This window comes from Brienomyrus brachyistius, unplaced genomic scaffold, assembly GCF_023856365.1.
Source record: "Brienomyrus brachyistius isolate T26 unplaced genomic scaffold, BBRACH_0.4 scaffold180, whole genome shotgun sequence".
Classification (NCBI taxonomy): Eukaryota; Metazoa; Chordata; class Actinopteri; order Osteoglossiformes; family Mormyridae; genus Brienomyrus; species Brienomyrus brachyistius.
The window spans coordinates 194266-266354 of NW_026042455.1; positions in this window are offsets into that span (position 1 = coordinate 194266).

Sequence of the window (72089 nt, forward strand, 5' to 3'; positions counted from 1 at the left end):
TACGCTATGCTAACACGCTATGCTAATATGCTAATATGCTAATATGCTAATATGCTAATATGCTAATATGCTATGCTAATATGCTAATATGCTAATATGTTAATATGCTATGCAAATATGCTAATATGCTAATATGCTAACACGCTATGCTAATATGCTAATATGCTAATATGCTAATATGCTAATATGCTAATATGCTATGCTAATATGCTAATATGCTAATACGCTAATATGCTAACACGCTATACTAATATGCTAATATGCTAATATGCTAATATGCTATGCTAATATGCTAAGATGCTAAGATGCTAATATGCTATGCTAATATGCTAATATGCTAATACGCTAATATGCTAACATGCTATGCTAATATGCTAATATGCTATGGTAATATGTTAATATGCTAATATGCTAATATGCTATGCTAATATGCTATGCTAATATGCTAATATGCTAATGTGCTAATATACTAATATGCTAATATGCTAATATGCTAATATGCTAATACGCTAATATACTAACATGCTATGCTAATATGTTAATATGCTAATATGCTAATATGCTAATATGCTATACTAATATGCTAATATGCTAATACGCTAATATGCTAACACGCTATGCTAATATGCTATGCTAATATGCTAATATGCTAATATACTATGCTAATATGCTAATACGCTAATATGCTAACACGCTATGCTAATATGCTAATATGCTAATATGCTAATATGTTAATATGCTAATATGCTATGCTAATATGCTAATATGCTAATACGCTATGCTAACACGCTAATATGCTAACATGCTATGCTAATATGCTAATATGCTAATATGCTAATATGCTATGCTAATATGCTAATATGCTAATACGTTAATACGTTAATATAACATGCTATGCTAATATGCTATTATGCTAATATGCTAATATGTTAATATGCTAATATGCTATGCTAATGTGCTAATATGCTAATATGCTAACACGCTATGCTAATATGCTAATATGCTAATATGCTAATATGCTAATATGCTAATATGCTAACACGCTATGCTAATATGCTAATATGCTATGCTAATACGCTAATATGCTAATATTCTATGCTAATATGCTAATATGCTAATATGCTAATACGCTAATATGCTAATATGCTAATATGCTAATATGCTAACACACTATGCTAATATGCTATTATGCTAATATGCTAATATGCTAATATGCTAATACGCTAATATGCTAATATGCTAATACGCTAATATGCTAATATGCTAATACGCTATGCTAACACGCTATGCTAATACGCTAAAATGCTATGCTAATATGCTAATATGCTAATATGCTAATATGCTAACACGCTAATATGCTAACACGCTATGCTAATATGCTAATATGCTAATATTCTAATATGCTATGCTAATATGCTAATAAGTTAATACGCTAATATGTTAACATGCTATGCTAATATGCTATTATGCTAATATGCTAATATGCTAATATGCTAAAACGCTATGCTAATATGCTAATATGCTATGTTAATATGCTAATATTCTATGCTAATATGCTAATATGCTAATATGCTAATATGCTATGCTAATATGCTAATATGCTAATACGCTATGCTAACACGCTATGCTAATACGCTAATATGCTATGCTAATATGCTAATATGCTAATATGCTAATATGCTAACACGCTAATATGCTAACACGCTATGCTAATATGCTAATATGCTAATATGCTAATATGCTAATATGCTAATACGTTAATACGCTAATATGTTAACATGCTATGCTATGCTATTATGCTAATATGCTAATATGTTAATATGCTAATATGCTATGTTAATGTGCTAATATGCTAATATGCTAATATGCTAATATGCTAAAACGCTATGCTAATATGCTAATATGCTAATATGCTAAAATGCTAATATGCTATGCTAATATGCTAATATGCTAATATGCTAATATGCTATGCTAATATTCTATGCTAATATGCTAATATGCTAATATGCTAATACGCTAATATGCTAACATGCTATGCTAATATGCTAATATGCTAATATGCTAATACGCTAATATGCTAACACACTATGCTAATATGCTAATATGCTAATATGCTAATATGCTATGCTAATATGCTAATATGCTAATATGCTAATACGCTAATATGCTCACGCTATACTAATATGCTAATATGCTAATATGCTAATATGCTTATATGCTATGCTAATATGCTAATATGCTAATATGCTAATACGCTAATATGCTAACACGCTATGCTAATATCCTAATATGCTAATATGCTAATATGCTATGCTAATATGCTATGCTAATATGCTAATATGCTAATACGCTAATATGCTAACACGCTATGCTAATATGCTAATATGCTAATATGCTATGCTAATATGCTATGTTAATACGCTAATATGCTAACACGCTATGCTAATATGCTATGTTAATATGCTATGCTAATATGCTAATATGTTAATATGCTAATACGCTATGCTAACACGCTAATATGCTAACACGCTATGCTAATATGCTAATATGTAATATGGTAATATGCTAATATGTTAATATGCTATGCTAATATGCTAATATGCTAATACGCTAATATGCTAACACGCTATGCTAATATGCTAATATGCTAATATGCTAATATGCTATGCTAATATGCTAATATGCTAATACGCTAATATGCTAACACGCTATGCTAATATGCTAATATGCTAATATGCTAACACGCTATGCTAATATGCTAATATGCTATGCTAATATGCTATGCTAATATGCTATGCTAATATGCTAATATGCTAATCCGCTAATATGTTAACACGCTATGCTAATATGCTAATATGCTAATATGCTAATATGCTAACACGCTATGCTAATATGCTAACATGCTATGCTAATATGCTAATATGCTATGCTAATATGCTAATATGCTAATATGCTAATGTGCTAATATGCTATGCTAATATGCTAATATGCTAATACGCTAATATGCTAACACGCTATGCTAATATGCTATGTTAATATGCTAATATGCTATGCTAATATGCTAATATGCTATGCTAATATGCTAATATGCTAATACGCTAATATGCTAACACGCTATGCTAATATGCTAATATGCTAATATGCTAATATGCTATGCTAATATGCTAATATGCTAATATGCTAATATGCTAACACGCTATGCTAATATGCTAATATGCTAATATGCTAATATGCTAATATGCTATGCTAATATGCTATGTTAATACGCTAATATGCTAACACGCTATGCTAATATGCTAATATGCTAATATGCTAATATGCTATGCTAATATGCTAATATGCTAATATGTTAATATGCTATGCAAATATGCTAATATGCTAATATGCTAACACGCTATGCTAATATGCTAATATGCTAATATGCTAATATGCTAATATGCTAATATGCTATGCTAATATGCTAATATGCTAATACGCTAATATGCTAACACGCTATACTAATATGCTAATATGCTAATATGCTAATATGCTATGCTAATATGCTAAGATGCTAAGATGCTAATATGCTATGCTAATATGCTAATATGCTAATACGCTAATATGCTAACATGCTATGCTAATATGCTAAAATGCTATGGTAATATGTTAATATGCTAATATGCTAATATGCTATGCTAATATGCTATGCTAATATGCTATGCTAATATGCTAATATGCTAATGTGCTAATATACTAATATGCTAATATGCTAATATGCTAATATGCTAATACGCTAATATACTAACATGCTATGCTAATATGTTAATATGCTAATATGCTAATATGCTAATATGCTAATATGCTATACTAATATGCTAATATGCTAATATGCTAATATGCTAACATGCTATGCTAATATGCTATGCTAATATGCTAATATGCTAATATACTATGCTAATATGCTAATACGCTAATATGCTAACACGCTATGCTAATATGCTAATATGCTAATATGCTAATATATTAATATGCTAATATGCTATGCTAATATGCTAATATGCTAATACGCTATGCTAACACGCTAATATGCTAACACGCTATGCTAATATGCTAATATGCTAATATGCTAATATGCTATGCTAATATGCTAATATGCTAATACGTTAATACGTTAATATAACATGCTATGCTAATATGCTATTATGCTAATATGCTAATATGTTAATATGCTAATATGCTATGCTAATGTGCTAATATGCTAATATGCTAACACGCTATGCTAATATGCTAATATGCTAATATGCTAATATGCTAATATGCTAATATGCTAATATGCTAATATGCTAACACGCTATGCTAATATGCTAATATGCTATGCTAATACGCTAATATGCTAATATTCTATGCTAATATGCTAATATGCTAATATGCTAATATGCTAATATGCTAATATGCTAATATGCTAACACACTATGCTAATATGCTAATATGTTAATATGCTAATATGCTATGCTAATATGCTATGTTAATACGCTAATATGCTAACACGCTATGCTAATATGCTAATATGCTAATATGCTAATATGCTAATATGCTAATATGCTATGCTAATATGCTAATATGATAATATGTTAATATGCTATGCAAATATGCTAATATGCTAATATGCTAACACGCTATGCTAATATGCTAATATGCTAATATGCTAATATGCTAATATGCTAATATGCTATGCTAATATGCTAATATGCTAATACGCTAATATGCTAACACGCTATACTAATATGCTAATATGCTAATATGCTAATATGCTATGCTAATATGCTAAGATGCTAAGATGCTAATATGCTATGCTAATATGCTAATATGCTAATACGCTAATATGCTAACATGCTATGCTAATATGCTAATATGCTATGGTAATATGTTAATATGCTAATATGCTAATATGCTATGCTAATATGCTATGCTAATATGCTAATATGCTAATGTGCTAATATACTAATATGCTAATATGCTAATATGCTAATATGCTAATACGCTAATATACTAACATGCTATGCTAATATGTTAATATGCTAATATGCTAATATGCTAATATGCTATACTAATATGCTAATATGCTAATACGCTAATATGCTAACACGCTATGCTAATATGCTATGCTAATATGCTAATATGCTAATATACTATGCTAATATGCTAATATGCTAATATGCTAACACGCTATGCTAATATGCTAATATGCTAATATGCTAATATGTTAATATGCTAATATGCTATGCTAATATGCTAATATGCTAATACGCTATGCTAACACGCTAATATACTAACATGCTATGCTAATATGCTAATATGCTAATATGCTAATATGCTATGCTAATATGCTAATATGCTAATACGTTAATACGTTAATATAACATGCTATGCTAATATGCTATTATGCTAATATGCTAATATGTTAATATGCTAATATGCTATGCTAATGTGCTAATATGCTAATATGCTAACACGCTATGCTAATATGCTAATATGCTAATATGCTAATATGCTAATATGCTAATATGCTAACACGCTATGCTAATATGCTAATATGCTATGCTAATACGCTAATATGCTAATATTCTATGTTAATATGCTAATATGCTAATATGCTAATACGCTAATATGCTAATATGCTAATATGCTAATATGCTAACACACTATGCTAATATGCTAATATGTTAATATGCTAATATGCTATGCTAATATACTAATATGCTAATACGCTAATATGCTAATATGCTAATACGCTAATATGCTAATATGCTAATACGCTATGCTAACACGCTATGCTAATACGCTAATATGCTATGCTAATATGCTAATATGCTAATATGCTAATATGCTAACACGCTAATATGCTAACACGCTATGCTAATATGCTAATATGCTAATATTCTAATATGCTATGCTAATATGCTAATAAGTTAATACGCTAATATGTTAACATGCTATGCTAATATGCTATTATGCTAATATGCTAATATGCTAATATGCTAAAACGCTATGCTAATATGCTAATATGCTATGTTAATATGCTAATATTCTATGCTAATATGCTAATATGCTAATATGCTAATATGCTATGCTAATATGCTAATATGCTAATACGCTATGCTAACACGCTATGCTAATACGCTAATATGCTATGCTAATATGCTAATATGCTAATATGCTAATATGCTAACACGCTAATATGCTAACACGCTATGCTAATATGCTAATATGCTAATATGCTAATATGCTAATATGCTAATACGTTAATACGCTATGTTAACATGCTATGCTATGCTATTATGCTAATATGCTAATATGTTAATATGCTAATATGCTATGTTAATGTGCTAATATGCTAATATGCTAATATGCTAATATGCTAAAACGCTATGCTAATATGCTAATATGCTATTATGCTAAAATGCTAATATGCTATGCTAATATGCTAATATGCTAATATGCTAATATGCTATGCTAATATTCTATGCTAATATGCTAATATGCTAATATGCTAATACGCTAATATGCTAACATGCTATGCTAATATGCTAATATGCTAATATGCTAATACGCTAATATGCTAACACACTATGCTAATATGCTAATATGCTAATATGCTAATATGCTATGCTAATATGCTAATATGCTAATATGCTAATACGCTAATATGCTCACGCTATACTAATATGCTAATATGCTAATATGCTAATATGCTTATATGCTATGCTAATATGCTAATATGCTAATATGCTAATACGCTAATATGCTAACACGCTATGCTAATATGCTAATATGCTAATATGCTAATATGCTATGCTAATATGCTATGCTAATATGCTAATATGCTAATACGCTAATATGCTAACACGCTATGCTAATATGCTAATATGCTAATATGCTATGCTAATATGCTATGTTAATACGCTAATATGCTAACACGCTATGCTAATATGCTATGTTAATATGCTATGCTAATATGCTAATATGTTAATATACTAATATGCTATGCTAATATGCTAATATGCTAATACGCTAATATCCTAATATACTAATATGCTAATATGCTAATATGCTATGCTAAGATGCTAATATGCTATGTTAATACGCTAATATGCTAATATGCTAACACGCTATGCTAATATGCTAATATGCTAATATGCTAATATGCTATGCTAATATGCTAATATGTTAATATGCTAATATGCTAATATGCTATTCTAATATGCTAATACGCTAATATGCTAATACGCTAATATGCTAACACGCTATGCTAATATGCTAATATGCTAATATGCTAATATGCTAATATCCTAATATACTAATATGCTAATATGCTAACACGCTATGCTAATATGCTAATATGCTAATATGCTAATATATTAATATGCTAATATGCTATGCTAATATGTTAATATGCTAATATGCTAATTGCTAATTGCTAATATGCTAACACGCTATACTAATATGCTAATATGCTAATATGCTAATATGCTAATATGCTATGCTAATATGCTAATATGCTAACACGCTATGCTAATATGCTAATATGCTAATATGCTAATATGCTATGCTAATATGCTAATATGCTAATATGCTAATATGCTAATATGCTAATATGTTATGCTATGCTAATATGCTAATACGCTAATATGCTAACATGCTATGCTAATATGCTATGCTATGCTAATATGCTAATATCCTAATATACTAATATGCTAATATGCTAACACGCTATGCTAATATGCTAATATGCTAATATGCTAATATGCTATGCTAATATGCTAATATGCTAATTGATAATATGGTAACACGCTATACTAATATGCTAATATGCTAATATGCTAATATACTAATATGCTAATATGTTAATATGCTAATATGCTATGCTAATATGCTAATATGCTAATATGCTAATATGCTAACACGTTATGCTAATATGCTAATATGTTAATATGCTAATATGTTAATATGTTAATTTGCTATGCTAATATGCTAATATGCTAATACGCTAATATGCTAACACGCTATGCTAATATGCTAATATGCTAATATGCTAATATGCTATGCTAATATGCTAATATGCTAATACGCTAATATGCTAACACGCTATGCTAATATGCTAATATGCTAATATGCTAATATGCTATGCTAATATGCTAATATGCTAATACGCTAATATGCTAACACGCTATGCTAATATGCTAATATGCTAATATGTTAATATGCTAATATGCTAATATGCTAATATGCTATGCTAATATGCTAATATGCTAATACGCTAATATGCTAATACGCTATGCTAACACGCTATGCTAATATGCTAATATGCTAATATGCTAATATGCTAATATGCTATGCTAATATGCTAATATGCTAATACGCTAATATGCTAACACGCTATGCTAATATGCTAATATGCTAATATGCTAATATGCTATGCTAATATGCTAATATGCTAATATGCTAATATGCTAACACGCTATGCTAATATGCTAATATGCTAATATGCTAATATGCTAATATGCTATGCTAATATACTAATATGCTATGCTAATATGCTAATATGCTAATACGTTAATATGCTAACACGCTATGCTAATATGCTAATATGCTAATATGCTAACACGCTATGCTAATATGCTAATATGCTATGCTAATATGCTAATATGCTAATACGCTAATATGCTATGCTAATATGCTAATATGCGAATACGCTATGCTAACACGCTATGCTAATATGCTAATATGCTAATATGCTAATATGCTAATATGCTAAGATGCTATGCTAATATGCTAACATGCTAATACATTAACATGCTAATACGCTATGCTAATATGCTAATATGCTAATATGCTAATATGCTAATATGCTAATATGCTATGCTAATATGTTAATATGCTAATACACTAATATGCTAACACGCTATGCTAATATGCTAATATGCTAATATGCTATGCTAATATGCTAATATGCTAATACGCTAATATGCTAACACGCTATGCTAATATGCTAATATGCTAATATGTTAATATGCTAATATGCTATGCTAATATGCTAATATGCTAATATGCTAATATGCTAATATGCTAATATGCTAACACGCTATGCTAATATGCTAATATGCTAATATGCTAATATGCTATGATAATATACTAATATGCTAATACGCTAATATGCTAACACGCTATGCTAATATGCTAATATGCTAATATGCTATGCTAATATGCTATGCTAATTCACTAATATGCTAACACGCTATGCTAATATGCTAATATGCTAATATGCTAATATGCTATGCTAATATGCTAATATGCTAATACACTAATATGCTAATATGCTAATACGCTAATATGCTAACACGCTATGCTAATATGCTAATATGCTAATATGCTAATATGCTAACACGCTATGCTAATATGCTAATATGCTATGCTAATATGCTATGCTAATATGCTATGCTAATATGCTAATGTGCTAATCCGCTAATATGTTAACACGCTATGCTAATATGCTAATATGCTAATATGCTAATATGCTAATATGCTAACACGCTATGCTAATATGCTAACACGCTATGCTAATATGCTAATATGCTATACTAATATGCTAATATGCTAATATGCTAATATGCTATGCTAATATGCTAATATGCTAATACGCTAATATGCTAACACGCTATGCTAATATGCTATGTTAATATGCTAATATGCTAATATGCTAATATGCTAACACACTATGCTCATATGCTAATATGCTAATATGCTAATATGCTAATATGCTATGCTAATATGTTATGCTAATATGCTATGCTAATATGCTAATATGCTAATATGCTATGTTAATACGTTAATATGCTAACACGCTATGCTAATATGCTAATATGCTAATATGGTAATATGCTAATATACTATGCTAATATGCTAACATGCTAATATGCTAATATGCTAATATGCCAATATGCTATGCTAATATGCTAATATGCTAATATGCTAATATGCTAACACGCTATGCTAATATGCATATATGCTAATATGCTAATATGCTATGCCAATATGCTAATATGCTAATACGCTAATATGCTAACACGCTATACTAATATGCTAATATGCTAATATGCTAATATGCTAAAATGCTATGCTAATATGCTGATGCTAATATGCTAAGATGCTAATATGCTATGCTAATATGCTAATATGCTAATACGCTAATATGCTAACACGCTATGCTAATATGCTAATATGCTATGGTAATATGCTAATATATTAATATGCTAATATGCTAATATGCTAATATGCTATGCTAATATACTATGCTAATATGCTATGCTAATATGCTAATATGTTAATGTGCTAATATGCTAATATGCTAATATGTTAATATGCTAATACGCTAATTTGCTAACATGCTATGCTAATATGCTAATATGCTAATGTGCTAATATGTTAATATGCTATGCTAATATGCTAATATGCTAATTCGCTAATATGCTAACACGCTATGCTAATATGCTATGCTAATATGCTAATATGCTATGCTAATATGCTAATATGCTAATATACTATGCTAATATGGTAATACGCTAATATGCTAATACGCTAATATGCTAATACGCTAATATGCTAATATACTAATATGCTAATATGCTAATATGCTAATATGCTAATACGCTATGCTAACACGCTATGCTAACACGCTATGCTAATATGCTAATATGCTAATATGCTAATATGCTAATATGCTATGCTAATACGCTAATACGCTATGTTAACATGCTATGCTAATATGCTATTATGTTAATATGCTAATATGTTAATATGCTAATATGCTATGCTAATGTGCTAATATGCTAATATGCTAACACGCTATGCTAATATGCTAATATGCTAATATGCTAATATGCTAACACGCTATGCTAATATGCTAATATGCTAATATGCTAATATGCTAATATGCTAATATGCTAATATGCTAATATTCAATGCTAATATGCTAATATGCTAATACGCTAATCTGCTAACACGCTATGCTAATATGCTAATATGCTAATATGCTAATATATTAATATGCTAATATGCTATGCTAATATGCTATGCTAATACGCTAATATGCTAACACGCTAATATGCTAACATGCTATGCTAATATGCTAATATGCTAATATGCTAATATGCTATGCTAATATGCTAATATGCTAATATGTTAATACGTTAATATAACATGCTATGCTAATATGCTATTATGCTAATATGCTAATATGTTAATATGCTAATATGCTATGCTAATGTGCTAATATGCTAATATGCTAACACGCTATGCTAATATGCTAATATGCTAATATGCTAATATGCTAACACGCTATGCTAATATGCTAATATGCTATGCTAATATGCTAATATGCTAATATTCTATGCTAATATGCTAATATGCTAATAGGCTAATATGTTAATATGCTAATATGCTAATATGCTAACACACTATGCTAATATGCTAATATGCTAATATGCTAATATGCTATGTTAATACGCTAATATGCTAACACGCTATGCTAATATGCTAATATGCTAATATGGTAATATGCTAATATGCTATGTTAATATGCTAACATGCTAATATGCTAATATGCTAATATGCCAATATGCTATGCTAATATGCTAATATGCTAATATGTTAATATGCTAACACGCTATGCTAATATGCTTATATGCTAATATGCTAATATGCTATGCTAATATGCTAATATGCTAATACGCTAATATGCTAACACGCTCTACTAATATGCTAATATGCTAATATGCTAATATGCTAAAATGCTATGCTAATATGCTGATGCTAATATGCTAAGATGCTAATATGCTATGCTAATATGCTAATATGCTAATACGCTAATATGCTAATACGCTAATATGCTAACACGCTATGCTAATATGCTAATATGCTATGGTAATATGCTAATATATTAATATGCTAATATGCTAATATGCTAACAGGCTATGCTAATATGCTAATATGCTAATATACTAATATGCTAATATGCTAATACGCTAATTTGCTAACATGCTATGCTAATATGCTAATATGCTAATATGCTAATATGTTAATATGCTATGCTAATATGCTAATATGCTAATTCGCTAATATGCTAACACGCTATGCTAATATGCTATGCTAATATGCTAATATGCTATGCTAATATGCTAATATGCTAATATACTATGCTAATATGGTAATACGCTAATATGCTAATACGCTAATATGCTAATATGCTAATATGCTTTGCTAATATGCTAATATGCTAATATGCTAATACGCTAATATGCTAACATGCTATGCTAACACGCTATGCTAATATGCTAATATGCTAATATGCTAATATGCTATGTTAATACGCTAATAAGCTATGTTAACACGCTATGCTAATATGCTAATATGCTAATATGCTAATATGCTATGCTAATATGCTAATATGCTAATACGCTATGCTAACACGCTAATATGCTAATATGCTAATATGCTAATATGCTAATATGCTATGCTAATATGCTAATATGCTAATACGCTAATATGCTAATACGCTATGCTAACACGCTATGCTAATATGCTAATATGCTAATATGCTAATATGCTAATATGCTATGCTAATATGCTAATATGCTAATACGCTAATATGCTAACACGCTATGCTAATATGCTAATATGCTAATATGCTAATATGCTATGCTAATATGCTAATATGCTAATATGCTAATATGCTAACACGCTATGCTAATATGCTAATATGCTAATATGCTAATATGCTAATATGCTAATATGCTAATATGCTATGCTAATATACTAATATGCTATGCTAATATGCTAATATGCTAATACGTTAATATGCTAACACGCTATGCTAATATGCTAATATGCTAATATGCTAACACGCTATGCTAATATGCTATGCTAATATGCTAATATGCTATGCTAATATGCTAATATGCTAATACGCTAATATGCTATGCTAATATGCTAATATGCTAATACGCTATGCTAACACGCTATGCTAATATGCTAATATGCTAATATGCTAATATGCTAATATGCTAAGATGCTATGCTAATATGCTAACATGCTAATACGTTAACATGCTAATACGCTATGCTAATATGCTAATATGTTAATATGCTAATATGCTATGCTAATATGCTAATATGCTATGATAATATACTAATATGCTAATACGCTATGCTAACACGCTATGCTAATATGCTAATATGCTAATATGCTAATATGCTAATATGCTATGCTAATATGTTAATATGCTAATACACTAATATGCTAACACGCTATGCTAATATGCTAATATGCTAATATGCTATGCTAATATGCTAATATGCTAATACGCTAATATGCTAATATGCTAATACGCTAATATGCTAACACGCTATGCTAATATGCTAATATGCTAATATGTTAATATGCTAATATGCTATGCTAATATGCTAATATGCTAATATGCTAATATGCTAATACGCTAATATGCTAACATGCTATGCTAATATGCTAATATGCTAATATGCTATGCTAATATGCTAATATGCTATGTTAATATATTAATATGCTATGCTAATATGCTAATATGCTAATACGCTAATATGCTAATATGTTAATATGCTAATATGCTAACACGCTATGCTAATATGCTAATATGCTAATATGCTAATATGCTAATATGCTAACACGCTAACACGCTATGCTAATATGCTAATATGCTAATATGCTAATATGCTATGTTAATATGCTAATATGCTAATACGCTAATATGCTATGCTAATATGCTAATATGCTAATACGCTATGCTAACACGCTATGCTAATATGCTAATATGCTAATATGCTAATATGCTGATGCTATGCTAATATGCTAACATGCTAATACGTTAACATGCTAATACACTATGCTAATATGCTAATATGCTAATATGCTAATATGCTATGCTAATATGCTAATATGCTATGCTAATATGCTAATATGCTAAAACGCTAATATGCTAACACGCTATGCTAATATGCTAATATGCTAATATGCTAACACGCTATGCTAATATGCTATGCTAATATGCTAATATGCTATGCTAATATGCTAATATGCTAATACGCTAATATGCTATGCTAATATGCTAATATGCTAATACGCTATGCTAACACGCTATGCTAATATGCTAATATGCTAATATGCTAATATGCTAATATGCTAAGATGCTATGCTAATATGCTAACATGCTAATACGTTAACATGCTAATACGCTATGCTAATATGCTAATATGTTAATATGCTAATATGCTATGCTAATATGCTAATATGCTATGATAATATACTAATATGCTAATACGCTATGCTAACACGCTATGCTAATATGCTAATATGCTAATATGCTAATATGCTAATATGCTATGCTAATATGTTAATATGCTAATACACTAATATGCTAATATGCTAACATGCTATGCTAACACGCTATGCTAATATGCTAATATGCTAATATGCTAATATGCTATGTTAATACGCTAATAAGCTATGTTAACACGCTATGCTAATATGCTAATATGCTAATATGCTAATATGCTATGCTAATATGCTAATATGCTAATACGCTATGCTAACACGCTAATATGCTAATATGCTAATATGCTAATATGCTAATATGCTATGCTAATATGCTAATATGCTAATACGCTAATATGCTAATACGCTATGCTAACACGCTATGCTAATATGCTAATATGCTAATATGCTAATATGCTAATATGCTATGCTAATATGCTAATATGCTAATACGCTAATATGCTAACACGCTATGCTAATATGCTAATATGCTAATATGCTAATATGCTATGCTAATATGCTAATATGCTAATATGCTAATATGCTAACACGCTATGCTAATATGCTAATATGCTAATATGCTAATATGCTAATATGCTAATATGCTAATATGCTATGCTAATATACTAATATGCTATGCTAATATGCTAATATGCTAATACGTTAATATGCTAACACGCTATGCTAATATGCTAATATGCTAATATGCTAACACGCTATGCTAATATGCTATGCTAATATGCTAATATGCTATGCTAATATGCTAATATGCTAATACGCTAATATGCTATGCTAATATGCTAATATGCTAATGTGCTAATATGTTAATATGCTATGCTAATATGCTAATATGCTAATTCGCTAATATGCTAACACGCTATGCTAATATGCTATGCTAATATGCTAATATGCTATGCTAATATGCTAATATGCTAATATACTATGCTAATATGGTAATACGCTAATATGCTAATACGCTAATATGCTAATACGCTAATATGCTAATATACTAATATGCTAATATGCTAATATGCTAATATGCTAATACGCTATGCTAACACGCTATGCTAACACGCTATGCTAATATGCTAATATGCTAATATGCTAATATGCTAATATGCTATGCTAATACGCTAATACGCTATGTTAACATGCTATGCTAATATGCTATTATGTTAATATGCTAATATGTTAATATGCTAATATGCTATGCTAATGTGCTAATATGCTAATATGCTAACACGCTATGCTAATATGCTAATATGCTAATATGCTAATATGCTAACACGCTATGCTAATATGCTAATATGCTAATATGCTAATATGCTAATATGCTAATATGCTAATATGCTAATATTCAATGCTAATATGCTAATATGCTAATACGCTAATCTGCTAACACGCTATGCTAATATGCTAATATGCTAATATGCTAATATATTAATATGCTAATATGCTATGCTAATATGCTATGCTAATACGCTAATATGCTAACACGCTAATATGCTAACATGCTATGCTAATATGCTAATATGCTAATATGCTAATATGCTATGCTAATATGCTAATATGCTAATATGTTAATACGTTAATATAACATGCTATGCTAATATGCTATTATGCTAATATGCTAATATGTTAATATGCTAATATGCTATGCTAATGTGCTAATATGCTAATATGCTAACACGCTATGCTAATATGCTAATATGCTAATATGCTAATATGCTAACACGCTATGCTAATATGCTAATATGCTATGCTAATATGCTAATATGCTAATATTCTATGCTAATATGCTAATATGCTAATAGGCTAATATGTTAATATGCTAATATGCTAATATGCTAACACACTATGCTAATATGCTAATATGCTAATATGCTAATATGCTAATATGCTATGTTAATACGCTAATATGCTAACACGCTATGCTAATATGCTAATATGCTAATATGGTAATATGCTAATATGCTATGTTAATATGCTAACATGCTAATATGCTAATATGCTAATATGCCAATATGCTATGCTAATATGCTAATATGCTAATATGTTAATATGCTAACACGCTATGCTAATATGCTTATATGCTAATATGCTAATATGCTATGCTAATATGCTAATATGCTAATACGCTAATATGCTAACACGCTCTACTAATATGCTAATATGCTAATATGCTAATATGCTAAAATGCTATGCTAATATGCTGATGCTAATATGCTAAGATGCTAATATGCTATGCTAATATGCTAATATGCTAATACGCTAATATGCTAATACGCTAATATGCTAACACGCTATGCTAATATGCTAATATGCTATGGTAATATGCTAATATATTAATATGCTAATATGCTAATATGCTAACAGGCTATGCTAATATGCTAATATGCTAATATACTAATATGCTAATATGCTAATACGCTAATTTGCTAACATGCTATGCTAATATGCTAATATGCTAATATGCTAATATGTTAATATGCTATGCTAATATGCTAATATGCTAATTCGCTAATATGCTAACACGCTATGCTAATATGCTATGCTAATATGCTAATATGCTATGCTAATATGCTAATATGCTAATATACTATGCTAATATGGTAATACGCTAATATGCTAATACGCTAATATGCTAATATGCTAATATGCTAATATGCTAATATGCTAATACGCTAATATGCTTACATGCTATGCTAACACGCTATGCTAATATGCTAATATGCTAATATGCTAATATGCTATGTTAATACGCTAATAAGCTATGTTAACACGCTATGCTAATATGCTAATATGCTAATATGCTAATATGCTATGCTAATATGCTAATATGCTAATACGCTATGCTAACACGCTAATATGCTAATATGCTAATATGCTAATATGCTAATATGCTATGCTAATATGCTAATATGCTAATACGCTAATATGCTAATACGCTATGCTAACACGCTATGCTAATATGCTAATATGCTAATATGCTAATATGCTAATATGCTATGCTAATATGCTAATATGCTAATACGCTAATATGCTAACACGCTATGCTAATATGCTAATATGCTAATATGCTAATATGCTATGCTAATATGCTAATATGCTAATATGCTAATATGCTAACACGCTATGCTAATATGCTAATATGCTAATATGCTAATATGCTAATATGCTAATATGCTAATATGCTAATATGCTATGCTAATATACTAATATGCTATGCTAATATGCTAATATGCTAATACGTTAATATGCTAACACGCTATGCTAATATGCTAATATGCTAATATGCTAACACGCTATGCTAATATGCTATGCTAATATGCTAATATGCTATGCTAATATGCTAATATGCTAATACGCTAATATGCTATGCTAATATGCTAATATGCTAATACGCTATGCTAACACGCTATGCTAATATGCTAATATGCTAATATGCTAATATGCTAATATGCTAAGATGCTATGCTAATATGCTAACATGCTAATACGTTAACATGCTAATACGCTATGCTAATATGCTAATATGTTAATATGCTAATATGCTATGCTAATATGCTAATATGCTATGATAATATACTAATATGCTAATACGCTATGCTAACACGCTATGCTAATATGCTAATATGCTAATATGCTAATATGCTAATATGCTATGCTAATATGTTAATATGCTAATACACTAATATGCTAACACGCTATGCTAATATGCTAATATGCTAATATGCTATGCTAATATGCTAATATGCTAATACGCTAATATGCTAATATGCTAATACGCTAATATGCTAACACGCTATGCTAATATGCTAATATGCTAATATGTTAATATGCTAATATGCTATGCTAATATGCTAATATGCTAATATGCTAATATGCTAATACGCTAATATGCTAACATGCTATGCTAATATGCTAATATGCTAATATGCTATGCTAATATGCTAATATGCTATGTTAATATATTAATATGCTATGCTAATATGCTAATATGCTAATACGCTAATATGCTAATATGTTAATATGCTAATATGCTAACACGCTATGCTAATATGCTAATATGCTAATATGCTAATATGCTAATATGCTAACACGCTAACACGCTATGCTAATATGCTAATATGCTAATATGCTAATATGCTATGTTAATATGCTAATATGCTAATACGCTAATATGCTATGCTAATATGCTAATATGCTAATACGCTATGCTAACACGCTATGCTAATATGCTAATATGCTAATATGCTAATATGCTGATGCTATGCTAATATGCTAACATGCTAATACGTTAACATGCTAATACACTATGCTAATATGCTAATATGCTAATATGCTAATATGCTATGCTAATATGCTAATATGCTATGCTAATATGCTAATATGCTAATACGCTAATATGCTAACACGCTATGCTAATATGCTAATATGCTAATATGCTAACACGCTATGCTAATATGCTATGCTAATATGCTAATATGCTATGCTAATATGCTAATATGCTAATACGCTAATATGCTATGCTAATATGCTAATATGCTAATACGCTATGCTAACACGCTATGCTAATATGCTAATATGCTAATATGCTAATATGCTAATATGCTAAGATGCTATGCTAATATGCTAACATGCTAATACGTTAACATGCTAATACGCTATGCTAATATGCTAATATGTTAATATGCTAATATGCTATGCTAATATGCTAATATGCTATGATAATATACTAATATGCTAATACGCTATGCTAACACGCTATGCTAATATGCTAATATGCTAATATGCTAATATGCTAATATGCTATGCTAATATGCTAATATGCTAATATGCTAATACGCTAATATGCTAACATGCTATGCTAACACGCTATGCTAATATGCTAATATGCTAATATGCTAATATGCTATGTTAATACGCTAATAAGCTATGTTAACACGCTATGCTAATATGCTAATATGCTAATATGCTAATATGCTATGCTAATATGCTAATATGCTAATACGCTATGCTAACACGCTAATATGCTAATATGCTAATATGCTAATATGCTAATATGCTATGCTAATATGCTAATATGCTAATACGCTAATATGCTAATACGCTATGCTAACACGCTATGCTAATATGCTAATATGCTAATATGCTAATATGCTAATATGCTATGCTAATATGCTAATATGCTAATACGCTAATATGCTAACACGCTATGCTAATATGCTAATATGCTAATATGCTAATATGCTATGCTAATATGCTAATATGCTAATATGCTAATATGCTAACACGCTATGCTAATATGCTAATATGCTAATATGCTAATATGCTAATATGCTAATATGCTAATATGCTATGCTAATATACTAATATGCTATGCTAATATGCTAATATGCTAATACGTTAATATGCTAACACGCTATGCTAATATGCTAATATGCTAATATGCTAACACGCTATGCTAATATGCTATGCTAATATGCTAATATGCTATGCTAATATGCTAATATGCTAATACGCTAATATGCTATGCTAATATGCTAATATGCTAATACGCTATGCTAACACGCTATGCTAATATGCTAATATGCTAATATGCTAATATGCTAATATGCTAAGATGCTATGCTAATATGCTAACATGCTAATACGTTAACATGCTAATACGCTATGCTAATATGCTAATATGTTAATATGCTAATATGCTATGCTAATATGCTAATATGCTATGATAATATACTAATATGCTAATACGCTATGCTAACACGCTATGCTAATATGCTAATATGCTAATATGCTAATATGCTAATATGCTATGCTAATATGTTAATATGCTAATACACTAATATGCTAACACGCTATGCTAATATGCTAATATGCTAATATGCTATGCTAATATGCTAATATGCTAATACGCTAATATGCTAATATGCTAATACGCTAATATGCTAACACGCTATGCTAATATGCTAATATGCTAATATGTTAATATGCTAATATGCTATGCTAATATGCTAATATGCTAATATGCTAATATGCTAATACGCTAATATGCTAACATGCTATGCTAATATGCTAATATGCTAATATGCTATGCTAATATGCTAATATGCTATGTTAATATATTAATATGCTATGCTAATATGCTAATATGCTAATACGCTAATATGCTAATATGTTAATATGCTAATATGCTAACACGCTATGCTAATATGCTAATATGCTAATATGCTAATATGCTAATATGCTAACACGCTAACACGCTATGCTAATATGCTAATATGCTAATATGCTAATATGCTATGTTAATATGCTAATATGCTAATACGCTAATATGCTATGCTAATATGCTAATATGCTAATACGCTATGCTAACACGCTATGCTAATATGCTAATATGCTAATATGCTAATATGCTGATGCTATGCTAATATGCTAACATGCTAATACGTTAACATGCTAATACACTATGCTAATATGCTAATATGCTAATATGCTAATATGCTATGCTAATATGCTAATATGCTATGCTAATATGCTAATATGCTAATACGCTAATATGCTAACACGCTATGCTAATATGCTAATATGCTAATATGCTAACACGCTATGCTAATATGCTATGCTAATATGCTAATATGCTATGCTAATATGCTAATATGCTAATACGCTAATATGCTATGCTAATATGCTAATATGCTAATACGCTATGCTAACACGCTATGCTAATATGCTAATATGCTAATATGCTAATATGCTAATATGCTAAGATGCTATGCTAATATGCTAACATGCTAATACGTTAACATGCTAATACGCTATGCTAATATGCTAATATGTTAATATGCTAATATGCTATGCTAATATGCTAATATGCTATGATAATATACTAATATGCTAATACGCTATGCTAACACGCTATGCTAATATGCTAATATGCTAATATGCTAATATGCTAATATGCTATGCTAATATGTTAATATGCTAATACACTAATATGCTAACACGCTATGCTAATATGTTAATATGCTAATACACTAATATGCTAACACGCTATGCTAATATGCTAATATGCTAATATGCTATGCTAATATGCTAATATGCTAATACGCTAATATGCTAATATGCTAATACGCTAATATGCTAACACGCTATGCTAATATGCTAATATGCTAATATGTTAATATGCTAATATGCTATGCTAATATGCTAATATGCTAATATGCTAATATGCTAATATGCTAATACGCTAATATGCTAACATGCTATGCTAATATGCTAATATGCTAATATGCTATGCTAATATGCTAATATGCTATGTTAATATATTAATATGCTATGCTAATATGCTAATATACTAATACGCTAATATGCTAATACGTTAATATGCTAATATGCTAACACGCTATGCTAATATGCTAATATGCTAATATGCTAATATGCTAATATGCTAACACGCTATGCTAATATGCTAATATGCTAATATGCTAATATGCTATGTTAATATGCTAATATGCTAATACGCTAATATGCTATGCTAATATGCTAATATGCTAATACGCTATGCTAACACGCTATGCTAATATGCTAATATGCTAATATGCTAATATGCTGATGCTATGCTAATATGCTAACATGCTAATACGTTAACATGCTAATACACTATGCTAATATGCTAATATGCTAATATGCTAATATGCTATGCTAATATGCTAATATGCTATGCTAATATGCTATGCTAATACGCTAATATGCTAACACGCTATGCTAATATGCTAATATGCTAATATGTTAATATGCTAATATGCTAATATGCTAATATGCTATACTAATATGCTAATATGCTAATACGCTAATATGCTAATACGCTATGCTAACACGCTATGCTAATATGCTAATATGTTAATATGCTAATATGCTATGCTAATGTGCTAATATGCTAATATGCTAACACGCTATGCTAATATGCTAATATGCTAATATGCTAATATGCTAATATGCTAACACGCTATGATAATATGCTAATATGCTATGCTAATACGCTAATATGCTAATATTCTATGTTAATATGCTAATATGCTAATATGCTAATACGCTAATATGCTAATATGCTAATATGCTAATATGCTAACACACTATGCTAATATGCTAATATGTTAATATGCTAATATGCTATGCTAATATGCTAATATGCTAATACGCTAATATGCTAATATGCTAATACGCTAATATGCTAATATGCTAATACGCTATGCTAACACGCTATGCTAATACGCTAATATGCTATGCTAATATGCTAATATGCTAATATGCTAATATGCTAACACGCTAATATGCTAACACGCTATGCTAATATGCTAATATGCTAATATTCTAATATGCTATGCTAATATGCTAATAAGTTAATACGCTAATATGTTAACATGCTATGCTAATATGCTATTATGCTAATATGCTAATATGCTAATATGCTAAAACGCTATGCTAATATGCTAATATGCTATGTTAATATGCTAATATTCTATGCTAATATGCTAATATGCTAATATGCTAATATGCTATGCTAATATGCTAATATGCTAATACGCTATGCTAACACGCTATGCTAATACGCTAATATGCTATGCTAATATGCTAATATGCTAATATACTAATATGCTAACACGCTAATATGCTAACACGCTATGCTAATATGCTAATATGCTAATATGCTAATATGCTATGCTAATATGCTAATATGCTAATACGTTAATACGCTAATATGTTAACATGCTATGCTATGCTATTATGCTAATATGCTAATATGTTAATATGCTAATATGCTATGTTAATGTGCTAATATGCTAATATGCTAATATGCTAAAACGCTATGCTAATATGCTAATATGCTAATATGCTAAAATGCTAATATGCTATGCTAATATGCTAATATGCTAATATGCTAATATGCTATGCTAATATTCTATGCTAATATGCTAATATGCTAATATGCTAATACGCTATGCTAACATGCTATGCTAATATGCTAATATGCTAATATGCTAATACGCTAATATGCTAACACACTATGCTAATATGCTAATATGCTAATATGCTAATATGCTATGCTAATATGCTAATATGCTAATATGCTAATACGCTAATATGCTCACGCTATACTAATATGCTAATATGCTAATATGCTAATATGCTTATATGCTATGCTAATATGCTAATATGCTAATATGCTAATACGCTAATATGCTAACACGCTATGCTAATATGCTAATATGCTAATATGCTAATATGCTATGCTAATATGCTAATATGCTAATACGCTAATATGCTAACACGCTATGCTAATATGCTAATATGCTAATATGCTATGCTAATATGCTATGTTAATACGCTAATATGCTAACACACTATGCTAATATGCTAATATGTTAATATGCTATGCTAATATGCTAATATGTTAATATGCTAATATGCTATGCTAATATGCTAATATGCTAATACGCTAATATCCTAATATACTAATATGCTAATATGCTAATATGCTATGCTAAGATGCTAATATGCTATGTTAATATGCTAATATGCTAATATGCTAACACGCTATGCTAATATGCTAATATGCTAATATGCTAATATGCTATGCTAATATGCTAATATGTTAATATGCTAATATGCTAATATGCTATTCTAATAAGCTAATACGCTAATATGCTAACACGCTATGCTAATATGCTAATATGCTAATATGCTAATATGCTAATATCCTAATATACTAATATGCTAATATGCTAACACGCTATGCTAATATGCTAATATGCTAATATGCTAATATGTTAATATGCTAATATGCTATGCTAATATGTTAATATGCTAATATGCTAATTTCTAATTGCTAATATGCTAACACGCTATACTAATATGCTAATATGCTAATATGCTAATATGCTATGCTAATATGCTAATATGCTAACACGCTATGCTAATATGCTAATATGCTAATATGCTAATATGCTATGCTAATATGCTAATATGCTAATATGCTAATATGCTAATATGTTAATATGCTATGCTAATATGCTAATACGCTAATATGCTAACACGCTATGCTAATATGCTATGCTAATATGCTAATATGCTAATATCCTAATATACTAATATGCTAATATGCTAACACGCTATGCTAATATGCTAATATGCTAATATGCTAATATGCTATGCTAATATGCTAATATGCTAATTGATAATATGGTAACACGCTATACTAATATGCTAATATGCTAATATGCTAATATACTAATATGCTAATATGCTAATATGCTAATATGCTATGCTAATATGCTAATATGCTATGCTAATATGCTAACACGTTATGCTAATATGCTAATATGTTAATATGCTAATATGTTAATATGTTAATTTGCTATGCTAATATGCTAATATGCTAATACGCTAATATGCTAACACGCTATGCTAATATGCTAATATGCTAATATGCTAATATGCTAATATGCTATGCTAATATGCTAATATGCTAATACGCTAATATGCTAACACGCTATGCTAATATGCTAATATGCTAATATGCTAATATGCTATGCTAATATGCTAATATGCTAATACGCTAATATGCTAACACGCTATGCTAATATGCTAATATGCTAATATGTTAATATGCTAATATGCTAATATGCTAATATGCTATGCTAATGTGCTAATATGCTAATACGCTAATATGCTAATACGCTATGCTAACACGCTATGCTAATATGCTAATATGCTAATATGCTAATATGCTAATATGCTATGCTAATATGCTAATATGCTAATACGCTAATATGCTAACACGCTATGCTAATATGCTAATATGCTAATATGCTAATATGCTATGCTAATATGCTAATATGCTAATATGCTAATATGCTAACACGCTATGCTAATATGCTAATATGCTAATATACTAATATGCTAATATGCTATGCTAATATACTAATATGCTATGCTAATATGCTAATATGCTAATACGTTAATATGCTAACACGCTATGCTAATATGCTAATATGCTAATATGCTAATATGCTAACACGCTATGCTAATATGCTATGCTAATATGCTAATATGCTATGCTAATATGCTAATATGCTAATACGCTAATATGCTATGCTAATATGCTAATATGCTAATACGCTATGCTAACACGCTATGCTAATATGCTAATATGCTAATATGCTAATATGCTAAGATGCTATGCTAATATGCTAACATGCTAATACGTTAACATGCTAATACGCTATGCTAATATACTAATATGTTAATATGCTAATATGCTATGCTAATATGCTAATATGCTATGATAATATACTAATATGCTAATACGCTATGCTAACACGCTATGCTAATATGCTAATATGCTAATATGCTAATATGCTAATATGCTATGCTAATATGTTAATATGCTAATACACTAATATGCTAACACGCTATGCTAATATGCTAATATGCTAATATGCTATGCTAATATGCTAATATGCTAATACGCTAATATGCTAATATGCTAATACGCTAATATGCTAACACGCTATGCTAATATGCTAATATGCTAATATGTTAATATGCTAATATGCTATGCTAATATGCTAATATGCTAATATGCTAATATGCTAATACGCTAATATGCTAACATGCTATGCTAATATGCTAATATGCTAATATGCTATGCTAATATGCTAATATGCTATGTTAATAAATTAATATGCTATGCTAATATGCTAATATGCTAATACGCTAATATGCTAATACGTTAATATGCTAATATGCTAACACGCTATGCTAATATGCTAATATGCTAATATGCTAATATGCTAATATGCTAACACGCTATGCTAATATGCTAATATGCTAATATGCTAATATGCTATGTTAATATGCTAATATGCTAATACGCTAATATGCTATGCTAATATGCTAATATGCTAATACGCTATGCTAACACGCTATGCTAATATGCTAATATGCTAATATGCTAATATGCTGATGCTATGCTAATATGCTAACATGCTAATACGTTAACATGCTAATACACTATGCTAATATGCTAATATGCTAATATGCTAATATGCTATGCTAATATGCTAATATGCTATGCTAATATGCTAATATGCTAATACGCTAATATGCTAACACGCTATGCTAATATGCTAATATGCTAATATGTTAATATGCTAATATGCTAATATGCTAATATGCTATGCTAATATGCTAATATGCTAATACGCTAATATGCTAATACGCTATGCTAACACGCTATGCTAATATGCTAATATGCTAATATGCTAATATGCTAATATGCTAATATGCTATGCTAATATGCTAATATGCTAATACGCTAATATGCTAACACGCTATGCTAATATGCTAATATGCTAATATGCTATGCTAATATGCTAATATGCTAATATGCTAATATGCTAACACGCTATGCTAATATGCTAATATGCTAATATGCTAATATGCTAATATGCTATGCTAATATACTAATATGCTATGCTAATATGCTAATATGCTAATACGTTAATATGCTAACACGCTATGCTAATATGCTAATATGCTAATATGCTAACACGCTATGCTAATATGCTATGCTAATATGCTAATATGCTATGCTAATATGCTAATATGCTAATACGCTAATATGCTATGCTAATATGCTAATATGCTAATACGCTATGCTAACACGCTATGCTAATATGCTAATATGCTAATATGCTAATATGCTAATATGCTAAGATGCTATGCTAATATGCTAACATGCTAATACGTTAACATGCTAATACGCTATGCTAATATGCTAATATGTTAATATGCTAATATGCTATGCTAATATGCTAATATGCTATGATAATATACTAATATGCTAATACGCTATGCTAACACGCTATGCTAATATGCTAATATGCTAATATGCTAATATGCTAATATGCTATGCTAATATGTTAATATGCTAATACACTAATATGCTAACACGCTATGCTAATATGCTAATATGCTAATATGCTATGCTAATATGCTAATATGCTAATACGCTAATATGCTAATATGCTAATACGCTAATATGCTAACACGCTATGCTAATATGCTAATATGCTAATATGCTAATATGCTAACACGCTATGCTTATATGCTAATATGCTATGCTAGTATGCTATGCTAATATGCTATGCTAATATGCTAATGTGCTAATCCGCTAATATGTTAACACGCTATGCTAATATGCTAATATGCTAATATGCTAATATGCTAACACGCTATGCTAATATGCTAACACGCTATGCTAATATGCTAATATGCTATGCTAATATGCTAATATGCTAATATGCTAATATGCTATGCTAATATGCTAATATGCTAATACGCTAATATGCTAACACGCTATGCTAATATGCTATGTTAATATGCTAATATGCTAATATGCTAATATGCTAATATGCTAATATGCTATGCTAATATGCTAATATGCTAATACGCTAATATGCTAACACGCTATGCTAATATGCTAATATGCTAATATGTTAATATGCTAATATGCTATGCTAATATGCTAATATGCTAATACGCTAATATGCTAGCACGCTATGTTAATATGCTAATATGCTATGCTAATATGCTATGCTAATATGCTATGTTAATACGCTAATATGCTAACACGCTATGCTAATATGCTAATATGCTAATATGCTATGCTAATATGCTAATATGCTAATATGTTAATATGCTATGCAAATTTGCTAATATGCTAATATGCTAACACGCTATGCTAATATGCTAATATGCTAATATGCTAATATGCTATGTTAATATGCTAATATGCTAATACGCTAATATGCTAACACGCTATACTAATATGCTAATATGCTAATATGTTGATATGCTATGCTAATATGCTAATATGCTAAGATGCTAATATGCTATGCTAATATGCTAATATGCTAATACGCTAATATGCTAACATGGTATGCTAATATGCTAATATGCTATGGTAATATGTTAATATGCTAATATGCTAATATGCTATGCTAATATGCTATGCTAATATGCTAATATGCTAATGTGCTAATATACTAATATGCTAATATGCTAATATACTAATATGCTAATACGCTAATATACTAACATACTATGCTAATATGTTAATATGCTAATATGCTAATATGCTAATATGCTAATATGCTATACTAATATACTAATATGCTAATACGCTAATATGCTAACACGCTATGCTAATATGCTATGCTAATATGCTAATATGCTAATATACTATGCTAATATGCTAATACGCTAATATGCTAACACGCTATGCTAATATGCTAATATGCTAATATGTTAATATGCTAATATGCTATGCTAATATGCTAATATGCTAATATGCTAACACGCTAATATGCTAACACGCTATGCTAATATGCTAATATGCTAATATGCTAATATGCTAATATGCTAATATGCTATGCTAATATGCTAATATGCTAATATGCTAATACGTTAATATAACATGCTATGCTAATATGCTATTATGCTAATATGCTAATATGTTAATATGCTAATATGCTATTCTAATGTGCTAATATGCTAATATGCTAACACGCTATGCTAATATGCTAATATGCTAATATGCTTATATGCTAACACGCTATGCTAATATGCTAATATGCTATGCTAATATGCTAATATGCTAATATTCTATGCTAATATGCTAATATGCTAATACGCTAATATGCTAACACGCTATGCTAATATGCTAACACGCTATGCTAATATGCTAATATGCTAATATGCTAATATGCTAACACACTATGCTAATATGCTAATATGCTAATATGCTAATATGCTATGCTAATATGTTATGCTAATATGCTATGCTAATATGCTAATATGCTAATATGCTATGTTAATACGTTAATATGCTAACACGCTATGCTAATATGCTAATATGCTAATATGGTAATATGCTAATATGCTATGCTAATATGCTAACATGCTAATATGCTAATATGCTAATATGCTAATATGCCAATATGCTATGCTAATATGCTAATATGCTAATATGCTAATATGCTAATATGCTAATATGCTAACACGCTATGCTAATATGCTTATATGCTAATATGCTAATATGCTATGCTAATATGCTATATGCTAATACGCTAATATGCTAACACGCTATACTAATATGCCTAATATGCTAATATGCTAATATGCTAAAATGCTATGCTAATATGCTGATGCTAATATGCTAAGATGCTAATATGCTATGCTAATATGCTAATATGCTAATACGCTAATATGCTAACACGCTATGCTAATATGCTAATATGCTATGGTAATATGCTAATATATTAATATGCTAATATGCTAATATGCTAATATGCTAATATGCTATGCTAAAATGCTATGCTAATATGCTATGCTAATATGCTAATATGTTAATGTGCTAATATGCTAATATGCTAATCTGCTAATATGCTAATACGCTAATTTGCTAACATGCTATGCTAATATGCTAATATGCTAATATGCTAATATGTTAATATGCTATGCTAATATGCTAATATGCTAATTCGCTAATATGCTAACACGCTATGCTAATATACTATGCTAATATGCTAATATGCTATGCTAATATGCTAATATGCTAATATACTATGCTAATATGGTAATACGCTAATATGCTAATACGCTAATATGCTAATACGCTAATATGCTAATATGCTAATATGCTAATATGCTAATATGCTAATACGCTAATATGCTAACACGCTATGCTAACACGCTATGCTAATATGCTAATATGCTAATATGCTAATATGCTAATATGCTATGCTAATACGCTAATACGCTATGTTAACATGCTATGCTAATATGCTATTATGTTAATATGCTAATATGTTAATATGCTAATATGCTATGCTAATGTGCTAATATGCTAATATACTAACACGCTATGCTAATATGCTAATATGCTAATATGCTAATATGCTAATATGCTAACACGCTATGCTAATATGCTAATATGCTAATATGCTAATATGCTAATATGCTAATACGCTAATCTGCTAACACGCTATGCTAATATGCTAATATGCTAATATGCTAATATGCTAATATGCTAATACGCTATGCTAATATGCTAATATGCTAATATGCTAATATGCTAATATGCTATGTTAATATGCTATGCTAATACGCTAATATGCTAACACGCTATGTTAATATGCTAGTATGCTAATATGCTAATATGCTAACACGCTATGCTAATATGCTAATATGCTAATATGCTAATATGCTAATATGCTAATATGCCATGCTAATATGCTAATATGCTAATACGCTAATATGCTAACACGCTACGCTAATATGCTAATATGCTAGTATGCTAATATGCTATTATGCTAATATGCTAATATGCTATGCTAATATGCTAATATGCTAATATGCTAATATGCTAATATGCTAATACGTTAATATGCTAACACGCTATGTTAATATTCTAATATGCTAATATGCTAATATGCTAATATGCTAATATGCTAATATGCTATGCTAATATACTAATATGCTATGTTAGTATGCTAATATGCTAATATGCTAATATGCTAACACGCTATGCTAACACGCTATGCTAATATGCTAATATGCTAATATGCTAATATGCTATGCTAATATGCTAATATGCTAATACGCTAATATGCTAACACGCTATGCTAATATGCTAATATGCTAATATGCTAATATGCTATACTAATATGCTAATATGCTAATATGCTAATATGCTAACACGCTATGCTAATATGCTAATATGCTAATATGCTAACATGCTAATATGCTATGCTAATATACTAATATGCTATGCTAATATGCTAATATGCTAATACGTTAATATGCTAACACGCTATGCTAATATGCTAATATGCTAATATGCTAACACGCTATGCTAATATGCTAATATGCTAATATGCTAATATGCTATGCTAATATGCTAATATGCTAATACGCTAATATGCTATGCTAATATGCTAATACGCTATGCTAACACGCTATGCTAATATGCTAATATGCCAATATGCTAATATGCTAAGATGCTATGCTAATATGCTAACATGCTAATACGTTAACATGCTAATACGCTATGCTAATATGCTAATATGTTAATATGCTAATATGCTATGCTAATATGCTAATATGCTATGATAATATACTAATATGCTAATACGCTAATATGCTAACACGCTATGCTAATATGCTAATATGCTAATATGCTAATATGCTAATATGCTATGCTAATATGCTATGCTAATACACTAATATGCTAACACGCTATGCTAATATGCTAATATGCTAATATGCTAATATGCTATGCTAATATGCTAATATGCTAATACGCTAATATGCTAATATGCTAATACGCTAATATGCTAACACGCTATGCTAATATGCTAATATGCTAATATGCTAATATGCTAACACGCTATGCTAATATGCTAATATGCTATGCTAATATGCTATGCTAATATGCTATGCTAATATGCTAATGTGCTAATCCGCTAATATGTTAACACGCTATGCTAATATGCTAATATGCTAATATGCTAATATGCTAATATGCTAACACGCTATGCTAATATGCTAACACGCTATGCTAATATGCTAATATGCTATGCTAATATGCTAATATGCTAATATGCTAATATGCTATGCTAATATGCTAATATGCTAATACGCTAATATGCTAACACGCTATGCTAATATGCTATGTTAATATGCTATGCTAATATGCTAATATGCTAATATGCTAATATGCTAATATGCTATGCTAATATGCTAATATGCTAATACGCTAATATGCTAACACGCTATGCTAATATGCTAATATGCTAATATGCTAATATGCTAATATGCTATGCTAATATGCTAATATGCTAATACGCTAATATGCTAGCACGCTATGTTAATATGCTAATATGCTATGCTAATATGCTATGCTAATATGCTATGTTAATACGCTAATATGCTAACACGCTATGCTAATATGCTAATATGCTAATATGCTAATATGCTATGCTAATATGCTAATATGCTAATATGTTAATATGCTATGCAAATATGCTAATATGCTAATATGCTAACACGCTATGCTAATATGCTAATATGCTAATATGCTAATATGCTAATATGCTATGCTAATATGCTAATATGCTAATACGCTAATATGCTAACACGCTATGCTAATATGCTAATATGCTAATATGCTAATATGCTATGCTAAAATGCTAATATGCTAAGATGCTAATATGCTATGCTAATATGCTAATATGCTAATACGCTAATATGCTAACATGCTATGCTAATATGCTAATATGCTATGGTAATATGTTAATATGCTAATATGCTAATATGCTATGCTAATATGCTATGCTAATATGCTAATATGCTAATGTGCTAATATACTAATATGCTAATATGCTAATATGCTAATATGCTAATACGCTAATATACTAACATGCTATGCTAATATGTTAATATGCTAATATGCTAATATGCTAATATGCTAATATGCTAATATGCTATACTAATATGCTAATATGCTAATACGCTAATATGCTAACACGCTATGCTAATATGCTATGCTAATATGCTAATATGCTAATATACTATGCTAATATGCTAATATGCTAATATACTATGCTAATATGCTAATACGCTAATATGCTAACACGCTATGCTAATATGCTAATATGCTAATATGCTAATATGCTAATATGTTAATATGCTAATATGCTATGCTAATATGCTAATATGCTAATACGCTAATATGCTAACACGCTAATATGCTAACACGCTAATATGCTAACACGCTATGCTAATATGCTAATATGCTAATATGCTATGCTAATATGCTAATATGCTAATATGCTAATACGTTAATATAACATGCTATGCTAATATGCTATTATGTTAATATGCTAATATGTTAATATGCTAATATGCTATGCTAATGTGCTAATATGCTAATATGCTAACACGCTATGCTAATATGCTAATATGCTAATATGCTAATATGCTAATATGCTAATATGCTAACACGCTATGCTAATATGCTAATATGCTATGCTAATATGCTAATATGCTATGCTAATATGCTAATATGCTAATATTCTATGCTAATATGCTAATATGCTAATACGCTAATATGCTAACACGCTATGCTAATATGCTAATATGCTAATATGCTAATATGCTAACACACTATGCTCATATGCTAATATGCTAATATGCTAATATGCTATGCTAATATGTTATGCTAATATGCTATGCTAATATGCTAATATGCTAATATGCTATGTTAATACGTTAATATGCTAACACGCTATGCTAATATGCTAATATGCTAATATGGTAATATGCTAATATGCTATGCTAATATGCTAACATGCTAATATGCTAATATGCTAATATGCCAATATGCTATGCTAATATGCTAATATGCTAATATGCTAATATGCTAACACGCTATGCTAATATGCTTATATGCTAATATGCTAATATGCTAATATGCTATGCCAATATGCTAATATGCTAATACGCTAATATGCTAACACGCTATACTAATATGCTAATATGCTAATATGCTAATATGCTAAAATGCTATGCTAATATGCTGATGCTAATATGCTAAAATGCTAATATGCTATGCTAATATGCTAATATGCTAATACGCTAATATGCTAACACGCTATGCTAATATGCTAATATGCTATGGTAATATGCTAATATATTAATATGCTAATATGCTAATATGCTAATATGCTATGCTAATATACTATGCTAATATGCTATGCTAATATGCTAATATGTTAATGTGCTAATATGCTAATATGCTAATATGTTAATATTCTAATACGCTAATTTGCTAACATGCTATGCTAATATGCTAATATGCTAATGTGCTAATATGTTAATATGCTATGCTAATATGCTAATATGCTAATTCGCTAATATGCTAACACGCTATGCTAATATGCTATGCTAATATGCTAATATGCTATGCTAATATGCTAATATGCTAATATACTATGCTAATATGGTAATACGCTAATATGCTAATACGCTAATATGCTAATACGCTAATATGCTAATATGCTAATATGCTAATATGCTAATATGCTAATACGCTAATATGCTAACACGCTATGCTAACACGCTATGCTAATATGCTAATATGCTAATATGCTAATATGCTAATATGCTAATATGCTATGCTAATACGCTAATACGCTATGTTAACATGCTATGCTAATATGCTATTATGTTAATATGCTAATATGTTAATATGCTAATATGCTATGCTAATGTGCTAATATGCTAATATGCTAACACGCTATGCTAATATGCTATGCTAATATGCTAATATGCTAATATGCTAACACGCTATGCTAATATGCTAATATGCTAATATGCTAATATGCTAATATGCTAATATGCTAATATTCAATGCTAATATGCTAATATGCTAATACGCTAATCTGCTAACACGCTATGCTAATATGCTAATATGCTAATATGCTAATATGTTAATATGCTAATATGCTATGCTAATATGCTAATATGCTAATACGCTAATATGCTAACACGCTAATATGCTAACATGCTATGCTAATATGCTAATATGCTAATATGCTAATATGCTATGCTAATATGCTAATATGCTAATATGCTAATACGTTAATATAACATGCTATGCTAATATGCTATTATGCTAATATGCTAATATGTTAATATGCTAATATGCTATGCTAATGTGCTAATATGCTAATATGCTAACACGCTATGCTAATATGCTAATATGCTAATATGCTAATATGCTAACACGCTATGCTAATATGCTAATATGCTATGCTAATATGCTAATATGCTAATATTCTATGCTAATATGCTAATATGCTAATACGCTAATATGTTAATATGCTAATATGCTAATATGCTAACACACTATGCTAATATGCTAATATGCTAATATGCTAATATGCTAATATGCTATGTTAATACGCTAATATGCTAACACGCTATGCTAATATGCTAATATGCTAATATGGTAATATGCTAATATGCTATGTTAATATGCTAACATGCTAATATGCTAATATGCTAATATGCCAATATGCTATGCTAATATGCTAATATGCTAATATGTTAATATGCTAACACGCTATACTAATATGCTTATATGCTAATATGCTAATATGCTATGCTAATATGCTAATATGCTAATACGCTAATATGCTAACACGCTCTACTAATATGCTAATATGCTAATATGCTAATATGCTAAAATGCTATGCTAATATGCTGATGCTAATATGCTAAGATGCTAATATGCTATGCTAATATGCTAATATGCTAATACGCTAATATGCTAACACGCTATGCTAATATGCTAATATGCTATGGTAATATGCTAATATATTAATATGCTAATATGCTAATATGCTAACAGGCTATGCTAATATGCTAATATGCTAATATGCTAATATGCTAATATGCTAATACGCTAATTTGCTAACATGCTATGCTAATATGCTAATATGCTAATATGCTAATATGTTAATATGCTATGCTAATATGCTAATATGCTAAATCGCTAATATGCTAACACGCTATGCTAATATGCTATGCTAATATGCTAATATGCTATGCTAATATGCTAATATGCTAATATACTATGCTAATATGGTAATACGCTAATATGCTAATACGCTAATATGCTAATATGCTAATATGCTATGCTAATATGCTAATATGCTAATATGCTAATACGCTAATATGCTAACACGCTATGCTAACACGCTATGCTAATATGCTAATATGCTAATATGCTAATATGCTATGTTAATACGCTAATAAGCTATGTTAACATGCTATGCTAATATGCTATTATGTTAATATGCTAATATGTTAATATGCTAATATGCTATGCTAATGTGCTAATATGCTAATATGCTAACACGCTATGCTAATATGCTAATATGCTAATATGCTAATATGCTAATATGCTAATATGCTAACACGCTATGCTAATATGCTAATATGCTAATATATTAATATGCTAATATGCTAATATTCAATGCTAATATGCTAATATGCTAATACGCTAATCTGCTAACACGCTATGCTAATATGCTAATATGCTAATATGCTAATATGCTAATGTGCTAATACGCTATGCTAATATGCTAATATGCTAATATGCTAATATGCTAATATGCTAATATGCTATGCTAATATGCTATGCTAATACGCTAATATGCTAACACGCTATGTTAATATGCTAGTATGCTAATATGCTAATATGCTAACACGCTATGCTAATATGCTATGCTAATATGCTAATATGCTAATATGCTAATATGCTAATATGCCATGCTAATATGCTAATATGCTAATACGCTAATATGCTAACACGCTACGCTAATATGCTAATATGCTAGTATGCTAATATGCTATTATGCTAATATGCTAATATTCTATGCTAATATGCTAATATGCTAATACGCTAATATGCTAACACGCTATGCTAATATGCTAATATGCTAATATGCTAATATGCTAATACGCTATGCTAATATGCTAATATGCTAATATGCTATGCTAATATGCTAATATCCTAATACGCTAATATGCTAACACGCTATGCTAATATGCTAATATGCTAGTATGCTAATATCCTAATATGCTAATATGCTAACACGTTATACTAATATGCTAATATGCTAATATACTAATATGCTAATATGCTATGCTAATATGCTAATATGCTAATACGCTAATATGCTAACACGCTATGCTAATATACTAATATGCTAATATGCTAATATGCTATGCTAATATGCTAATATGCTAATACGCTAATATGCTATGCTAATATGCTAATATGCTAATACGTTATGCTAACACGCTATGCTAATATGCTAATATGCTAATATGCTAATATGCTGATGCTATGCTAATATGCTAACATGCTAATACGTTAACATGCTAATACGCTATGCTAATATGCTAATATGCTAATATGCTAATATGCTAACACGCTATGCTAATATGCTAATATGCTAATATGCTAATATGCTAATATGCTAATATGCTATGCTAATATGCTAATATGCTATGCTAATATGCTAATATGCTTATACGCTATGCTAACACGCTATGCTAATATGCTAATATGCTAATATGCTAATATGCTAAGATGCTATGCTAATATGCTAACATGCTAATACGTTAACATGCTAATACGCTATGCTAATATGCTAATATGCTAATATGCTAATATGCTAATATGCTAATATGCTATGCTAATATGCTAATATGCTAATACGCTATGCTAACACGCTAATATGCTAACACGCTATGCTAATATGCTAATATGTTAATATGCTAATATGTTAATATGCTAATATGTTAATATGCTATGTTAATATGCTAATATGCTAATACGCTATGCTAACACGCTATGCTAATATGCTAATATACTAATATGCTATGCTAATATGCTAATATGCTAATACGCTAATATGCTAACACGCTATGCTAATATGCTAATATGCTAATATGCTAATAGGCTAACACGCTATGCTAATATGCTAATATGCTATGCTAATATGCTAATATGCTATGCTAATATGCTATGCTAATATGCTAATATGCTAATACGCTAATATGCTAACACGCTATGCTAATATGCTATGCTAATATGCTAATATGCTAATATGCTAATATGCTAATATGCTATGCTAATATGCTAATATGCTAATACGCTAATATGCTAACACGCTATACTAATATGCTAATATGCTAATATGCTAATATGCTATGCTAATATGCTAATATGCTAATATGCTAATATGCTAACACGCTATGCTAATATGCTAATATGCTAATATGCTAATATGCTAATATGCTATGCTAATATGCTATGTTAATACGCTAATATGCTAACACGCTATGCTAATATGCTAATATGCTAATATGCTAATATGCTATGCTAATATGCTATGCTAATATATTAATATGCTATGCAAATATGCGAATATGCTAATATGCTAACACGCTATGCTAATATGCTAATATGCTAATATGCTAATATGCTAATATGCTATGCTAATATGCTAATATGCTAATACGCTAATATGCTAACACGCTATACTAATATGCTAATATGCTAATATGCTAATATGCTATGCTAATATGCTAAGATGCTAAGATGCTAAGATGCTAATATGCTATGCTAATATGCTAATATGCTAATACACTAATACACTAATATGCTAACATGCTATGCTAATATGCTAATATGCTATGGTAATATGTTAATATGCTAATATGCTAATATGCTATGCTAATATGCTATGCTAATATGCTAATACGCTAATATGCTAACACGCTATGCTAATATGCTATGTTAATATGCTAATATGCTAATATGCTAATATGCTAATATGCTATGCTAATATGCTAATATGCTAATACGCTAATATGCTAACACGCTATGCTAATATGCTAATATACTAATATGCTAATATGCTATGCTAATATGCTAATATGCTAATACGCTAATATGCTAACACGCTATGCTAATATACTAATATGCTAATATGCTAATATGCTATGCTAATATGCTAATATGCTAATACGCTAATATGCTATGCTAATATGCTAATATGCTAATACGCTATGCTAACACGCTATGCTATGCTAATATGCTAATATGCTAATATGCTAAGATGCTATGCTAATATGCTAACATGCTAATACGTTAACATGCTAATACGCTATGCTAATATGCTAATATGCTAATATGCTAATATGCTAACACGCTATGCTAATATGCTAATATGCTAATATGCTAATATGCTAATATGCTATGCTAATATGCTAATATGCTAATACGCTAATATGCTATGCTAATATGCTAATATGCTAATACGCTATGCTAACACGCTATGCTAATATGCTAATATGCTAATATGCTAATATGCTAATATGCTAAGATGCTATGCTAATATGCTAACATGCTAATACGTTAACATGCTAATACGCTATGCTAATATGCTAATATGCTAATATGCTAATATGCTATGCTAATATGCTAATATGCTATGCTAATATGCTAATATGCTAATACGCTATGCTAACACGCTAATATGCTAACACGCTATGCTAATATGCTAATATGTAATATGCTAATATGCTAATATGTTAATATGCTATGCTAATATGCTAATATGCTAATACGCTAATATGCTAACACGCTATGCTAATATGCTAATATGCTAATATGCTAATATGCTATGCTAATATGCTAATATGCTAATACGCTAATATGCTAACACGCTATGCTAATATGCTAATATGCTAATATGCTAACACGCTATGCTAATATGCTAATATGCTATGCTAATATGCTATGCTAATATGCTATGCTAATATGCTAATATGCTAATCCGCTAATATGTTAACACGCTATGCTAATATGCTAATATGCTAATATGCTAATATGCTAATATGCTAACACGCTATGCTAATATGCTAACACGCTATGCTAATATGCTAATATGCTATGCTAATATGCTAATATGCTAATATGCTAATGTGCTAATATGCTATGCTAATATGCTAATATGCTAATACGCTAATATGCTAACACGCTATGCTAATATGCTATGTTAATATGCTAATATGCTATGCTAATATGCTAATATGCTAATATGCTAATATGCTATGCTAATATGCTATGCTAATATGCTAATATGCTAATACGCTAATATGCTAACACGCTATGCTAATATGCTAATATGCTAATATGCTAATATGCTATGCTAATATGCTAATATGCTAATATGCTAATATGCTAACACGCTATGCTAATATGCTAATATGCTAATATGCTAATATGCTATGCTAATATGCTATGTTAATACGCTAATATGCTAACACGCTATGCTAATATGCTAATATGCTAATATGCTAATATGCTAATATGCTATGCTAATATGCTAATATGCTAATATGTTAATATGCTATGCAAATATGCTAATATGCTAATATGCTAACACGCTATGCTAATATGCTAATATGCTAATATGCTAATATGCTAATATGCTAATATGCTATGCTAATATGCTAATATGCTAATACGCTAATATGCTAACACGCTATACTAATATGCTAATATGCTAATATGCTAATATGCTATGCTAATATGCTAAGATGCTAAGATGCTAATATGCTATGCTAATATGCTAATATGCTAATACGCTAATATGCTAACATGCTATGCTAATATGCTAATATGCTATGGTAATATGTTAATATGCTAATATGCTAATATGCTATGCTAATATGCTATGCTAATATGCTATGCTAATATGCTAATATGCTAATGTGCTAATATACTAATATGCTAATATGCTAATATGCTAATATGCTAATACGCTAATATACTAACATGCTATGCTAATATGTTAATATGCTAATATGCTAATATGCTAATATGCTAATATGCTATACTAATATGCTAATATGCTAATATGCTAATATGCTAACACGCTATGCTAATATGCTATGCTAATATGCTAATATGCTAATATACTATGCTAATATGCTAATACGCTAATATGCTAACACGCTATGCTAATATGCTAATATGCTAATATGCTAATATATTAATATGCTAATATGCTATGCTAATATGCTAATATGCTAATACGCTATGCTAACACGCTAATATGCTAACACGCTATGCTAATATGCTAATATGCTAATATGCTAATATGCTATGCTAATATGCTAATATGCTAATACGTTAATACGTTAATATAACATGCTATGCTAATATGCTATTATGCTAATATGCTAATATGTTAATATGCTAATATGCTATGCTAATGTGCTAATATGCTAATATGCTAACACGCTATGCTAATATGCCAATATGCTAATATGCTAATATGCTAATATGCTAATATGCTAATATGCTAACACGCTATGCTAATATGCTAATATGCTATGCTAATACGCTAATATGCTAATATTCTATGCTAATATGCTAATATGCTAATATGCTAATACGCTAATATGCTAATATGCTAATATGCTAATATGCTAACACACTATGCTAATATGCTAATATGTTAATATGCTAATATGCTATGCTAATATGCTATGCTAATATGCTATGCTAATATGCTATGTTAATACGCTAATATGCTAACACGCTATGCTAATATGCTAATATGCTAATATGCTAATATGCTAATATGCTATGCTAATATGCTAATATGCTAATATGTTAATATGCTATGCAAATATGCTAATATGCTAATATGCTAACACGCTATGCTAATATGCTAATATGCTAATATGCTAATATGCTAATATGCTAATATGCTATGCTAATATGCTAATATGCTAATACGCTAATATGCTAACACGCTATACTAATATGCTAATATGCTAATATGCTAATATGCTATGCTAATATGCTAAGATGCTAAGATGCTAATATGCTATGCTAATATGCTAATATGCTAATACGCTAATATGCTAACATGCTATGCTAATATGCTAATATGCTATGGTAATATGTTAATATGCTAATATGCTAATATGCTATGCTAATATGCTATGCTAATATGCTAATATGCTAATGTGCTAATATACTAATATGCTAATATGCTAATATGCTAATATGCTAATACGCTAATATACTAACATGCTATGCTAATATGTTAATATGCTAATATGCTAATATGCTAATATGCTATACTAATATGCTAATATGCTAATACGCTAATATGCTAACACGCTATGCTAATATGCTATGCTAATATGCTAATATGCTAATATACTATGCTAATATGCTAATACGCTAATATGCTAACACGTTATGCTAATATGCTAATATGCTAATATGTTAATATGTTAATATGCTAATATGCTATGCTAATATGCTAATATGCTAATACGCTATGCTAACACGCTAATATGCTAACATACTATGCTAATATGCTAATATGCTAATATGCTAATATGCTATGCTAATATGCTAATATGCTAATACGTTAATACGTTAATATAACATGCTATGCTAATATGCTATTATGCTAATATGCTAATATGTTAATATGCTAATATGCTATGCTAATGTGCTAATATGCTAATATGCTAACACGCTATGCTAATATGCTAATATGCTAATATGCTAATATGCTAATATGCTAATATGCTAATATGCTAACACGCTATGCTAATATGCTAATATGCTATGCTAATACGCTAATATGCTAATATTCTATGCTAATATGCTAATATGCTAATATGCTAATACGCTAATATGCTAATATGCTAATATGCTAATATGCTAATATGCTAACACACTATGCTAATATGCTAATATGTTAATATGCTAATATGCTATGCTAATATACTAATATGCTAATACGCTAATATGCTAATATGCTAATACGCTAATATGCTAATATGCTAATACGCTATGCTAACACGCTATGCTAATACGCTAATATGCTATGCTAATATGCTAATATGCTAATATGCTAATATGCTAACACGCTAATATGCTAACACGCTATGCTAATATGCTAATATGCTAATATTCTAATATGCTATGCTAATATGCTAATAAGTTAATACGCTAATATGTTAACATGCTATGCTAATATGCTATTATGCTAATATGCTAATATGCTAATATGCTAAAACGCTATGCTAATATGCTAATATGCTATGTTAATATGCTATTCTATGCTAATATGCTAATATGCTAATATGCTAATATGCTATGCTAATATGCTAATATGCTAATACGCTATGCTAACACGCTATGCTAATACGCTAATATGCTATGCTAATATGCTAATATGCTAATATGCTAATATGCTAACACGCTAATATGCTAACACGCTATGCTAATATGCTAATATGCTAATATGCTAATATGCTAATATGCTAATACGTTAATACGCTAATATGTTAACATGCTATGCTATGCTATTATGCTAATATGCTAATATGTTAATATGCTAATATGCTATGTTAATGTGCTAATATGCTAATATGCTAATATGCTAATATGCTATGCTAAAACGCTATGCTAATATGCTAATATGCTAATATGCTAAAATGCTAATATGCTATGCTAATATGCTAATATGCTAATATGCTAATATGCTATGCTAATATTCTATGCTAATATGCTAATATGCTAATATGCTAATACGCTAATATGCTAACATGCTATGCTAATATGCTAATATGCTAATATGCTAATACGCTAATATGCTAACACACTATGCTAATATGCTAATATGCTAATATGCTAATATGCTATGCTAATATGCTAATATGCTAATATGCTAATATGCTAATACGCTAATATGCTCACGCTATACTAATATGCTAATATGCTAATATGCTAATATGCTTATATGCTATGCTAATATGCTAATATGCTAATATGCTAATACGCTAATATGCTAACACGCTATGCTAATATGCTAATATGCTAATATGCTAATATGCTATGCTAATATGCTATGCTAATATGCTAATATGCTAATACGCTAATATGCTAACACGCTATGCTAATATGCTAATATGCTAATATGCTATGCTAATATGCTATGTTAATACGCTAATATGCTAACACGCTATGCTAATATGCTATGTTAATATGCTATGCTAATATGCTAATATGTTAATATACTAATATGCTATGCTAATATGCTAATATACTAATACGCTAATATCCTAATATACTAATATGCTAATATGCTAATATGCTATGCTAAGATGCTAATATGCTATGTTAATATGCTAATATGCTAATATGCTAACACGCTATGCTAATATGCTAATATGCTAATATGCTAATATGCTATGCTAATATGCTAATATGTTAATATGCTAATATGCTAATATGCTATTCTAATATGCTAATACGCTAATATGCTAACACGCTATGCTAATATGCTAATATGCTAATATGCTAATATGCTAATATCCTAATATACTAATATGCTAATATGCTAACACGCTATGCTAATATGCTAATATGCTAATATGCTAATATATTAATATGCTAATATGCTATGCTAATATGTTAATATGCTAATATGCTAATATGCTAATTGCTAATTGCTAATATGCTAACACGCTATACTAATATGCTAATATGCTAATATGCTAATATGCTAATATGCTATGCTAATATGCTAATATGCTAACACGCTATGCTAATATGCTAATATGCTAATATGCTAATATGCTATGCTAATATGCTAATATGCTAATATGCTAATATGCTAATATGTTAATATGCTATGCTAATATGCTAATACGCTAATATGCTAACACGCTATGCTAATATGCTATGCTAATATGCTAATATGCTAATATCCTAATATACTAATATGCTAATATGCTAACACGCTATGCTAATATGCTAATATGCTAATATGCTAATATGCTATGCTAATATGCTAATATGCTAATTGATAATATGGTAACACGCTATACTAATATGCTAATATGCTAATATGCTAATATACTAATATGCTAATATGTTAATATGCTAATATGCTATGCTAATATGCTAATATGCTAATATGCTAATATGCTAACACGTTATGCTAATATGCTAATATGTTAATATGCTAATATGTTAATATGTTAATTTGCTATGCTAATATGCTAATATGCTAATACGCTAATATGCTAACACGCTATGCTAATATGCTAATATGCTAATATGCTAATATGCTATGCTAATATGCTAATATGCTAATATGCTAATATGCTAACACGCTATGCTAATATGCTAATATGCTAATATGCTAATATGCTATGCTAATATGCTAATATGCTAATACGCTAATACGCTAATATGCTAACACGCTATGCTAATATGCTAATATGCTAATATGCTAATATGTTAATATGCTAATATGCTAATATGCTAATATGCTATGCTAATATGCTAATATGCTAATACGCTAATATGCTAATACGCTATGCTAACACGCTATGCTAATATGCTAATATGCTAATATGCTAATATGCTAATATGCTATGCTAATATGCTAATATGCTAATACGCTAATATGCTAACACGCTATGCTAATATGCTAATATGCTAATATGCTAATATGCTAATATGCTATGCTAATATGCTAATATGCTAATATGCTAATATGCTAACACGCTATGCTAATATGCTAATATGCTAATATGCTAATATGCTATGCTAATATACTAATATGCTATGCTAATATGCTAATATGCTAATACGTTAATATGTTAACACGCTATGCTAATATGCTAATATGCTAATATGCTAACATGCTATGCTAATATGCTATGCTAATATGCTAATATGCTATGCTAATATGCTAATATGCTAATACGCTAATATGCTATGCTAATATGCTAATATGCTAATACGCTATGCTAACACGCTATGCTAATATGCTAATATGCTAATATGCTAATATGCTAATATGCTAAGATGCTATGCTAATATGCTAACATGCTAATACGTTAACATGCTAATACGCTATGCTAATATGCTAATATGCTAATATGCTAATATGCTAATATGCTATGCTAATATGTTAATATGCTAATACACTAATATGCTAACACGCTATGCTAATATGCTAATATGCTAATATGCTATGCTAATATGCTAATATGCTAATACGCTAATATGCTAATATGCTAATACGCTAATATGCTAACACGCTATGCTAATATGCTAATATGCTAATATGTTAATATGCTAATATGCTATGCTAATATGCTAATATGCTAATATGCTAATATGCTAATACGCTAATATGCTAACATGCTATGCTAATATGCTAATATGCTAATATGCTATGCTAATATGCTAATATGCTATGTTAATATATTAATATGCTATGCTAATATGCTAATATGCTAATACGCTAATATGCTAATACGTTAATATGCTAATATGCTAACACGCTATGCTAATATGCTAATATGCTAATATGCTAATATGCTAATATGCTAATATGCTAACACGCTATGCTAATATGCTAATATGCTAATATGCTAATATGCTATGTTAATATGCTAATATGCTAATACGCTAATATGCTATGCTAATATGCTAATATGCTAATACGCTATGCTAACACGCTATGCTAATATGCTAATATGCTAATATGCTAATATGCTGATGCTATGCTAATATGCTAACATGCTAATACGTTAACATGCTAATACACTATGCTAATATGCTAATATGCTAATATGCTAATATGCTATGCTAATATGCTAATATGCTATGCTAAAATGCTAATATGCTAATACGCTAATATGCTAACACGCTATGCTAATATGCTAATATGCTAATATGTTAATATGCTAATATGCTAATATGCTAATATGCTATGCTAATATGCTAATATGCTAATACGCTAATATGCTAATACGCTATGCTAACACGCTATGCTAATATGCTAATATGCTAATATGCTAATATGCTAATATGCTATGCTAATATGCTAATATGCTAATACGCTAATATGCTAACACGCTATGCTAATATGCTAATATGCTAATATGCTAATATGCTATGCTAATATGCTAATATGCTAATATGCTAATATGCTAACACGCTATGCTAATATGCTAATATGCTAATATGCTAATATGCTATGCTAATATACTAATATGCTATGCTAATATGCTAATATGCTAATACGTTAATATGCTAACACGCTATGCTAATATGCTAATATGCTAATATGCTAACACGCTATGCTAATATGCTATGCTAATATGCTAATATGCTATGCTAATATGCTAATATGCTAATACGCTAATATGCTATGCTAATATGCTAATATGCTAATACGCTATGCTAACACGCTATGCTAATATGCTAATATGCTAATATGCTAATATGCTAATATGCTAAGATGCTATGCTAATATGCTAACATGCTAATACGTTAACATGCTAATACGCTATGCTAATATGCTAATATGTTAATATGCTAATATGCTATGCTAATATGCTAATATGCTATGATAATATACTAATATGCTAATACGCTATGCTAACACGCTATGCTAATATGCTAATATGCTAATATGCTAATATGCTAATATGCTATGCTAATATGTTAATATGCTAATACACTAATATGCTAACACGCTATGCTAATATGCTAATATGCTAATATGCTATGCTAATATGCTAATATGCTAATATGCTAATACGCTAATATGCTAACACGCTATGCTAATATGCTAATATGCTAATATGCTAATATGCTAACACGCTATGCTTATATGCTAATATGCTATGCTAGTATGCTATGCTAATATGCTATGCTAATATGCTAATGTGCTAATCCGCTAATATGTTAACACGCTATGCTAATATGCTAATATGCTAATATGCTAATATGCTAATATGCTAACACGCTATGCTAATATGCTAACACGCTATGCTAATATGCTAATATGCTAATATGCTAATATGCTAATACGCTAATATGCTAACATGCTATGCTAATATGCTAATATGCTAATATGCTATGCTAATATGCTAATATGCTATGTTAATATATTAATATGCTATGCTAATATGCTAATATGCTAATACGCTAATATGCTAATACGTTAATATGCTAATATGCTAACACGCTATGCTAATATGCTAATATGCTAATATGCTAATATGCTAATATGCTAATATGCTAACACGCTATGCTAATATGCTAATATGCTAATATGCTAATATGCTATGTTAATATGCTAATATGCTAATACGCTAATATGCTATGCTAATATGCTAATATGCTAATACGCTATGCTAACACGCTATGCTAATATGCTAATATGCTAATATGCTAATATGCTGATGCTATGCTAATATGCTAACATGCTAATACGTTAACATGCTAATACACTATGCTAATATGCTAATATGCTAATATGCTAATATGCTATGCTAATATGCTAATATGCTATGCTAAAATGCTAATATGCTAATACGCTAATATGCTAACACGCTATGCTAATATGCTAATATGCTAATATGTTAATATGCTAATATGCTAATATGCTAATATGCTATGCTAATATGCTAATATGCTAATACGCTAATATGCTAATACGCTATGCTAACACGCTATGCTAATATGCTAATATGCTAATATGCTAATATGCTAATATGCTATGCTAATATGCTAATATGCTAATACGCTAATATGCTAACACGCTATGCTAATATGCTAATATGCTAATATGCTAATATGCTATGCTAATATGCTAATATGCTAATATGCTAATATGCTAACACGCTATGCTAATATGCTAATATGCTAATATGCTAATATGCTATGCTAATATACTAATATGCTATGCTAATATGCTAATATGCTAATACGTTAATATGCTAACACGCTATGCTAATATGCTAATATGCTAATATGCTAACACGCTATGCTAATATGCTATGCTAATATGCTAATATGCTATGCTAATATGCTAATATGCTAATACGCTAATATGCTATGCTAATATGCTAATATGCTAATACGCTATGCTAACACGCTATGCTAATATGCTAATATGCTAATATGCTAATATGCTAATATGCTAAGATGCTATGCTAATATGCTAACATGCTAATACGTTAACATGCTAATACGCTATGCTAATATGCTAATATGTTAATATGCTAATATGCTATGCTAATATGCTAATATGCTATGATAATATACTAATATGCTAATACGCTATGCTAACACGCTATGCTAATATGCTAATATGCTAATATGCTAATATGCTAATATGCTATGCTAATATGTTAATATGCTAATACACTAATATGCTAACACGCTATGCTAATATGCTAATATGCTAATATGCTATGCTAATATGCTAATATGCTAATATGCTAATACGCTAATATGCTAACACGCTATGCTAATATGCTAATATGCTAATATGCTAATATGCTAACACGCTATGCTTATATGCTAATATGCTATGCTAGTATGCTATGCTAATATGCTATGCTAATATGCTAATGTGCTAATCCGCTAATATGTTAACACGCTATGCTAATATGCTAATATGCTAATATGCTAATATGCTAATATGCTAACACGCTATGCTAATATGCTAACACGCTATGCTAATATGCTAATATGCTATGCTAATATGCTAATATGTTAATATGCTATGCTAATATGCTAATATGCTAATACGCTAATATGCTAACACGCTATGCTAATATGCTATGTTAATATGCTAATATGCTAATATGCTAATATGCTAATATGCTAATATGCTAATATGCTATGCTAATATGCTAATATGCTAATACGCTAATATGCTAACACGCTATGCTAATATGCTAATATGCTAATATGTTAATATGCTAATATGCTATGCTAATATGCTAATATGCTAATACGCTAATATGCTAGCACGCTATGTTAATATGCTAATATGCTATGCTAATATGCTATGCTAATATGCTATGTTAATACGCTAATATGCTAACACGCTATGCTAATATGCTAATATGCTAATATGCTATGCTAATATGCTAATATGCTAATATGTTAATATGCTATGCAAATATGCTAATATGCTAATATGCTAATATGCTAACACGCTATGCTAATATGCTAATATGCTAATATGCTAATATGCTAATATGCTATGTTAATATGCTAATATGCTAATACGCTAATATGCTAACACGCTATACTAATATGCTAATATGCTAATATGTTGATATGCTATGCTAATATGCTAATATGCTAAGATGCTAATATGCTATGCTAATATGCTAATATGCTAATACGCTAATATGCTAACATGCTATGCTAATATGCTATGGTAATATGTTAATATTCTAATATGCTAATATGCTATGCTAATATGCTATGCTAATATGCTAATATGCTAATGTGCTAATATACTAATATGCTAATATGCTAATATACTAATATGCTAATACGCTAATATACTAACATGCTATGCTAATATGTTAATATGCTAATATGCTAATATGCTAATATGCTAATATGCTAATATGCTATACTAATATACTAATATGCTAATACGCTAATATGCTAACACGCTATGCTAATATGCTATGCTAATATGCTAATATGCTAATATACTATGCTAATATGCTAATACGCTAATATGCTAACACGCTATGCTAATATGCTAATATGCTAATATGCTAATATGTTAATATGCTAATATGCTATGCTAATATGCTAATATGCTAATACGCTAATATGCTAACACGCTAATATGCTAACACGCTATGCTAATATGCTAATATGCTAATATGCTAATATGCTATGCTAATATGCTAATATGCTAATATGCTAATACGTTAATATAACATGCTATGCTAATATGCTATTATGCTAATATGCTAATATGTTAATATGCTAATATGCTATGCTAATGTGCTAATATGCTAATATGCTACCACGCTATGCTAATATGCTAATATGCTAATATGCTAATATGCTAATATGCTAACACGCTATGCTAATATGCTAATATGCTATGCTAATATACTAATATGCTAATATTCTATGCTAATATGCTAATATGCTAATACGCTAATATGCTAACACGCTATGCTAATATGCTAATATGCTAATATGCTAATATGCTAACACACTATGCTAATATGCTAATATGCTAATATGCTAATATGCTACTATGCTATGCTAATATGTTATGCTAATATGCTATGCTAATATGCTAATATGCTAATATGCTATGTTAATACGTTAATATGCTAACACGCTATGCTAATATGCTAATATGCTAATATGGTAATATGCTAATATGCTATGCTAATATGCTAACATGTTAATATGCTAATATGCTAATATGCTAATATGCCAATATGCTATGCTAATATGCTAATATGCTAATATGCTAATATGCTAATATGCTAATATGCTAACACGCTATGCTAATATGCTTATATGCTAATATGCTAATATGCTATGCTAATATGCTAATATGCTAATACGCTAATATGCTAACACGCTATACTAATATGCTAATATGCTAATATGCTAATATGCTAAAATGCTATGCTAATATGCTGATGCTAATATGCTAAGATGCTAATATGCTATGCTAATATGCTAATATGCTAATACGCTAATATGCTAACACGCTATGCTAATATGCTAATATGCTATGGTAATATGCTAATATATTAATATGCTAATATGCTAATATGCTAATATGCTAATATGCTATGCTAATATGCTATGCTAATATGCTATGCTAATATGCTAATATGTTAATGTGCTAATATGCTAATATGCTAATATGCTAATACGCTAATTTGCTAACATGCTATGCTAATATGCTAATATGCTAATATGCTAATATGTTAATATGCTATGCTAATATGCTAATATGCTAATTCGCTAATATGCTAACACGCTATGCTAATATGCTATGCTAATATGCTAATATGCTATGCTAATATGCTAATATGCTAATATACTATGCTAATATGGTAATACGCTAATATGCTAATACGCTAATATGCTAATACGCTAATATGCTAATATGCTAATATGCTAATATGCTAATATGCTAATATGCTAATACGCTAATATGCTAACACGCTATGCTAACACGATATGCTAATATGCTAATATGCTAATATGCTAATATGCTAATATGCTAATATGCTATGCTAATACGCTAATACGCTATGTTAACATGCTATGCTAATATGCTATTATGTTAATATGCTAATATGTTAATATGCTAATATGCTATGCTAATGTGCTAATATGCTAATATGCTAACACGCTATGCTAATATGCTAATATGCTAATATGCTAATATGCTAATATGCTAACACGCTATGCTAATATGCTAATATGCTAATATGCTAATATGCTAATATGCTAATATTCAATGCTAATATGCTAATATGCTAATACGCTAATCTGCTAACACGATATGCTAATATGCTAATATGCTAATATGCTAATATGCTAATATGCTAATACGCTATGCTAATATGCTAATATGCTAATATGCTAATATGCTAATATGCTATGTTAATATGCTATGCTAATACGCTAATATGCTAACACGCTATGTTAATATGCTAGTATGCTAATATGCTAATATGCTAACACGCTATGCTAATATGCTAATATGCTAATATGCTAATATGCTAATATGCTAATATGCCATGCTAATATGCTAATATGCTAATACGCTAATATGCTAACACGCTACGCTAATATGCTAATATGCTAGTATGCTAATATGCTATTATGCTAATATGCTAATATGCTATGCTAATATGCTAATATGCTAATATGCTAATATGCTAATACGTTAATATGCTAACACGCTATGTTAATATTCTAATATGCTAATATGCTAATATGCTAATATGCTATGCTAATATACTAATATGCTATGTTAGTATGCTAATATGCTAATATGCTAATATGCTAACACGCTATGCTAACACGCTATGCTAACACGCTATGCTAATATGCTAATATGCTAATATGCTAATATGCTAATATGCTATGCTAATATGCTAATATGCTAATACGCTAATATGCTAACACGCTATGCTAATATGCTAATATGCTAATATGCTAATATGCTAATATGCTATGCTAATATGCTAATATGCTAACACGCTATGCTAATATGCTAATATGCTAATATGCTAACATGCTAATATGCTATGCTAATATACTAATATGCTATGCTAATATGCTAATATGCTAATACGTTAATATGCTAACACGCTATGCTAATATGCTAATATGCTAATATGCTAACACGCTATGCTAATATGCTAATATGCTAATATGCTAATATGCTATGCTAATATGCTAATATGCTAATACGCTAATATGCTATGCTAATATGCTAATACGCTATGCTAACACGCTATGTTAATATGCTAATATGCTAATATGCTAATATGCTAAGATGCTATGCTAATATGCTAACATGCTAATACGTTAACATGCTAATACGCTATGCTAATATGCTAATATGTTAATATGCTAATATGCTATGCTAATATGCTAATATGCTATGATAATATACTAATATGCTAATACGCTAATATGCTAACACGCTATGCTAATATGCTAATATGCTAATATGCTAATATGCTATGCTTATATGCTATGCTAATACACTAATATGCTAACACGCTATGCTAATATGCTAATATGCTAATATGCTAATATGCTATGCTAATATGCTAATATGCTAATACGCTAATATGCTAATATGCTAATACGCTAATATGCTAACACGCTATGCTAATATGCTAATATGCTAATATGCTAATATGCTAACACGCTATGCTAATATGCTAATATGCTATGCTAATATGCTATGCTAATATGCTATGCTAATATGCTAATGTGCTAATCCGCTAATATGTTAACACGCTATGCTAATATGCTAATATGCTAATATGCTAATATGCTAATATGCTAACACGCTATGCTAATATGCTAACACGCTATGCTAATATGCTAATATGCTATGCTAATATGCTAATATGCTAATATGCTAATATGCTATGCTAATATGCTAATATGCTAATACGCTAATATGCTAACACGCTATGCTAATATGCTATGCTTAATATGCTAATATGCTAATATGCTAATATGCTAATATGCTAATATGCTATGTTAATATGCTAATATGCTAATACGCTAAAATGCTAACACGCTATGCTAATATGCTAATATGCTAATATGCTAATATGCTATGCTAATATGCTAATATGCTAATACGGTAATATGCTAGCACGCTATGTTAATATGCTAATATGCTATGCTAATATGCTATGCTAATATGCTATGTTAATACGCTAATATGCTAACACGCTATGCTAATATGCTAATATGCTAATATGCTAATATGCTATGCTAATATGCTAATATGCTAATATGTTAATATGCTATGCAAATATGCTAATATGCTAATATGCTAACACGCTATGCTAATATGCTAATATGCTAATATGCTATGCTAATATGCTATGCTAATATGCTAATATGCTAATACGCTAATATGCTAACACGCTATGCTAATATGCTAATATGCTAATATGCTAATATGCTATGCTAAAATGCTAATATGCTAAGATGCTAATATGCTATGCTAATATGCTAATATGCTAATACGCTAATATGCTAACATGCTATGCTAATATGCTAATATGCTATGGTAATATGTTAATATGCTAATATGCTAATATGCTATGCTAATATGCTATGCTAATATGCTAATATGCTAATGTGCTAATATACTAATATACTAATATGCTAATATGCTAATATGCTAATACGCTAATATACTAACATGCTATGCTAATATGTTAATATGCTAATATGCTAATATGCTAATATGCTAATATGCTAATATGCTATACTAATATGCTAATATGCTAATACGCTAATATGCTAACACGCTATGCTAATATGCTATGCTAATATGCTAATATGCTAATATACTATGCTAATATGCTAATACGCTAATATGCTAACACGCTATGCTAATATGCTAATATGCTAATATGCTAATATGCTAATATGTTAATATGCTAATATGCTATGCTAATATGCTAATATGCTAATACGCTAATATGCTAACACGCTAATATGCTAACACGCTATGCTAATATGCTAATATGCTAATATGCTATGCTAATATGCTAATATGCTAATATGCTAATACGTTAATATAACATGCTATGCTAATATGCTATTATGTTAATATGCTAATATGTTAATATGCTAATATGCTATGCTAATGTGCTAATATGCTAATATGCTAACACGCTATGCTAATATGCTAATATGCTAATATGCTAATATGCTAACACGCTATGCTAATATGCTAATATGCTATGCTAATATGCTAATATGCTAATATTCTATGCTAATATGCTAATATGCTAATACGCTAATATGCTAACACGCTATGCTAATATGCTAATATGCTAATATGCTAATATGCTAACACACTATGCTCATATGCTAATATGCTAATATGCTAATATGCTAATATGCTATGCTAATATGTTATGCTAATATGCTATGCTAATATGCTAATATGCTAATATGCTATGTTAATACGTTAATATGCTAACACGCTATGCTAATATGCTAATATGCTAATATGGTAATATGCTAATATACTATGCTAATATGCTAACATGCTAATATGCTAATATGCTAATATGCCAATATGCTATGCTAATATGCTAATATGCTAATATGCTAACACGCTATGCTAATATGCTTATATGCTAATATGCTAATATGCTATGCCAATATGCTAATATGCTAATACGCTAATATGCTAACACGCTATACTAATATGCTAATATGCTAATATGCTAATATGCTAAAATGCTATGCTAATATGCTGATGCTAATATGCTAAGATGCTAATATGCTATGCTAATATGCTAATATGCTAATACGCTAATATGCTAACACGCTATGCTAATATGCTAATATGCTATGGTAATATGCTAATATATTAATATGCTAATATGCTAATATGCTAATATGCTATGCTAATATACTATGCTAATATGCTATGCTAATATGCTAATATGTTAATGTGCTAATATGCTAATATGCTAATATGTTAATATGCTAATACGCTAATTTGCTAACATGCTATGCTAATATGCTAATATGCTAATGTGCTAATATGTTAATATGCTATGCTAATATGCTAATATGCTAATTCGCTAATATGCTAACACGCTATGCTAATATGCTATGCTAATATGCTAATATGCTATGCTAATATGCTAATATGCTAATATACTATGCTAATATGGTAATACGCTAATATGCTAATACGCTAATATGCTAATACGCTAATATGCTAATATACTAATATGCTAATATGCTAATATGCTAATATGCTAATATGCTAATATGCTAACACGCTATGCTAACACGCTATGCTAATATGCTAATATGCTAATATGCTAATATGCTAATATGCTAATATGCTATGCTAATACGCTAATACGCTATGTTAACATGCTATGCTAATATGCTATTATGTTAATATGCTAATATGTTAATATGCTAATATGCTATGCTAATGTGCTAATATGCTAATATGCTAACACGCTATGCTAATATGCTAATATGCTAATATGCTAACACGCTATGCTAATATGCTAATATGCTAATATGCTAATATGCTAATATGCTAATATTCAATGCTAATATGCTAATATGCTAATACGCTAATCTGCTAACACGCTATGCTAATATGCTAATATGCTAATATGCTAATATATTAATATGCTAATATGCTATGCTAATATGCTATGCTAATACGCTAATATGCTAACACGCTAATATGCTAACATGCTATGCTAATATGCTAATATGCTAATATGCTAATATGCTATGCTAATATGCTAATATGCTAATATGTTAATACGTTAATATAACATGCTATGCTAATATGCTATTATGCTAATATGCTAATATGTTAATATGCTAATATGCTATGCTAATGTGCTAATATGCTAATATGCTAACACGCTATGCTAATATGCTAATATGCTAATATGCTAATATGCTAACACGCTATGCTAATATGCTAATATGCTATGCTAATATGCTAATATGCTAATATTCTATGCTAATATGCTAATATGCTAATACGCTAATATGTTAATATGCTAATATGCTAATATGCTAACACACTATGCTAATATGCTAATATGCTAATATGCTAATATGCTAATATGCTATGTTAATACGCTAATATGCTAACACGCTATGCTAATATGCTAATATGCTAATATGGTAATATGCTAATATGCTATGTTAATATGCTAACATGCTAATATGCTAATATGCTAATATGCCAATATGCCTATGCTAATATGCTAATATGCTAATATGTTAATATGCTAACACGCTATGCTAATATGCTTATATGCTAATATGCTAATATGCTATGCTAATATGCTAATATGCTAATACGCTAATATGCTAACACGCTCTACTAATATGCTAATATGCTAATATGCTAATATGCTAAAATGCTATGCTAATATGCTGATGCTAATATGCTAAGATGCTAATATGCTATGCTAATATGCTAATATGCTAATACGCTAATATGCTAACACGCTATGCTAATATGCTAATATGCTATGGTAATATGCTAATATATTAATATGCTAATATGCTAATATGCTAACAGGCTATGCTAATATGCTAATATGCTAATATACTAATATGCTAATATGCTAATACGCTAATTTGCTAACATGCTATGCTAATATGCTAATATGCTAATATGCTAATATGTTAATATGCTATGCTAATATGCTAATATGCTAATTCGCTAATATGCTAACACGCTATGCTAATATGCTATGCTAATATGCTAATATGCTATGCTAATATGCTAATATGCTAATATACTATGCTAATATGGTAATACGCTAATATGCTAATACGCTAATATGCTAATATGCTAATATGCTATGCTAATATGCTAATATGCTAATATGCTAATACGCTAATATGCTAACACGCTATGCTAACACGCTATGCTAATATGCTAATATGCTAATATGCTAATATGCTAATATGCTATGTTAATACGCTAATAAGCTATGTTAACATGCTATGCTAATATGCTATTATGTTAATATGCTAATATGTTAATATGCTAATATGCTATGCTAATGTGCTAATATGCTAATATGCTAACACGCTATGCTAATATGCTAATATGCTAATATGCTAATATGCTAATATGCTAACACGCTATGCTAATATGCTAATATGCTAATATGCTAATATGCTAATATGCTAATATTCAATGCTATGCTAATATGCTAATACGCTAATCTGCTAACACGCTATGCTAATATGCTAATATGCTAATATGCTAATATGCTAATGTGCTAATACGCTATGCTAATATGCTAATATGCTAATATGCTAATATGCTAATATGCTATGCTAATATGCTATGCTAATACGCTAATATGCTAACACGCTATGTTAATATGCTAGTATGCTAATATGCTAATATGCTAACACGCTATGCTAATATGCTAATATGCTAATATGCTAATATGCTAATATGCTAATATGCCATGCTAATATGCTAATATGCTAATACGCTAATATGCTAACACGCTACGCTAATATGCTAATATGCTAGTATGCTAATATGCTATTATGCTAATATGCTAATATGCTATGCTAATATGCTATGTTAATACGCTAATATGCTAACACGCTATGCTAATATGCTAATATGCTAATATGCTATGCTAATATGCTAATATGCTAATATGTTAATATGCTATGCAAATATGCTAATATGCTAATATGCTAATATGCTAACACGCTATGCTAATATGCTAATATGCTAATATGCTAATATGCTAATATGCTATGTTAATATGCTAATATGCTAATACGCTAATATGCTAACACGCTATACTAATATGCTAATATGCTAATATGTTGATATGCTATGCTAATATGCTAATATGCTAAGATGCTAATATGCTATGCTAATATGCTAATATGCTAATACGCTAATATGCTAACATGCTATGCTAATATGCTATGGTAATATGTTAATATTCTAATATGCTAATATGCTATGCTAATATGCTATGCTAATATGCTAATATGCTAATGTGCTAATATACTAATATGCTAATATGCTAATATACTAATATGCTAATACGCTAATATACTAACATGCTATGCTAATATGTTAATATGCTAATATGCTAATATGCTAATATGCTAATATGCTAATATGCTATACTAATATACTAATATGCTAATACGCTAATATGCTAACACGCTATGCTAATATGCTATGCTAATATGCTAATATGCTAATATACTATGCTAATATGCTAATACGCTAATATGCTAACACGCTATGCTAATATGCTAATATGCTAATATGCTAATATGTTAATATGCTAATATGCTATGCTAATATGCTAATATGCTAATACGCTAATATGCTAACACGCTATATGCTAACACGCTATGCTAATATGCTAATATGCTAATATGCTAATATGCTATGCTAATATGCTAATATGCTAATATGCTAATACGTTAATATAACATGCTATGCTAATATGCTATTATGCTAATATGCTAATATGTTAATATGCTAATATGCTATGCTAATGTGCTAATATGCTAATATGCTACCACGCTATGCTAATATGCTAATATGCTAATATGCTAATATGCTAATATGCTAACACGCTATGCTAATATGCTAATATGCTATGCTAATATACTAATATGCTAATATTCTATGCTAATATGCTAATATGCTAATACGCTAATATGCTAACACGCTATGCTAATATGCTAATATGCTAATATGCTAATATGCTAACACACTATGCTAATATGCTAATATGCTAATATGCTAATATGCTACTATGCTATGCTAATATGTTATGCTAATATGCTATGCTAATATGCTAATATGCTAATATGCTATGTTAATACGTTAATATGCTAACACGCTATGCTAATATGCTAATATGCTAATATGGTAATATGCTAATATGCTATGCTAATATGCTAACATGTTAATATGCTAATATGCTAATATGCTAATATGCCAATATGCTATGCTAATATGCTAATATGCTAATATGCTAATATGCTAATATGCTAATATGCTAACACGCTATGCTAATATGCTTATATGCTAATATGCTAATATGCTATGCTAATATGCTAATATGCTAATACGCTAATATGCTAACACGCTATACTAATATGCTAATATGCTAATATGCTAATATGCTAAAATGCTATGCTAATATGCTAATATGCTAATATGCTAAGATGCTAATATGCTATGCTAATATGCTAATATGCTAATACGCTAATATGCTAACACGCTATGCTAATATGCTAATATGCTAATATGCTAATATGCTATGCTAATATGCTAATATGCTAATATGCTAATATGCTAACACGCTATGCTAATATGCTAATATGCTAATATGCAAATATGCTATGCTAATATACTAATATGCTATGCTAATATGCTAATATGCTAATACGTTAATATGCTAACACGCTATGCTAATATGCTAATATGCTAATATGCTAACACGCTATGCTAATATGCTATGCTAATATGCTAATATGCTATGCTAATATGCTAATATGCTAATACGCTAATATGCTATGCTAATATGCTAATATGCTAATACGCTATGCTAACACGCTATGCTAATATGCTAATATGCTAATATGCTAATATGCTAATATGCTAAGATGCTATGCTAATATGCTAACATGCTAATACGTTAACATGCTAATACGCTATGCTAATATGCTAATATGTTAATATGCTAATATGCTATGCTAATATGCTAATATGCTATGATAATATACTAATATGCTAATACGCTATGCTAACACGCTATGCTAATATGCTAATATGCTAATATGCTAATATGCTAATATGCTATGCTAATATGCTAATATGCTATGCTAAAATGCTAATATGCTAATACGCTAATATGCTAACACGCTATGCTAATATGCTAATATGCTAATATGTTAATATGCTAATATGCTAATATGCTAATATGCTATGCTAATATGCTAATATGCTAATACGCTAATATGCTAATACGCTATGCTAACACGCTATGCTAATATGCTAATATGCTAATATGCTAATATGCTAATATGCTATGCTAATATGCTAATATGCTAATACGCTAATATGCTAACACGCTATGCTAATATGCTAATATGCTAATATGCTAATATGCTATGCTAATATGCTAATATGCTAATATGCTAATATGCTAACACGCTATGCTAATATGCTAATATGCTAATATGCTAATATGCTATGCTAATATACTAATATGCTATGCTAATATGCTAATATGCTAATACGTTAATATGCTAACACGCTATGCTAATATGCTAATATGCTAATATGCTAACACGCTATGCTAATATGCTATGCTAATATGCTAATATGCTATGCTAATATGCTAATATGCTAATACGCTAATATGCTATGCTAATATGCTAATATGCTAATACGCTATGCTAACACGCTATGCTAATATGCTAATATGCTAATATGCTAATATGCTAATATGCTAAGATGCTATGCTAATATGCTAACATGCTAATACGTTAACATGCTAATACGCTATGCTAATATGCTAATATGTTAATATGCTAATATGCTATGCTAATATGCTAATATGCTATGATAATATACTAATATGCTAATACGCTATGCTAACACGCTATGCTAATATGCTAATATGCTAATATGCTAATATGCTAATATGCTATGCTAATATGTTAATATGCTAATACACTAATATGCTAACACGCTATGCTAATATGCTAATATGCTAATATGCTATGCTAATATGCTAATATGCTAATATGCTAATACGCTAATATGCTAACACGCTATGCTAATATGCTAATATGCTAATATGCTAATATGCTAACACGCTATGCTTATATGCTAATATGCTATGCTAGTATGCTATGCTAATATGCTATGCTAATATGCTAATGTGCTAATCCGCTAATATGTTAACACGCTATGCTAATATGCTAATATGCTAATATGCTAATATGCTAATATGCTAACACGCTATGCTAATATGCTAACACGCTATGCTAATATGCTAATATGCTATGCTAATATGCTAATATGTTAATATGCTATGCTAATATGCTAATATGCTAATACGCTAATATGCTAACACGCTATGCTAATATGCTATATTAATATGCTAATATGCTAATATGCTAATATGCTAATATGCTAATATGCTAATATGCTATGCTAATATGCTAATATGCTAATACGCTAATATGCTAACACGCTATGCTAATATGCTAATATGCTAATATGTTAATATGCTAATATGCTATGCTAATATGCTAATATGCTAATACGCTAATATGCTAGCACGCTATGTTAATATGCTAATATGCTATGCTAATATGCTATGCTAATATGCTATGTTAATACGCTAATATGCTAACACGCTATGCTAATATGCTAATATGCTAATATGCTATGCTAATATGCTAATATGCTAATATGTTAATATGCTATGCAAATATGCTAATATGCTAATATGCTAATATGCTAACACGCTATGCTAATATGCTAATATGCTAATATGCTAATATGCTAATATGCTATGTTAATATGCTAATATGCTAATACGCTAATATGCTAACACGCTATACTAATATGCTAATATGCTAATATGTTGATATGCTATGCTAATATGCTAATATGCTAAGATGCTAATATGCTATGCTAATATGCTAATATGCTAATACGCTAATATGCTAACATGCTATGCTAATATGCTATGGTAATATGTTAATATTCTAATATGCTAATATGCTATGCTAATATGCTATGCTAATATGCTAATATGCTAATGTGCTAATATACTAATATGCTAATATGCTAATATACTAATATGCTAATACGCTAATATACTAACATGCTATGCTAATATGTTAATATGCTAATATGCTAATATGCTAATATGCTAATATGCTAATATGCTATACTAATATACTAATATGCTAATACGCTAATATGCTAACACGCTATGCTAATATGCTATGCTAATATGCTAATATGCTAATATACTATGCTAATATGCTAATACGCTAATATGCTAACACGCTATGCTAATATGCTAATATGCTAATATGCTAATATGTTAATATGCTAATATGCTATGCTAATATGCTAATACGCTAATACGCTAATATGCTAACACGCTAATATGCTAACACGCTATGCTAATATGCTAATATGCTAATATGCTAATATGCTATGCTAATATGCTAATATGCTAATATGCTAATACGTTAATATAACATGCTATGCTAATATGCTATTATGCTAATATGCTAATATGTTAATATGCTAATATGCTATGCTAATGTGCTAATATGCTAATATGCTACCACGCTATGCTAATATGCTAATATGCTAATATGCTAATATGCTAATATGCTAACACGCTATGCTAATATGCTAATATGCTATGCTAATATACTAATATGCTAATATTCTATGCTAATATGCTAATATGCTAATACGCTAATATGCTAACACGCTATGCTAATATGCTAATATGCTAATATGCTAATATGCTAACACACTATGCTAATATGCTAATATGCTAATATGCTAATATGCTACTATGCTATGCTAATATGTTATGCTAATATGCTATGCTAATATGCTAATATGCTAATATGCTATGTTAATACGTTAATATGCTAACACGCTATGCTAATATGCTAATATGCTAATATGGTAATATGCTAATATGCTATGCTAATATGCTAACATGTTAATATGCTAATATGCTAATATGCTAATATGCCAATATGCTATGCTAATATGCTAATATGCTAATATGCTAATATGCTAATATGCTAATATGCTAACACGCTATGCTAATATGCTTATATGCTAATATGCTAATATGCTATGCTAATATGCTAATATGCTAATACGCTAATATGCTAACACGCTATACTAATATGCTAATATGCTAATATGCTAATATGCTAAAATGCTATGCTAATATGCTGATGCTAATATGCTAAGATGCTAATATGCTATGCTAATATGCTAATATGCTAATACGCTAATATGCTAACACGCTATGCTAATATGCTAATATGCTATGGTAATATGCTAATATATTAATATGCTAATATGCTAATATGCTAATATGCTAATATGCTATGCTAATATGCTATGCTAATATGCTATGCTAATATGCTAATATGTTAATGTGCTAATATGCTAATATGCTAATATGCTAATACGCTAATTTGCTAACATGCTATGCTAATATGCTAATATGCTAATATGCTAATATGTTAATATGCTATGCTAATATGCTAATATGCTAATTCGCTAATATGCTAACACGCTATGCTAATATGCTATGCTAATATGCTAATATGCTATGCTAATATGCTAATATGCTAATATACTATGCTAATATGGTAATACGCTAATATGCTAATACGCTAATATGCTAATACGCTAATATGCTAATATGCTAATATGCTAATATGCTAATATGCTAATATGCTAATACGCTAATATGCTAACACGCTATGCTAACACGATATGCTAATATGCTAATATGCTAATATGCTAATATGCTAATATGCTATATGCTATGCTAATACGCTAATACGCTATGTTAACATGCTATGCTAATATGCTATTATGTTAATATGCTAATATGTTAATATGCTAATATGCTATGCTAATGTGCTAATATGCTAATATGCTAACACGCTATGCTAATATGCTAATATGCTAATATGCTAATATGCTAATATGCTAACACGCTATGCTAATATGCTAATATGCTAATATGCTAATATGCTAATATGCTAATATTCAATGCTAATATGCTAATATGCTAATACGCTAATCTGCTAACACGATATGCTAATATGCTAATATGCTAATATGCTAATATGCTATATGCTAATACGCTATGCTAATATGCTAATATGCTAATATGCTAATATGCTAATATGCTATGTTAATATGCTATGCTAATACGCTAATATGCTAACACGCTATGTTAATATGCTAGTATGCTAATATGCTAATATGCTAACACGCTATGCTAATATGCTAATATGCTAATATGCTAATATGCTAATATGCTAATATGCCATGCTAATATGCTAATATGCTAATACGCTAATATGCTAACACGCTACGCTAATATGCTAATATGCTAGTATGCTAATATGCTATTATGCTAATATGCTAATATGCTATGCTAATATGCTAATATGCTAATATGCTAATATGCTAATACGTTAATATGCTAACACGCTATGTTAATATTCTAATATGCTAATATGCTAATATGCTAATATGCTATGCTAATATACTAATATGCTATGTTAGTATGCTAATATGCTAATATGCTAATATGCTAACACGCTATGCTAACACGCTATGCTAACACGCTATGCTAATATGCTAATATGCTAATATGCTAATATGCTAATATGCTATGCTAATATGCTAATATGCTAATACGCTAATATGCTAACACGCTATGCTAATATGCTAATATGCTAATATGCTAATATGCTAATATGCTATGCTAATATGCTAATATGCTAACACGCTATGCTAATATGCTAATATGCTAATATGCTAACATGCTAATATGCTATGCTAATATACTAATATGCTATGCTAATATGCTAATATGCTAATACGTTAATATGCTAACACGCTATGCTAATATGCTAATATGCTAATATGCTAACACGCTATGCTAATATGCTAATATGCTAATATGCTAATATGCTATGCTAATATGCTAATATGCTAATACGCTAATATGCTATTCTAATATGCTAATACGCTATGCTAACACGCTATGTTAATATGCTAATATGCTAATATGCTAATATGCTAAGATGCTATGCTAATATGCTAACATGCTAATACGTTAACATGCTAATACGCTATGCTAATATGCTAATATGTTAATATGCTAATATGCTATGCTAATATGCTAATATGCTATGATAATATACTAATATGCTAATACGCTAATATGCTAACACGCTATGCTAATATGCTAATATGCTAATATGCTAATATGCTATGCTTATATGCTATGCTAATACACTAATATGCTAACACGCTATGCTAATATGCTAATATGCTAATATGCTAATATGCTATGCTAATATGCTAATATGCTAATACGCTAATATGCTAATATGCTAATACGCTAATATGCTAACACGCTATGCTAATATGCTAATATGCTAATATGCTAATATGCTAACACGCTATGCTAATATGCTAATATGCTATGCTAATATGCTATGCTAATATGCTATGCTAATATGCTAATGTGCTAATCCGCTAATATGTTAACACGCTATGCTAATATGCTAATATGCTAATATGCTAATATGCTAATATGCTAACACGCTATGCTAATATGCTAACACGCTATGCTAATATGCTAATATGCTATGCTAATATGCTAATATGCTAATATGCTAATATGCTATGCTAATATGCTAATATGCTAATACGCTAATATGCTAACACGCTATGCTAATATGCTATGTTAATATGCTAATATGCTAATATGCTAATATGCTAATATGCTAATATGCTATGTTAATATGCTAATATGCTAATACGCTAAAATGCTAACACGCTATGCTAATATGCTAATATGCTAATATGCTAATATGCTATGCTAATATGCTAATATGCTAATACGGTAATATGCTAGCACGCTATGTTAATATGCTAATATGCTATGCTAATATGCTATGCTAATATGCTATGTTAATACGCTAATATGCTAACACGCTATGCTAATATGCTAATATGCTAATATGCTAATATGCTATGCTAATATGCTAATATGCTAATATGTTAATATGCTATGCAAATATGCTAATATGCTAATATGCTAACACGCTATGCTAATATGCTAATATGCTAATATGCTAATATGCTAATATGCTATGCTAATATGCTAATATGCTAATACGCTAATATGCTAACACGCTATGCTAATATGCTAATATGCTAATATGCTAATATGCTATGCTAAAATGCTAATATGCTAAGATGCTAATATGCTATGCTAATATGCTAATATGCTAATACGCTAATATGCTAACATGCTATGCTAATATGCTAATATGCTATGGTAATATGTTAATATGCTAATATGCTAATATGCTATGCTAATATGCTATGCTAATATGCTAATATGCTAATGTGCTAATATACTAATATACTAATATGCTAATATGCTAATATGCTAATACGCTAATATACTAACATGCTATGCTAATATGTTAATATGCTAATATGCTAATATGCTAATATGCTAATATGCTAATATGCTATACTAATATGCTAATATGCTAATACGCTAATATGCTAACACGCTATGCTAATATGCTATGCTAATATGCTAATATGCTAATATACTATGCTAATATGCTAATACGCTAATATGCTAACACGCTATGCTAATATGCTAATATGCTAATATGCTAATATGCTAATATGTTAATATGCTAATATGCTATGCTAATATGCTAATATGCTAATACGCTAATATGCTAACACGCTAATATGCTAACACGCTATGCTAATATGCTAATATGCTAATATGCTATGCTAATATGCTAATATGCTAATATGCTAATACGTTAATATAACATGCTATGCTAATATGCTATTATGTTAATATGCTAATATGTTAATATGCTAATATGCTATGCTAATGTGCTAATATGCTAATATGCTAACACGCTATGCTAATATGCTAATATGCTAATATGCTAATATGCTAACACGCTATGCTAATATGCTAATATGCTATGCTAATATGCTAATATGCTAATATTCTATGCTAATATGCTAATATGCTAATACGCTAATATGCTAACACGCTATGCTAATATGCTAATATGCTAATATGCTAATATGCTAACACACTATGCTCATATGCTAATATGCTAATATGCTAATATGCTAATATGCTATGCTAATATGTTATGCTAATATGCTATGCTAATATGCTAATATGCTAATATGCTATGTTAATACGTTAATATGCTAACACGCTATGCTAATATGCTAATATGCTAATATGGTAATATGCTAATATACTATGCTAATATGCTAACATGCTAATATGCTAATATGCTAATATGCCAATATGCTATGCTAATATGCTAATATGCTAATATGCTAACACGCTATGCTAATATGCTTATATGCTAATATGCTAATATGCTATGCCAATATGCTAATATGCTAATACGCTAATATGCTAACACGCTATACTAATATGCTAATATGCTAATATGCTAATATGCTAAAATGCTATGCTAATATGCTGATGCTAATATGCTAAGATGCTAATATGCTATGCTAATATGCTAATATGCTAATACGCTAATATGCTAACACGCTATGCTAATATGCTAATATGCTATGGTAATATGCTAATATATTAATATGCTAATATGCTAATATGCTAATATGCTATGCTAATATACTATGCTAATATGCTATGCTAATATGCTAATATGTTAATGTGCTAATATGCTAATATGCTAATATGTTAATATGCTAATACGCTAATTTGCTAACATGCTATGCTAATATGCTAATATGCTAATGTGCTAATATGTTAATATGCTATGCTAATATGCTAATATGCTAATTCGCTAATATGCTAACACGCTATGCTAATATGCTATGCTAATATGCTAATATGCTATGCTAATATGCTAATATGCTAATATACTATGCTAATATGGTAATACGCTAATATGCTAATACGCTAATATGCTAATACGCTAATATGCTAATATACTAATATGCTAATATGCTAATATGCTAATATGCTAATATGCTAATATGCTAACACGCTATGCTAACACGCTATGCTAATATGCTAATATGCTAATATGCTAATATGCTAATATGCTAATATGCTATGCTAATACGCTAATACGCTATGTTAACATGCTATGCTAATATGCTATTATGTTAATATGCTAATATGTTAATATGCTAATATGCTATGCTAATGTGCTAATATGCTAATATGCTAACACGCTATGCTAATATGCTAATATGCTAATATGCTAACACGCTATGCTAATATGCTAATATGCTAATATGCTAATATGCTAATATGCTAATATTCAATGCTAATATGCTAATATGCTAATACGCTAATCTGCTAACACGCTATGCTAATATGCTAATATGCTAATATGCTAATATATTAATATGCTAATATGCTATGCTAATATGCTATGCTAATACGCTAATATGCTAACACGCTAATATGCTAACATGCTATGCTAATATGCTAATATGCTAATATGCTAATATGCTATGCTAATATGCTAATATGCTAATATGTTAATACGTTAATATAACATGCTATGCTAATATGCTATTATGCTAATATGCTAATATGTTAATATGCTAATATGCTATGCTAATGTGCTAATATGCTAATATGCTAACACGCTATGCTAATATGCTAATATGCTAATATGCTAATATGCTAACACGCTATGCTAATATGCTAATATGCTATGCTAATATGCTAATATGCTAATATTCTATGCTAATATGCTAATATGCTAATACGCTAATATGTTAATATGCTAATATGCTAATATGCTAACACACTATGCTAATATGCTAATATGCTAATATGCTAATATGCTAATATGCTATGTTAATACGCTAATATGCTAACACGCTATGCTAATATGCTAATATGCTAATATGGTAATATGCTAATATGCTATGTTAATATGCTAACATGCTAATATGCTAATATGCTAATATGCCAATATGCTATGCTAATATGCTAATATGCTAATATGTTAATATGCTAACACGCTATGCTAATATGCTTATATGCTAATATGCTAATATGCTATGCTAATATGCTAATATGCTAATACGCTAATATGCTAACACGCTCTACTAATATGCTAATATGCTAATATGCTAATATGCTAAAATGCTATGCTAATATGCTGATGCTAATATGCTAAGATGCTAATATGCTATGCTAATATGCTAATATGCTAATACGCTAATATGCTAACACGCTATGCTAATATGCTAATATGCTATGGTAATATGCTAATATATTAATATGCTAATATGCTAATATGCTAACAGGCTATGCTAATATGCTAATATGCTAATATACTAATATGCTAATATGCTAATACGCTAATTTGCTAACATGCTATGCTAATATGCTAATATGCTAATATGCTAATATGTTAATATGCTATGCTAATATGCTAATATGCTAATTCGCTAATATGCTAACACGCTATGCTAATATGCTATGCTAATATGCTAATATGCTATGCTAATATGCTAATATGCTAATATACTATGCTAATATGGTAATACGCTAATATGCTAATACGCTAATATGCTAATATGCTAATATGCTATGCTAATATGCTAATATGCTAATATGCTAATACGCTAATATGCTAACACGCTATGCTAACACGCTATGCTAATATGCTAATATGCTAATATGCTAATATGCTAATATGCTATGTTAATACGCTAATAAGCTATGTTAACATGCTATGCTAATATGCTATTATGTTAATATGCTAATATGTTAATATGCTAATATGCTATGCTAATGTGCTAATATGCTAATATGCTAACACGCTATGCTAATATGCTAATATGCTAATATGCTAATATGCTAATATGCTAACACGCTATGCTAATATGCTAATATGCTAATATGCTAATATGCTAATATGCTAATATTCAATGCTATGCTAATATGCTAATACGCTAATCTGCTAACACGCTATGCTAATATGCTAATATGCTAATATGCTAATATGCTAATGTGCTAATACGCTATGCTAATATGCTAATATGCTAATATGCTAATATGCTAATATGCTATGCTAATATGCTATGCTAATACGCTAATATGCTAACACGCTATGTTAATATGCTAGTATGCTAATATGCTAATATGCTAACACGCTATGCTAATATGCTAATATGCTAATATGCTAATATGCTAATATGCTAATATGCCATGCTAATATGCTAATATGCTAATACGCTAATATGCTAACACGCTACGCTAATATGCTAATATGCTAGTATGCTAATATGCTATTATGCTAATATGCTAATATGCTATGCTAATATGCTATGTTAATACGCTAATATGCTAACACGCTATGCTAATATGCTAATATGCTAATATGCTATGCTAATATGCTAATATGCTAATATGTTAATATGCTATGCAAATATGCTAATATGCTAATATGCTAATATGCTAACACGCTATGCTAATATGCTAATATGCTAATATGCTAATATGCTAATATGCTATGTTAATATGCTAATATGCTAATACGCTAATATGCTAACACGCTATACTAATATGCTAATATGCTAATATGTTGATATGCTATGCTAATATGCTAATATGCTAAGATGCTAATATGCTATGCTAATATGCTAATATGCTAATACGCTAATATGCTAACATGCTATGCTAATATGCTATGGTAATATGTTAATATTCTAATATGCTAATATGCTATGCTAATATGCTATGCTAATATGCTAATATGCTAATGTGCTAATATACTAATATGCTAATATGCTAATATACTAATATGCTAATACGCTAATATACTAACATGCTATGCTAATATGTTAATATGCTAATATGCTAATATGCTAATATGCTAATATGCTAATATGCTATACTAATATACTAATATGCTAATACGCTAATATGCTAACACGCTATGCTAATATGCTATGCTAATATGCTAATATGCTAA